At 40.2% G+C, this 68,883-nt stretch overlaps 1 pseudogene; it reads right to left on the minus strand.

The window, feature by feature from the left end:
• Positions 1-46,964: 46,964 nt before the first annotated feature.
• Positions 46,965-59,813, minus strand: LOC149247649 (pentatricopeptide repeat-containing protein OTP51, chloroplastic pseudogene; annotated as a pseudogene).
• Positions 59,814-68,883: the final 9,070 nt, after the last annotated feature.

Here is a 68,883-nt window from a genome sequence, read left to right on the forward strand (position 1 = left end):
AGGGTTTGAACATGGGGGATGGAAACCCTGTACTAGTCATTGTACCCTCACGTGATGGCCGCTAGTTTTTAAGAAAAAATGGTACACTAATTTGTGCACAAAAAAGGCACTCTAAGTCAATAAGAAATATGTACATAGGACATATTTTGAGCTAGAAACATTATGAAATTCAAAAAATAAAAAGGTTTCCCTAAATTTGACTTAAAAAATCGACCCTTGCAGGTGCTTCAAACAAATTTATTCATGACTTCATAGATTTTTCTTTGATAGCTATGAGTGTCGCTAGATGCCCAGTCACAACCTAAGGAGGTGAACTTGCTTGAAAAACACTCAATATATTGACATGATGGGTTGACCATTAAAGCCTTGATACCTAATAATCCTTAATAGCATAATGATGGTAACTCTCATCTCATTTATGTGGAAAATAACCTCATTGATGAGACAAAGGAGCGAAAGAGTGTCCACAATTTCTATAAATGCAAGAGCATGGATATCCAAAAAAAAGAAGAGGTTGTGCATTGTTATGCTTCTAAAATTGATGCAAAACCATCAAGCATACCAAGTCTAGGATAATTCCACCATTTGAGAGAGTTTTATCTTCTTCTTTGAGAGAGAAAGATCCTACAAAAGAGATTGAAAAGGGGAAATTTGTGTTGAGAGTTATTGAGCACCATTTCTTAATTAACTCTCTTTAAGTGTCTTTGATATTCATTGGTGACTCTTCCACTACTATCAAACAATAAAGAGGATCCTTATCCTACTACTTTATTGATTTGTTTTGCATCACAACCTTGTTATAGTCTAGTTTTAGTTTAGTTTTGTCAATGCATTGATTCCACTTATTTCAATGTTTTTTTAGTCCATCTTTAAACACTAACACCACTCATGTTATATATATTTCCTTGTAGGAATAAAATGACTACAAGGAAGGTCCCTTTGAGACATATGCTACCAAACACACCATCCAAAATGGTGACTCCACTCACTTATCTTTTTTTATATAATTATTTGTTTCACGGGCCTTTGCTCATTGTGTTTCCATTTGGTCTTAGTCACATTATTTTTCTAAACCTTTGCAAGTCTCCATTGGACCTATTCATGGCTTCAAAGCCTTCCATTTAATTTTTTTTAGCTAGTCTAGTGGCTCATTGCAACAACATTCACACGAGTCTCATGATTGGGAATAACATAACCCACGAGACACACAGGGAACCAAAATTCTCATTGTAATTTCCTCTTCCTGAGTATTTTTGAAATATTTAGTGACCTTCCTACACTCCTACAAAACAGTTCTAAAATACTCCCTAATATCTCCCTTTTAATTGGAACAATACACATAACTTAACTATGAAAAAATTAAGGGGCCCTAATCCAAAAATCTTTTTTTTTTTCACTTTTTTTTTTCAGAATCAATTTCATTTTTAGGACTAGGAGTTGGAGTGAATAAGAAAGAGAGTAAGCCATCTCTCCCTTAAAACATTGTGGCAAACCTATGGGGGGATCTGAAAACTTTCTTAAAGTACAAAATTTCCATCTCCTTATATGCTCACATAATATAATTAGGAAAAGTAAGTGGTCGATTATCAACACATATTTTATTTTTTGCACAGAACAACATAACATAGTGTAATTAGGAAGATTGTAAAGGATTACCACAAATCCACATAATTGCAATTCACAATTTCTATGTTCACCATTCACCTTGCACACAAAATCACATCACACACTAAATTCACTTAAACTTTATGGAGAGTGTATCCTCTTTCTGAAACTTTTCACTTAGTTTATTTTGAATTTAAATTTTTGGCACACCCTAAGCAAAGTAAAGACTCTTTTAAAAGAAACGTTAACTTGAACAAACTAAATTCCCCATAAGGATCACAAAAAAAATTATAGGTTAGGTTAGGACCACACAGGTAGGAATCCCATAACTCATCGTGGTTTTTTACATTTGAAACATAGAAGTATTTTAGGGTGCTTTCAAATCTTGAACCATCAAGTGACAAAACCAACAATGAGTAGAAACCCATGAAGGGGAAAGGCTTAAACAATTGATTATCATGGGCCGCATTGTTTTATGCTACACCTAGTAGCAGTTATGGGTCAAGATTTGACAACCAAAAGATGATATTCCCTCATTCCCACTGAATGTAGTTAGCTAATGGAAAAATTTTAGGCCATCTTTCCCTATAGGTAGCGAGTGCAGGAGCACTTGCACTTGGAGGTGATTTCAATCAGGCTACTGAAATCATTGCAAGAACTTTTGGGATGTATCCCCAACACACCTAGATATAACCATCTTTCATATCTTGGTTGGTTTTTTGCTACTAGAAGTGTTTTTAGTACTTTTTGGATGTGGCCCCAGTATCCTATTATAAAATCCTCACAAGGCCTAGTTACTGATTCAGTTGAAGGACACTAGGTATTTTAGTATTTTTTCTCATATGAAAAACCTCACAAACATTTTTGTTGATTGTTTCACACACGAAAGAAATTTAAAGGGAAATTAACCATTTACTTTTTCCTTTGTTTTTTATATTTGATTCATTTGGTTTAAAACAAATCTCCCTCACAATATCTTTCTAGACACTTCATAGGGAAATATAGGGGACCCAAGGGTTACCGATCACTCTAGATGCCTTTAAGGCCTCCCCCCATTACTAGGAGGAGTGTCTGGTCTCTTACTATTTCATCTTATGAGACAACATCCATCAACCTTATTTGGCACATCCATTCTTGGTGCAACTTTGTTAGGACCTAGTTCCTCTTAGGGTTCCCCTATCACCATCCCTTAGGGGAACACCAACACTACCCCATAGGTTACTCCTACCAACACTATCATGTATGGGAATCATTTTAAAATCTCTTTTCCAGGTCATCCCATAATGGAAAATACCAATAGAATACCATTTGTAGCTTCACTAAATCTCCCATATATTACGAACCTAACAAATTATCACATTGTGCATAATCAACAATTTCCCCCTATGCTAACCAAGTTACCATCAAGCATCCATATATTCGGAGGAAAATGGGGGGAAGATCCTAGTAACCATATCATGACCTTTCATCTTTGATATTCCTCCAAAAGCATTATTGACGACTCATTTTGACTGAGATTGTTTCAACACACCCTCACTAGTCCCACTCCGAAATGATATCTTAGCGAGTCCACAGGTTCCCATTAAACCTTTGAGTATTTAGCAAGATATTTCCACACCTTCTTTTAGCTCCTAGTTTGTCATGACATAAGGCTATAATTGCTAACCCACTTTCGGTAGACTACCTCCACCCACATTTCAGACCATGTTCATGAATGGCGGAAGCACTGTAGCCTTTGTAAAGTGGACATAGTTGAACCTCTCCATTTGGATTTCTTATTGAAATATTTTTTCCTATAATTTCAAAATATGTTGCCACATCCATGCCACAAATGGAAGAAGATACCATAAGAAAATCCCAATATTCCGAGATTATATACACACAATCAGGGTACCTATAATCTGTTATCCAATATACTCCTCGCTTGCCATCATTTAGTCAAGATAAATCTGGAGCATTAAATGTTGTTAATGGGTTAATCAAGATCCTCACTCAGAATCAACTGAGAAATTTTCCCTTATACCCTGGAAATATGTATGGTACACAACCACAGTTTGAACCATTCATTGAAATGTCCATAGCACTAGCAACCTCAAACAATGGATTTTATCTGAACCAACCTACACCTGCTCAAAACCATACCATGTGTTATCACTCAGGTTGTTCCCTGGCTCCTAAGGGAATACGGCTGAGGTAACCACTAACCAATCTTTTAGCTGCAAGTCCTAGCCTACTTGCAACAAGAGAGGGCTCTTTATTTATATTTTAGCTTTGTTGTGGAGTGAATTTATGCTAGTTATGATGTACAGGGCTTTGCTTTAAATTTGGTTGGATGATGAGTTCAGCCAGAACTGGGATGCAGTTTTAGAACAGTTTAGACCATTGGGCAATGGAGTCAATCATGGGATACTCTTGTAAGTGTTTCTTGTGGAAAGGGTAATGCTACAGAGCCAGACAGGCACCTATGGAACAATTCTTCAAATCTGGGAATCGATGGCATGAAATCAGGGAATGAAAGGCAGTCAAGGATCTTTCATTATGCTGATAGAGCGAGAATGTGAGAATATTATCTAGGAGCAGTTAAGAATTCCTAAACAACATCCATAATGAGAGAATCAGTTCAAACATGAGCAATTAAGAATTCATATTTATGACTAATTCTGAAGAAAACACAGTTAGAAACAGACATTGAGCAGAGGGTGTATTCAAACGAGTCCTGAGCTATTCTTTCTTCTCTGTACTAAGATCATGAAACATATGTGAAATTTGCAAATGTAGAAAGACAAAACACGGTTTAGAATAACTTATTGTTCCATTAAACGACACAGGAATTCTGTAGCAGAACCAAGTTCATTTCACATCCAGACAACACAAAGAGCATCAACTTCACCAGTAATTTGTATTAAAAGTCTGAAAATTTATAGCGTAGCTCTTAGAGAGAATCACCAACCAACCCCAAATACGTTCTATGGGGAGGTATATATACAAAAATAAGATACAAAATATCTAGATGTTGAGTCTTCATGTAATAAATTACATCACAAACTCCTCCAAGGGAGTAAATGAAGAATTAAACACTGAAGTTAATATTGGCTTGCTAGCTGTCTATTTTGTCAGAAAATTTTGACTTTCTGGGCTGAATGAGTCGGTTGTCTGCTACCCATTTATTCTGCGTGTGCTATTCTGATGCTGGTATGTTGTCTGTTGCTATCTTGGTCTTCTTCCTTGGTGCTGAGCTACTTTACATTTAATGAGTTGTAGTTAACATTCCCATTCTGTTTTACGCTGCTTTGATTCTTTGACAGGTGGACCGTGCCATCTATAAATGCAGAACTGTAGTTTACAAAAAGAATTAATAACCAAAATCACCTGAGCAACGTCTCCATCATTCCTCTCCACCAATCTTCTATAGCTAGCTGATGCCTTTGTATCTTTATTAGTGTTTCATCAGCTTCTATGTATCTGTAAAAGTTGGCTGGTCTTTAAAGAGATGGTTTATCTCATGTGCAATGTAGAATAGTTTTTCCAATTTATCAAAGACACTCTGTCCAGATGGAGGCCCTGTCTCTTCTTATGTGCTTGAGGAAGCTGTGATTTGACTAGCAGCATAATTGTTCGCCCTGTTGGCATAATTCTCATGTGACAGCATTCTTCCAACACTGGTTACTAGGCTAGGTATCCCTCTGCCCTGTAATGCTATGATCTTTATTCTGAACTCATCCACCTCTGCTTGCATCTCTTGGCATTTTCTTTCCAATGTCTGCACAGAATTCCTAAGGTTTAACACCCTTTTTATTAGAAATATAGTTTCAATCATATTCCTGATTCCTAATGCTGCCAACTGCCCTTTGGTGCAAGTATTCAAAAATTGGATCATTCTATTAGCTTGCTCGGGCATGTTTCCTAAATATGTTCTAGCCTTCTGGTTTTCAAACTAAGCCAAGCTTATCAAATCCATCTGTTCATGAATGGTTTCAATGGATTGCCAATCTTGGCCCACAAAATTTTCTTGATATCTCCTAGAGTCTTATCAAAAGTGAGCTCTTTCTCCAGCTCCTTTATTCTTCTTTCCAAGGCTTTGACCAAATGAAACTTAATTTGATATTAAGTTTCTCTCCCAATATCTGATCAGCATCCTTCCATGCTTCTTCTCTCTTATTAAAAATAAACGGGCCGAATTGATGTCTGATTTTTAGCTGTTCCTTTTTGCTTTTACTATGAAAATGAATCATATCTGCATTACCAAATTGCCGAAAGTATTCTAAGGAAAAGAGTCTCATAGCGACATATTTTGGCAGTTGGTAGGGGGCTAATTCACAGCCATAAACGCTGATTATTGTGTGGTTTTGGTAAAAGTACCTGTCACTAATGCTGTATCTTTTGGAAAGCTGCAGAATCTTCTGCATCTCATCAGTGAGTCTGGGGGGAGGATCTGTTGATAGTAAGCAGGTAGCTGGATAGACAAAAAGGTCAATGAACTCACAATATGTGTATGGGGAGCTACTAACATGATGGAATACTGATGACCAAAATATGACTAACCTCCTCTCCCCCCTAGCATCCAATTTTCTGAGGACAGATGGGAAACTTTCAGACTAATAATATAGCAACAAATGATAGATATATGACGTGTATTTGAATACCCTTTCCCTTTCTAGGTTCATGAATTGCTAATGAATCTTATTAGCTATGAAGGTAACATAATCATATTGGACAACAGGGTGCTCTCCCAGAGTGAAGATAGACATCAAGGCAAAGACAATGCTATCCACAATTTCACTTGTTCTAAATCCCAGGATGTAGGAGATCATATCTATGAGCATTTTTCCCTCCTCAGTAAATGCAGCATGGAGATACAGGATTGTGAATCTGGAGTAACAGTCTGGTGGCATAAACAACTTAGCAATTCGGTCAATCTCTGTAGAGGGCAATTTTGAGGCTTGATCTAGCAGATTCTTCATGGAAAGGGGGACCAAAGGCTGAGTTGGTTTGAATTGCAACATGTCATTGATAGACTGAGGAGTAATATAGAAGAGGAATTTCCCAGCAGGGCCCATCACTGCCGTTTGAGAAGGATCATAATTGGAACAGCACTGATGGATGAGGTCAGGAAAAACATTTACCGAGGGCAAGTAGTACATGGGCATGTTGGACTCCCATATTCTTAATGGATCAGTTTTGTTTCTGAATTTACTCCTTATCTCACAGAAAGCCTAAAGATGAGGCTTGTCTCCTTCCATATCAACAATTTGGTAGTCTTTATCTGCCAATGAAATCCATTCTAACTATCTATGGGGTGCATTTAGTGGTGCAATATTGAGGGCAATTGGGGCCTCCATGTTTTGACTGTGATTACAATTGAATTAGGCTTGTATTTCAGCAAGGGACAAAGTTCTGATGAAGGTTTTGTGGGCAAGGAACTCACAGTTTTAAGTTCTTTGCAGAGATATTCTTGAGGAGTAAACATTAAGGGGAATGGGGAGTATGGAGGGCTCTGCAATAAGTACAGTAGAAAGGGAGAAAAATAAAGGGCTTTAGCAAACTTCTTTAGTGGCTCCGCGGGAAAATTGGAGCTAGATTTCGAGCTAGCAATGGAAATTTTATCAGATGCGGCAGAGATGTCAGGTTTTGGCCACAAATGAAGTTATATAGTGGGGCAGAGAGGAAAATGTCGCACGTGCCAACGTGTTTCAAGTGAATTTTTTAGGTGTATTGGCGAATTTTGCAGAGAAGCTATAAAAATAGGGTTATGGGCGTTTCTTCGAGTAAATACTTGTTAAATTGAGAGATGCTGTGGTGGATAGCTGTTGGTGGAGGCCGGAGAGGTCGGGTTGCAGGTCAAGTAGGTCTTGGTGGTTGATGGGCATGTCGAGTGAGAACTGGACGTGAGTTGCATGCAAGTGCTTGCACCGTTTGTTTGCATAAAAAACAAACAAAAACGACGTTTTTCGCGAGTTTTAACGCAAATTTGGGATTTTGCGGCATTTTGGCGCTTTTTTGCTATGATGTCAGCGTGATGTCATCGGCGGGTCCCGGGTACAGCAAGGTGACGTGGCAATTGACTGGGCTGACGACGTGGCATAGGACATAGTGGTAGGGTAGGGACGCAGGAAGATGTGGTGGCGGTGACACGGAGCAGGAGTGGGTTGACGCAGAGGTGATGTCATCGGCGACGTGGCACTCGGACAGAAGGCGGTAAGTGGTTTTTATCAGACCGCCTTCTATACGAGGGCGGTAAGTGTCAGAGGAGGCCCGACGCAATGAGAACAGGGCACACGTCCCTGCGTACGGTAGGAAAACCACCCTCCGTTGGATGCTAACTCCCGTACGTCGGGGGCGCTCCGATATCAACCTGGAGCGTCGGATCTGGGAGAGCGGATCGGAGGGCCGATGGGGTGCGAAGGTGGCGGCAGGTTAACGTACGGCGGCCCGCTATATATTTAAATCTTTATATAGTGCTGCGGGGGTTTAGACTTTGGATTATATGGGTTTATGGGTATGCGCCGGGGGTAACGTTTAATGTTTAATTGAAACATTTAAACACTAAACCTTAGGGAATTGACTGCAGGGGATAGAATCATAAGGTTTTGATTGGTAGAGGAGTAGGTATAGGCTATTAATGTAACCAGAGGCTAGATTACTCCTAGGGTTAGGATGTGGAAGGGTTAATAATAGTCCCAAATGGACTATTATTTCCCAAACTATATTACAAAGCTATAGCGCTTTAGGGTGGGATATTTAATATATTTTGTGGGATTTTTACATAATTTTTGTAGAAAATAGGGGTGAGAACATAGGTTAGGGAGCTATATAATAGATTTAGAGGTTAATTGACCTTGTGAATTGAAAGTGTAGGGGCATGAAACTAAGTTTATGAAGGAAAACTTAGATATAGGAAGTGAATGGAATGTGGAAGAAAAGGTTTTTACACAAGAAACGTGGCTTCTTTTCCTTAATAAATCCCAAACCTTGACTTAGTATTTGACAAAAATGAAGTGAGAGCAGGACTTATTAGGTAGAGCCCAAGGTCCTTAAGGGGTGTTAGTAAGAAACTTTGAGGGGGAGGGTGAAAGGGAGTTAGACATGCTTCCATAGTTCTGCCATCAAACAACTGCTTTGACATTTCTTTCATTGATGAGATAAGCTCTGATTGATAATACATCAGGTGATCCAAACCTTACTTCTGGAACCTAAAACTACCTACCCAGCCTAATACACCTAACATTTTTTCTTCCTTTGAATGGGTGGACTTAGACTTGTAGACCCTAATTATCCTCTTTTCTTTTGACTGCCCTCCTATCTAAATCTACCCTTATTCCATCCAAAGGCCCAGATTAAGTAGTTGGGCTCCTTAATTTCTCTACCTAGCTAGTGATGTGCGAAGCTTGAATTGTTTGGATAGATATTCATTCTCTAGTCTAGAACCAGCAATTTAAAACATGGCATGGTCCAGATTGAACTGTTGGGCCATCCATCAAGCTAGTTGTGGCATTTTGGCTAGCCACTTTCCTGGTCTTTCTTTGGGGTTCATTTTTATCATTTTTTCTGACCAATTGATTTTTCTTGCCCTTTGATTTTTCTTTTAGGACATACCCTCTTTACATTTTTAATTCTCTCTAATTCTTTTACAAAATATGGAATCTTTGCAGCGTGAAAAGATGAACATATTTAGCACTTCCCAGGTCAATCATGAAAAATGAAACCTGTTGGTATAGGAACCTAATAGTGGCTCCACTTGCGGATGGCCTTTCCTTGTGAAAGGCCAAGAACAGTAGGTCAGTTTGCCTTGTTTTTCAACTATTGTTGTAGCCTGAAATTTCCTTCTCTTGAATATCAATGATCTAAATTTCTGTATCCTGTATACAGTCCTTATGAGCTGATCTGCTGTGAAATTACAGCTCTGTATTTGCTAGTTTCTCTAAGTATTTATCATCATCTTTATAGTTCCCAAGTGCTTTCTTGATTTCCAATGATAAACTCAAAATATATATCAAAAAATGGTGCATTCTCCTGATTCTTCTTCAAAATTTGCTGCATTTTGTTCCTTATTTAATTGCTATGAAAATAAAAAACTGCTGGAAATACAAATATTTATGTACAATACATAGTGGTGTTTTGCTGATTGCCTGGAATCAAAATAATGCTTGAGCATTCGCCCATTGACTGGGCCTTCCTCAGTATTTGTGCCATCCAAACTCCTTAAGAAATAAGTATTGTTACCTTGTACAACATGTATGACATAAGGTCCCTTCCATAGGAAATCAAATTTGCCATGTTTCCCTTTGTCCTCTCTCCTAGAATCCCATCTCAATACTTTGTTTCCTATGAAGAAATCTTCAGCCTTGGCTCTCTTGTCAAACATCTTTTTTAGCTTTTCTTGTAGGACCTGGGTTCTCTGATATATTTCTTCTCTTGTCTGCTGCAAGTGGATAGTTTGATTGATCCTTCTTTGAATATCATTGGGATCTGCCTGTATTTCTTGCAGCAACTTGATCACAGGGATTCCCAAAGATGAAGGGAACACAACTTCTAGACCATATACTAGTTCATATGGACTTGTGCCAATAGATCTTTTGGTGGTCAATCTGTCTGCCCAAAGTGCATTTACAAGTTTCTTGTGCCAATTCTTTTTGTTCTCCTCCAAGACCTTTTTGATGATGTTGATGAGGCTTTTGTTGGAGGACTCAGCTAGGCCATTGCCTTGAGGGTAATAGGTTGTGGAATGGCCTAAGGTAATGTGGTACTTATGGCAAAAGTTGATCATTCTTTTGGATTTGAAAGCAGCAGCATTGTCTGTAATGATCTTTTCTGGACAGCCAAACCTTGACAAGATGTTGGTTTCTAAAAATTGCATAATGATTGAGTCATTGGCTTGCCTACAAGGGATGGCTTCTATCCATTTGGTAAAGTAGTCTGTGGCAGTCAAAATCCACCTATGTTGGCCGGAGGATGAAGGGTGAATTTCACCAATGAAGTCTAAACCCCATTGCTGAAATGGTCTTTCAGTTGAAATAGGTTTGAGTGGTAAAGGTAACAACTTTCTCTTGCCTTCAAAGATTTGGCATTTGTGGCAACACATTACAAATTTTTTCACATCAGCAAATAAGGAGGGCCAATAAAATCCAGCCCTTAGGATTTTATCAGCTGTTGATTTCCAGTATAAGTGTCCTCCACAGTCACCTGTATGAAATTCTTTGAGGACATTGTAAGTTTCATCCAATGTTAGGCAATTAAGTAAAATTCCTTCATGATTTCTCCAAAACAAAACATTGTCTATGATACAAAACTTTGATGCTTTCATTTTCAAGAACCTTTTCTTAGTTCTGGACAACCCTGGAGGAGCTTGCAGGTTTAGCAATACAAAACATATATCAGCATACCAAGGGGATTGTAAAAAGGCTTGATTGATTTGTGGAGTCGTCATCTCCTGTTCGTTGTCCAGTTCATTGATATCAAGGGCTTGGAAATTGGTTTCAGTCATCAATTTAGCTAGCCCTTGTCCTTTTATCAGTTCTGTAGGCTTGATTTCAATGTCATATTCTAAGATATTGGCAATCCATTTGCCCCTTTTTCCTTCAATTCCTTCTTGAGTTAAAATGTCTTTAACCATAGCAATTGGGACATAGGCAATTACATGAGAGTATAAAATGTAAATTCTGAAATCCTTGATGGCCTTTACCAGGGCATAAGCTTGCTTTTCCATGATCTGATATTTTAAGGGAGCATCTCTAAGAGCTTTGCTGAAAAAGGCAATGGGCTTCCCACACCCTTGGTCATCTTTTTGCAATAGGACAACAGCAATTGTATGTTCAGAGGCAGAGGAAAAAATGATGAAGTCTCTATCAAACCTGGGACTTATGAGGACTGGTGTGTTTGTCAAAGCTCTTTTGATGTCCTCAAAGGCTTGTTTGGCTTCCATGGTCCACTTGACTTTAGAATCTTTCTTCAGCATATTGTTTAACAGTCTTATGAGCTCGGCCAAATTAGGAATGAATATTCTTAGGAAATTAATGTTTCCGAGAAAAGCTTGTAATTCTTTGATGTTTCTTGGATGAGGTACTTGAAGGATAGCTTGAATTCTGTCCGGGTCGATCCTAATGCCATCTTTTGAAATGATGTGACCTAGGAGCTTGCCCTCTTGTAGGCCAAACTGTGATTTCTTTGGGTTTAATGATATGCCATATTTTCTGCAAATTAGGAAAACTTGCCTCAAATGTTCTAAGTGTTCTTGGTCTGATTTTGAAAAGACAGTAAGATCATCAAGTTAGACTACTAGGAAATCATGGATTTCTTTGGCAAAGGCTATGTCCATTTCTCTTTGAAAAGTGGCCCCTGCATTTTTAAGCCCAAAAGGCATTTTCACATATTTGAAGGTTCCCCAAGGTGTTGTAAAGGTAGTTTTGTCTTGATCATCCAGGTGTACTAAAATCTGATTGAATCCTGAGAATCCATCTAACAATGAGATCCTAGAGCCTCCTAACACCCTTTGTAGGATATGGTCCATCTTTGGTAAGGGGTAATGGCGTTTGAGAGAGACTTTGTTTAAATTCCTTAAGTCAACACATAGTCTTATCTCTCCCGTTTTCTTTCTAGTAGGCACTAGATTTGAAATCCACTCTGAGAACCTAATTGGAGCAACGATTCCTACCTCATACATTCATTTAACTTCTTTTTCAATGAGGGGAAGGAGAACAGGGTTCACCCTTCTAAGCTTCTATTTAAAAGGCTTTTGACTCTCTTTCAAGGGTATAGTATGTTGGATGACTGAGGTATCATAAGATTTGAGGTCTTCATAACTCCAGGCAAACACATCTTGGAATTCCTTAAATAAGTCAGTGTATTTCAATTTCTAATCAGCAGGCAATGCTTTGGATAGTTTTATCATTTTGGGTTTTTTTGTGGTTCCAATGTTACAATCCTCAATTTCAGCATTTAGTGGCTGTATTTTTGGCTTCCTTGAAATGTCATTTGAATCGAATAAATCCTCCAAAGGGGTTAAACCTGTGGGCAGAAAGTTGTCTTTTAGATCAATTACTTCAGCTTCTGCCTCAGCTATTTCATCAAAATCTGTTTGCTCCAGCTGTTGTACATTCTTGTCATTAAAAGTAGTTGGATGCAAAATCAGACTTGCTGTTTCAGCTGATATATTTTGTTCAGTTCTGTCTGTCTGTTGTTGATCATCCATAGTACTAGTATCATTGTTCATGCTGGAGAATTCCTCCTTCAAAGTCAGGAAGTTATTTATCTGTGTGTCACTTTCAAAGACTTGCCAATTTTTGATATTATCGGGAACTGCAGGTCTATGTTTGATTTCAGCAGTGAAATTGTGGTTGGGTTCAAAAGGTAGCTTACATGTGTTGGCAAAAGTTGCCAAGCTATGTGCATGTAAATTATGCTTTCTTGAGATTTTGGTGAGCTGAAATTCTAAGAAAGTGTTAAGTATTTCAATGGCTGCACCTCTGTAAGCCCTCAACCTAGGATCATTTGTGACAAAACTTCCCTTCATCTGCTGTATGATTAGATCTAAATCCCCTAAAATTGAGACTTTGGTTGCACCTAGGTTTTTGACTAGCTTGAGTCCTAGCAAAAGGGCTTCATATTCGGCCATATTGTTTGTGCATTTGAAGTTTAATCTATATGCATGACATTCACCATGGTCATTTTGCATGTTGTGCATCCAAACCCCTGCCCCTACTCCTAATTTGTTTACTGAGCCATCAAACTCTAAGTACCATAAGATTTCATGGTCATGATTAGTATTGAGATTTTTAGAAAGTTGCACCATGGGCAGATTGGGTTCTTGTAAGTCATTTGATGTGTTATTTTTCTTTATTGCATTAGTCATATTGACAATTTTTTGATCTGGATCAGCAAATTGTTCATTCATACTTTCTGGTTGTGCTATTACCAGGAGTTTGGCATCAGTTTTGGGGCACATGTCAGCATTATACAAAATGAATGAATCAATGTCGGAATGTATTGAATAGATGGGGAAGTTTTGGGGCTTTTCTTAACTACTCACCACATATTTCATTAATGTTTCATGGTATAATCTCTTTGGCTGTCCAAAGACTGAAATAGTGGCATAGGACATGTCCAATTGCAAGGATCCGTGGAGTTTGGCACCCCATGATCTTGATAAAAGCATGCCATACTTGGGTGGAATATCAGCTACCACCACATCCATCAGAATTGTTTTGGTTGGGTATTGGACCAGGGAAACACACAAATCTTTAATTAGGCCTAGACCCCTGACTTGGCTTGAATCAAATGAGAACAAATCTTTGTATGGTCTTGTGATATCTAGGTCTAGTTTTTCCATCACAGATTTAGGCATTAGGTTATGTGAGGCCCCGGAATCAAACATTGCATTGTGTAACACTTTGTAATGAATGTTTAAACTGAAATAAAAAGGTGGAACTCCTCCATTCGTTGTCTTTCCATTAACTTCAGGACCAAACAGTAATTTAGGTTGATCATCTAGAACATTTACAACATCCCTATTGTCTGGTATTTGGAGTGACCTATTGATTTGTTGTCTATACAGTTCATGTTTGGCCAATTCAGACAAAGGAATAGCTATTTTCAGCTTACATATTTTTGTTTCCAAGTTAAAGGGTTTTTCTGTCTACAGCTTTGTGTTAGGGACAGCAAGCTTTTCTTTTTCAGCTAGATCTTCAATGATCTTCTCTTGATTTTGACTATTGTTTTGAAGTACCTCCTTTTTAGAAATATTTTCAGGAACACTGTTTGAATTTGCTTTTGAGGGGAGGGATGAGAACGGCTGATTTTTAGAGGAATGTACATCTGATATATCCTCCACAGTGACTTCTCTTGGGTTTGGGTCTGTTTTATCAGAGAATTCTGTGAGAGCAGCTTTATCTTTTACTTTCTTTGGGTGCTTAGCATCGTTTGGTTTGACAGTTTCAGGCACATCTATGGTTCTGCTCCTCAGTTTGTACTGTTTGTGGACTTCATAGACTACTGCATCATAGCATTCTCTAAAATCAAATGACTCTCTTGATTTGGTTTCAAATTGATTGCAATTATGGGCCTCTTGATCCTCTTGTGTTAAAAAGACTTGATGTTCACTGTCCAAACCCATCAAGTTGATGTGCGCGTCCTCAGTTGGTTCACTAGATGTTGAGGCCTCGGCATAATTTTCTTGAAAAGGAGGTCTCATGTTCTGATCGGGACCAGCGCTTCCAACGTTTGGATTTTGGTTCTTTCTAAAGTTTGGGTTTCTAGCATTACTTGGTTGACCTTCCCATGATGACTTTCTTTCGATGGTTTCCACCCTATGCCCAAGTCTATCCATGCCTTTGATGATTTCATCCAATTTTTGTTCAAACGCTGAAGGTTCTTCTTTAAAAGTAGTTCTTCTCTTAGCTCTTGCCCTATTTCTTTTAGCAATTAGGTTTGCCTCTACACTAACAGCTATATTTTGCATGTATGCTAAGGTTGGAGGGGCTCTTTCCCTTAGTTGATATGCCATGTCGGAATCAAATCCATCAGGGAATTTGACCAAAGCTAAATCAAGTGGAGGTCTAAGGTTTTGAGGAATAGCATTGTAAACATTGTTGAATCTTGCACAATAATCTAGGACAGTTTCTTGTGGGCCTCTTTTTATAGTGTCATACTCAGATAAAATATGTAGTGGATATTTTTTCTTTTCCCATTTGTTGAGAAATGTATGGTAAAGAGCATCCAGATTGGCTATGGAATTTACAGCAAGTGCTCTAAACCAAGTTCTTACTTCTCCTGTTAAACTTTGGACAAAACTTTTCATTCTCACATCATCATCGTCTATCTCATACTTCTCAAAATAATCTTGCATTTTCTTTGTATGCTGTAGAGCAGTGTATGTACCTGTACCATCAAAATAAGTGATCTTACTTTGATAATCCTGAGGCATAGCCCCTAGATTTGCAGGTAACAATAAAGGGGCATATCTATTTGCCATATTTACAGGAACGAATGGAACAACAGGAAGAAATGGGACAGCTGGAACAACAGTAACGGTGGTAGAAATATGGGTAGTATATGGTGGTGTAGAGGAGGTGCTTTGAGAGGTGGATGAGGAAGAAGGAGAAGGAGCAATGTGAGGACCGACTGAAGGTTTAGCACGGGTGGGAATATAACCTTGTCGAACTGCTTCAGGGTTGGAATCAGCAAGATCTTCTTGTTCTTCTTTTTTCCTAAGGATCTTTGGGATTAAGTTGGGATTGTCAAAAATAGCTGGAGGATCTGGGTCAGTATTTGACCTGGTATAACGAGTTTTCTTCTTTGGAGCTAGCTTCCAAATTTGTTTTTGGTATTTTTGTGGGAATGTTTCTAGTTTAGGAAGGAGTTGATCAAATTTTTGGAACAGCTGTTTAGAGCTTAAAACTAGAATGAAGATTGACTGAAGTAGCTTTTATTTAATCCTATAAATGCAAAGCAAGAACAGTTTCAAATGCTTCCTCGCTGACATTCAGGATTCATCTGTAGTTTTAAAGAATAGATAGCAATTGGAAAAATTCGTTCTGTCCCCAATGGAGTCGCCAATGATGTTATCAGTCAGGTTGTTCCTGGCTCCTAAGGGAATACGGCCAAGGTAACCACTAACCAATCTTTTAGCTGCAAGTCCTAGCCTACTTACAACCAGAGAGGGCTCTCTCTTTATATTTTAGCTTTGTTGTGGAGTGATTTTAGGCTAGTTATGATGTATAGGGCTTTTCTTTAAATTTGGTTGGATGATGAGTTCAGGCAGAACTGGGATGCAGTTTCAGAACAGTTTAGACCATTGGGCAATGGAGTCAATGATGGGATACTGATGTAAGTGTTTCTTGTGGAAAGGGTAATGCTACAGAGATAGACAGGAACCTATGGAACAATTCTTCAAATCTAGGAATCGATGGCATGAAATCAGGGAATGAAAGGCAGTCAAGGATCTTTCACTATGCTGATAGAGGGAGAATGTGAGAATATTATCTAGGAGCAGTTAAGAATTCCTAAACAGCGTCCATAATGAGAGAATCAGTTCAAACATGAGCAATTAAGAATTCATATTTATGACTAATTATGAAGAAAACACAGTTAGAAACAAAGATTGAGCAGAGGGTGTATTCAAACGAGTCCTGAGCTATTCTTTCTTCTCTGTACTAAGATCATGAAACATATGTGAAATTTGCAAACATAGAAAGACAAAACACGGTTTAGAATAACTTATTGTTCCATTAAACGACACAGGAATTCTGTAGTAGAACGCAGTTCATTTCACATCCAGATAGCACAGAGAACATCATTTTCACCAGCAATTTGTATTAAAAGTCTGAAAATTTACAGCGTAGCTCTTAGAGAGAATCACCAACCAACCCCAAATACGTTCTATGGGGAGGTATATATACAAAAATAAGATACAAAATATCTAGATGCTGAGTCTTCATGTAATAAATTACATGACCAACTCCTCCAAGGGAGTAAATGAAGAATTAAACACTGTAGTTAATATTGGCTTGCTAGCTGTCTGTTTTGTCAGAAAATTTTGACTTTCTGGGCTGAATGAGTCGGTTGTCTGCTGTGCATTTATTCTGCGTGTGCTATTCTGATGTTGGTATGCTGCCTGTTGCTGTCTTGGTCTTCTTCCTTTGTGCTAGGCTACTTTACATTTAATGAGCTATAGTTAACATTCCCAATCTGTTTTACGCTGCTTTGATTCTTTGGCAGGTTGACCGTGCCATCTGTAAATGCTAAACTGTAGTTTACAAAAAGAATTAATAACCAAAATCACCTGAGCAACGTCTCCATCATTCCTCTCCACCAATCGTCTGTAGGTAGCTGATGCCTTTGTATCTTTATTAGTGTTTCATCAGCTTCTATGTATCTGTAAAAGTTTGGCTGGTCTTCAAAGAGATGGTTTATCTCATGTGCAATGTAGAATAGATTTTCTAATCTATCAAATACACTTTGTCTAGATGGAGGCCCTGTCTCTTCTTACATGCTTGAGGAAGCTGTGATTTGATTGGCAGCATAATTGTTCACCCTGTTGGCATAATTCTCATGTGCCAGCAGTCTTTCAGCACTGGTTACTAGGCTAGGCAGCCCTCTGCTCTGTAATGTTGTGATCTTTATTTTGAACTCATCCACCTTTGCTTGCATCTCTTGCCATTTTCTTTCCAATGTCTGCACAAAATTCCTAAAGGTTAACACCCTTTTTATTAGCAAAATAGTTTCAGTCCTATTCCCGATTCCTAATGCTGCCAACTTCCCTTTGGTGCGAGTATTCAAAAAATGGATCATTCTATTAGCTTGCTCGGGCATGTTTCGTAAAGATGTTCTACCCTTCTGGTTTTCAAATTGAGCCAAGCTTATCAAATCCATCTGTTCATGAATGGTTTCAATGGATTTCCATTGGTCTGTAATGGATTGGCCAATCTTGGCCCACAAAATTTTCTTGATATCTGCTAGTCTTATCAAAAGTGAGCTCTTTCTCCAGCTCCTTTATTCTTCTTCCAAGGCTTTGACTTCCCTTGTCTTCTTAGCTACTTCTTGCTTTGATTTGTCATATTTTTCCTCAATTCTAGCCAGCTTTTCCTTGGTTTCTTTCAATTCTGCCATTTGCAATTCCAAGGCTTCTAATTCTTTCATGATATTATCCATTCTCAAGCTGATGTCTTGCTCTGTAGGTGCTGGAGTAGTTGTTGAAATTGGTGCTAAGCTTGAAGCGCCTTCTTCTGAAGTTGTAAAAGTGGGAGGGACTGTTGTGGTGGCCATAGGAGCAACTGTGAGAATCTGAGTTGTTTGAAGTGGCTGAGAGGCCAACTCTCCCTGCCTTCCCTATAATGATGCCTCCAAGGCACTCTATGTCTCTACCAACCTTTTATGTAAGGTTGTAAGCAAAGCTACGACATCCTACTCCTCTTTTTGTTGTGCCAGCTCTATAGTTTGAGGATGCAATGTGGGTGATAGCTTGATTTGTCTTCTAAGGGCAGCTATGTCTTCATCTTTCCTTTTTATCAAAGCTTGCACACCCTTGGGATCAGTGGGATCATGTCCCAGCTCTATGATGATTTCTTCCAAGGACTTGATTCTATTGTCCTTGGCCTGTGATGAAGCTTTCTCCAACTCTAGTTGGGCAGCAGTATTGTCCAAAGAGTTTTGCAATATGTGGGCTAACAATGTTTTATCTACAAAAGTAGAATATACCATCTCCCCAGTCTGCTTGTGCAATTCAATCGGGTCCATCGGATGGATATCCTTGGCAAACACTTCCAGATTGGTTCTAATGTAGTCAACAACTGATTAGGGTTGCTGAGTTGTAGGTCTGAAGTGACCGAGGGTCATTCTTCCTTCCTGGATGTCATAGGCTGCCATTAGCCTTTGCTGATTGGTAGGGGCCATCCATATTAGCTGGTTGTACAGCTGTAATCTCACTGGCTCATTCCTAGCTTTGATATCAGTGAATGCTTTTTTAATATCAGAGCCCTGTCGGTCCTGTTGCCTGGTGGATGTTACCTCCACCCCCTGTTGTCTCTCTTGCTCATGCTAAAAGGAGTTGGCTGATGTCTCCATGCTTGGGGGAATTTGCTATTCAGTGGGCCCCACTGGCATCTCTTCCTCCGAAAAAGGATTTAACCTTTGTCTCTTTTCCCCTTGCTACTCTGTGGATGTCCCTGGAGGGGTCTCTTCCTGTCTATCCCTCTTCTTTGCCCTTTCCTCATTAAGAGGTGTCTGTAACACTGGAATTTCAGTTATTTTTGCTTGAGTTGAAGGGTCTTGCCCTTGACTCTGTCCATCTGTGGAGATCGGCCGTGTTATCACTAGGAACTATAGTTCATGTATATAAGATTGTCCATAAGTTTTTATAAAGTCTTGAGGTCTTGTAAATAGGTTTATTAGTATATGTCAATTTCAAATTTGAAATTCAAGAGTTATTGATGTGAATTCGTGTAAAGGAAAAATCATTAGACACCCTCCATCATTGTTAGTTAAAGCATGTCATGTCATTGGTACTTTGCGCAGTTTCGCAGCGCGGGTATGATGTCTTTGGTACTTGCGCAGTTTCGCAGCGCGGGTGTGATTGGTCAGTTTAGCTGCGAAATAATGTTTTCGCGTTTTCGTAGCGCTCTGTTTGTCAGCGATTTCGTAGCGCATCCTGTTAAATTTGAACTGCCCGCGCTACGAAATCGGGGTTTCAGGGTTTTTTGCAGCGTTTTTCTCTGAATGTCTAATCCGAGAGTAATGAGTCACAAGTCCGTTCATGATTGTCATTTCACACCCTCTCCATGTCATGATAAGCCATTATTTTACCATAAGGTCCAAAGTCATGTAGTTGTGTGTCAGTTTAGAGGACGTTGTAGGAAGTGGTCATTTCATAATGAGTCCTTCATATCATATGAACGTGTTTGCTATATGAAAAGCTTAAGCTTTGATTTAAACGGACTACTGCAAGCGAGCCTGCTCTACAAAGCTGAAGATTGTTTTCGTGCTGCAAGTCACCATCAGTCCCTTGTGTAAAAATACTCAAAGAAGCATGGAAAGAAAGGAACACCGTTCTGGTAAATGTGTGAGAACAGAGCCGGAGGGGTTAGATATTACTCTCAGGGATGAGGAGGTAGCAAAGGCATTTCGAAGTGCTGGCTGCTGGCGATTTTGTGAAAAATTGAAGGGTGGACATGCAGAAGTGACCAAGGCTTTCGCATTAAACTTCACGGGACTGAATTCAAAGGTGGCCATGTTGGAGTTTCCGGTGTCCCCTGAAGTTATTTTCACTGTCACAGAAATCCCGAGGGGTGGCCAAGAATGGCTCAAGAACTTCAAGTTTGACATGGGTCCATGCAAGGAGTTTTTGAAGGCACCTTATGTAGATGAAGATCTCACTAAAGCTGTCCCAAGGAGCTATCTAAAAGAGAATTATGCTATGCTATTGACATGTATCCAGAAGTATCTGACATGTGAGGGTAGGTACAATAAAGTTTACTCCTACCACTTCAAGCTTCTGCTACACTTCACTGGTAAGAGTTCAATAGAAATACCTTTTTACTTGTTCAGGAGTATTAGCAAAATGTGTGATAAGATTCAGTTAAAGAAAGATGCTTATGAAACATCCCTTTTTCATCATGGTTTAGTAAAATTGTTGGTGTTGGATAGTTTACAAAAAATTGGTAAAGACTGGGATTCATTTGTGTTTATGGCCGGTTTCCCAAGTAAAACAGGCCTCACTCCATTACCTGTAAGAGAAAGAGAAGAAAGGAGTGAGGAAACTACTTTGGCTGAAATTAGGAGAGAAGTAACAGACCATAAGAAGCCCAAAGCTAAAACAAAGAAATCAGAGAGGTCTGTAGCAGTTAAAGAAACACCTGAAGCATCAATGAAGAAAACTCCTAAGCCAGCAGTTAAAGAGATACTTGAAGCATCAGTAGATAAAACTCCAAAATCATCTAGAGTATCTGAAAAGGAAACCCCTAAGTCATCTCCTAAGGAAACACCTCAGTCATCAAAACAGAAGACTCACAAAAGAAAAGATGAAGCTAAATCCAGTGAAGTTGAAAGGGTTTCAAGGGTGAGAACTAGAGGCCAACTAAGCAAAGAAAAAGGAAAGTCAGTCCCTGTGGAAGAAAGTCCTATTTCAAAGGGTAGTTTAAATGACTTACTTGAAGCCATTGAATTGGAACAAGATCATCCAATCCAAATTGAACCACTTGAACTTGAGCAAGATCAGTTGGTACCACCAATGCATATTGATCTAACACAATCCTCACCTGAAAGTTCTAAAAAGTCAAGGGCTTCTAAAAGGTTAAAGTTTGAAGAACCAAGTGAAGAATATGCCTTTAAACCACGCAGACCGGTGACTAGAAGGCAAATTAAAGAAGTGGAGAGAGCTCAGAAAGAGAAAGCACCTTCGGAAATGCCTAGGACAGAGGCACTTGAAATCTTCTCTGAAATAGTCCAAGCAGCTAAAAGCAAGAACAAGGATAATAAGGTTGTTATCAGTCAAAGTGGAAATGTGATTTCCGTTAAGAAACAAGCTGGAGCATCAAAGGAAGAAATACCTCAGGTTCAAAATGTTTTTAAAGAAAAGGCAGTAAGATATACAAGTTACAAGAAAGCTGTAATGAAGGGTAAAACAAGTTTGATCAGTCAGGCTAGCTCGGTATCTGATGCATATGTATGGACAGTGCCAGCTCTGAAGCAGGCAAAGATTATGAAACAAATGAATGCAAGTTTAAGAGCAGAGAACAAGATGTTAAAAGAAGAAGTCATAAGCCTAAAAGGGAAGCTAGACAAACTAGCTAAATGATCCAAGGAGGAATGTGCTTCCTAAATTTTGATATATTTTGGTTATCATCTTTTAAAGCTTTTTGACATTTTTTGATGTCCTTGCACCTGTATAGAATGACTGAAGAAATCACAGACTTGAGTTATTGTTGCTGTAAGGTTCATGTGTTTAATTTTGATGACCTACAGCAGTTTCGTAGCGCGCTACGAAACTGCTGTAGATGACTGTTTATATTGAAAACTTGAGTTTAAATGCTGAGGTCAGCAAATGTTTAAAGAGATGACTTAATGCCAGCATGGAGACTATAGAAAGTCAGTTAGATGTTTAAAAAAGGATGCCAGGTGTAAGTATTCGAAGAAAAGGTGAAGTTTTATCTTTTGTTGAAAGTTTCACTTTATGTCCGAATTTTTAGGGTTATGATAGAGCTGCCGAGGTGTTAAATGGTACACCTGTCCAGTTATGGGATGACCAGATCATTAGTTTTCTTCAGTCACACGGGACTATCAAGGGATTAAATGGCTTGAAATTGGATCATTAATGCATGAACATCAATGGGAGGCAAAAACCGTGAATATAGGGTTCATATTCTTATTGGTTGATGAATCATCTGTGCATCAGGCATCTGAGGCTGTTCATCCATTGAATATGCTTTCAGTTTGGATTGGTTATTATTGTAATGCTACAGGTGGCAAGCTCCAAGAACGCAGCAAAGTATACGAGGAGATAGACTTAAAGTGCCAATGTGATGGAGTCCTCTGTTTTCGTAGCATCATATCTCTTGTAATTAATTAGCTTGTTTATGTTATAGTTAAGGTCATTAATGACAGAATTCCGAGCTCCCTTCATGCTTGTTGAGGAGTCTCAGGCAGTAGTTTTTGATGGGCTATATATAGAAATAACTCATATGTAAAAAAGGTTGGATATTTTATAGAAAAACAGAGTTGTTTTGGGCCATTGTAAGACTTTTTTGACAGTAATAGTAAAACAGTGTTGTTCTCTACTCAAGATTCTCGATGGATTGCTATGTTCAAATATAATGATGGTGTTTTATATTCTATGTTATTTTATAGCCTTGTTGTAACACAATCACTCAGAATTCATAATCTTATGCTCTGACTTCCTGTGTGTTTTAGCAAGCTATGTTTTGATGGAGTATGTTTGACATGTGATGCAAAGAGCCTTGACTTCCATGAGATGACTATGTTTTCCTTGTTTACTTAATATTATAGACTCCATAGCCCAATGAGAACCAGTTTGATGTGTTTCCAACCAGCTTTGCTTTCATGAATAAATAAAGAGTTAGCCATCTATTGTTTGAAGGATTTTATCAAGAGTTTGTGAGAGAGCCCTCTCTGATCAAAGAGGCTAATCTTTGGTCTAAAGATAGGTTGAAATAGTTACATGAAATCTTGCTTGGTTGCAGCCCTCAGTAGTGATTTTGTGATAACAGGCCGATCTGCCATTGTTTCTTGCTGTCCCAAATTGTTCACTTGTTCTTTTCAATGTTGCACTGCTTTTCCTTTATCTGTTGCTGCAAGTGGGGCACTTACTTGGGTAGGTTGCCGGTAGGCCATGGAAGAAGAGGTGCCTTCTCCAAGGTGCCGAGGAGCTGTAAAAAACACCTGTCCAAAAGATTCCAAGTGAACAGATTTTTCCAGATTCTTGAATGCTTTTTCTATTATTTCTTCTTCAGTGAGCTCTTCCATTAGGGTGCCTTCTACCCATTCTTGTTGATTGGCATATTGTTCAAGTTGAGGGATATTGTAATATACATATCCTGCAAGCCTATATTTGATTCTTCTAAGGCTTATAAAGTGATTGGGATCATATGGTGACCAAATGAAACTTAATTTGAGCTTAAGTTTCTCTCCCAAAATCTGATTAGCATCCTTCCATGCTTCTTCTCTCTTATTAAAAATAAAGGGGCCCAATTGATGTCTGATTTTCAGCTGTGCCTTTTTTCTTTTACCATGAAAATGAATCATATATGCATTACCAAATTGCCGAAATTATTCTAAGGCAAAGAGTCTCATAGGGACATACTTTGGCAGTTGGTAGGGGGCTAATTCACAACAATAAACCCTGATTATTGTGTGGTTTTGGTAAAAGTACTAGTCACCAATGTTGTAGCTTTTGGAACACTGCAGAATCTTCTGCATCTCTTCAGTGATTCTGGGGGGAGGATCTGTTGATAGTAAGTAGGTAGTTGGATAGACAAAAAGGTCAATGAACTCACAATGTGTATGGGGAGCTACTAACATGATGGAATACTGATGACCAAAATATGACTGACCTCCTCTCGCCCCTAGCATCCAATTTTCTGAGGACAACTGGGAAACTTCCAGACTGATAATATAGTAGCAAATGATAGATATATGAGGTGTATTTGAATACCCTTTCCCTTTCTAGGTTCATGAATTGCTCATGAATCTTATCAGCTATGAAGGTAGCATAATCATATTGGACAGCAGGGGGCTGTCTTGGAGTGAAGATAGACATCAAGGCAAATACAGTGTTGTCCACAATTTCACTTGTTCTGAATCCCAGGATGTAGGAGATCATATCTATGAGCATTTTTCCCTCCTCAGTAAATGCAACATGGAGATACAAGATTGTGAATCTGGAGTAACAGTCTGGTGGCATAAACAACTTAGCAATTCGGTCAATCTCTGCAGAAGGTAATTTTGAGGCTTGATCCAGCAGATTCTTCATGGAAAGGGGGACCAAAGGTTGAGTTGCTTTGAATTGCATCATCTCATTGATAGACTGAGGAGTAATATAGAAGAGGACTTTACCAGCAGGGCCCATCACTGCCCTTTGAGAAGGATCATAATTGGAACAGCACTGATGGATGAGGTCAGGAAAAACATTTACTGAAGGCAAGTAGTACATGGGCATGATGGACTCCCATATTCTTAATGGATCAGTTTTGTTTCTAAATTTACTCCTTATCTCACAAAAAGCCTGAAGATGAGGGTTGTTTCCTTCCATATCAGCAATTTGGTAGTCTCTATCTACCAGTGGAATCCATTCTAACTGTCTATGGGGTGCATTTAGTGGTGCAATATTGAGGGCAACTGGGGCCTCCATGTTTTGACTATGATTACACTTGAATTAGGCATGTATTTCAGCAAGGGAGAGAGTTCTTATGAAGGTTTTGTGGGCAAGGAACTCATAATTTTAATTTCTGTGCAGAGATGTTCTTGAGGAGTAAAATTTAAGGGGAATGAAGAGTATGGAGGGCTCTACAATAAGTACACTAGAAAGGGAGAAAAATATAGGGCTTTAGCAAACTGTCTTTAGTGGTTCCGTGGGAAAATTGGAGCTGGATTTCGAGCTAGCAATGGCAATTTTATCAGAGGGGGCAGAGATGCCAGGTTTTGGCCACAAATGAAGTTATATAGTGGGGCAGAGAGGAAAAGGTCGCAGGTGCCAACGTGTTTCAAGTGAATTTTTTAGGTGTATTGGCGAATTTTGCAGAGAAGCTATAAAAACACGGTTGTGGGCGTTTCTTCGGGTAAATACCTATTAAATTGAGAGATGTTGTGGTCGATAGCTGTTGGCAGAGGCCAAAGAGGTCGGGTTGCAGGTGGAGTAGGCCTTGGTGGCTGACGAGCACGTTGAATGCGAACTGGACGTGAGTTACATGCAAGCGCTTGCGCCGTTTTTTTGCATAAAAAACAAACAAAAATGACATTTTTCGCGAGTTTTAACGGAAAATTTGGCTTTTGCGGCATTTTTGCGCTTTTTTGCTATGACGTCAGTGTGACGTCATCGGTGGGTCCCAGGTACGGCACGGTGACGTGGCAGTTGACTGGGCCGATGACGTGGCATAGGACACGGTGGTAGGGTAGGGATGCAGGCAGATGTGGTGGTGGTGACACAGAGCAAGAGTGGGTTGACGCGGAGGTGATGTCATCAGCGACGTGGCACCCGGACAAAAGGCGATAGGTGGTTTTTATCGGACCGCCTTCTGTACGAGGGTGGTAAGTGTCAGAGGAGGCCCGACGCAATGAGAACAGGGCATGCATCCCTGCGTATGGCAGGAAAACCACCCTCCGTCGGACGCTAACTCCCGTACGACGGGGGCACTCCAATATCAACCTGGAGCATCGGATCTGGGAGAGCGGATCAGAGGGCCGACGGGGCGCGAAGGTGGCGGCAAGTTAACGTACGAGGCCCCACTATATATTTAAATCTCTATATAGTGCTGCGAGGGTTTAGACTTTGGGTTATATGGGTTTATGGGTATGCGCCGGGGGTAACGTTTAACGTTTAATTGAAACATTTAAACACTAAACCTTAGGGAATTGACTGCGGGGGGACAAAATCATAAGGTTTTGATGGGTAGAGGAGTAGGTATAGGCTATTAACGTAACCAGAGGCTAGATTAATCCCAGGGTTAGGACGCAAAAGGGTTAATAATAGTCCCAAATGGACTATTATTTCCCAAAATATATTACAAAGCTATAGTGCTTTAGGGTGGGATATTTAATATATTTTGTGGATTTTTACATAGTTTTCGTAGAAAATAGGGGTGAGAACATAGGTTAGGGAGCTATATAATAGAGTTAGAAGTTAATATGACCTTGTGAAGTGAAAGTGTAGGGCCATGAAACTAAGTTTATGAAGGAAAACTTAGATATAGGAAGTGAATGGAATGTGGAAGAAAAGGTTTTTACACAAGAAATGTGGCTTCTTTTCCTTAAGAAAACCCAAATCTTGACTTAGTATTTGAGAAAATGAAGTGAGAGCAGGACTTATTGGGCAGATCCCAAGGTCCTTAAGGGGTGTTAGTAAGAAAATTTGAGGGGGAGGGTGAAAGGGAGTTAGACATACTTCCATAGTTCTGCCATCAAACAACTGCTTTGACATTTCTTTCATTGATGAGATAAGCTATGATTGATAATACATCAGGTGATCCAAACCTTGCTTCTGCAACCTCAAACTACCTACCCAGCCTAATACAGCTAACATTTTTTCTTCCTTTGAATGGGTGCACTTAGACTTGCAGACCCTGATTATCCTCTTTTCTTTTGATTGCCCTCCTATCTAAATCTACACTTATTCCATCCAAAGGCCCAGATTAAGCAGTTGGGCTCCTTAATTTCTCTACCTAGCTAGTGATCTGCGTAGCTAGAATTGTTTGGATAGATATTCATTCTCTAGTCTAGAACCAGCAATTTAAAACATGGCATGGTCCAGATTGAACTGTTGGGCCATCCATCAAGCTAGCAGTGGCATTTTGGCTAGCCACTTTCCTCGTCTTTCTTTGGGGTTCATTTTTATCATTTTTTCTGACCAATTGATTTTTCTTGCCCTTTGATTTTTCTTTTAGGGCATACCCTCTTTACATTTTTTAATTCTCTCTAATTCTTTTACAAAATATGGAATCTTTTCAGCATGAAAATATGAACATATTTAGCACTTCCCAGGTCAATCATGAAAAATGAAACCTATTGGTATAGGAACCTAGCACCATGTAAGGGAATCAATACCGAACACATGCTTCAAAAGGAGTACCTACCTCCCAACCTATGTATATAAACCTTAGTCAAGTGAATTACTATTTTCCTTTCCCAACATCACAACAAGATAACCCCCCACCTCAAAAAAATGTGGGGGTTAATTTTGTTCAACCTTCATTCGCTCAACATCAACAATAATTTGAACAACTTAACATTTAAAACCCATACAATTCCACTAAAAATAAAGGGAAGAATAAGGAAAAGGAGACCAAGGACAGGGGGTAACTAAGAACAACAATGAAAATCAAGGGCACTGAATGGGGGTAATCCCACTAAATGAAACCCAAACCAAAATTAGGGTATTAATAACATTAAAAGGAAAAACAAGAATGGTGATCTTTAGGCTAAACATTCTTGCAACATTTATGGATACTATGGCCACTATGCCCATCATTCCACTCAACTCCCATATTTGAAACATATGAGACAAGCTAGGTGGTAGTACGGAGCAAACGAGTAGCCTACAATAATGTAAAATCCATTTCCCCATCAATGAGTGGAAGCTACTCAACGTGAGGCTAGTCCTCCCCAATATCAAAACCAAACAGGGGGTAGTCCTAATGACACCACTAGTCACGACATATATATGCAAGGAACATATTTCCTACTCGAAACCCATATTCGTGATTATGGAACCCTTCCGGAACCTAATATTTCATCAATATCCATCACCATTACAACTATGCCAACTTTGGATATACATAAACCTCCCATTGAATCCATTCCCAAGATGGTTAAGTGATCGTTACCTCACACATCCCATAATTCAAAGGCAGATTATAACTATAGTATTGTTGATGAACTTGTGTAATCTCCATCATCCATGTTAGCATTGGAGGTCCTCCAAACATGTATAACTCAATGGAAAGCACTTATTTCCACAATAGGTGCAATTGATCCTTCAAATTTATGATTGATCACCTTTGACTTAGACAATTTAGAACCACAACTACCATCCATAGTCACCTTTCATATTTTGGGCACCATTCCAAATTCTATTCATCAATGAATTGTTGATGATGGGGCATCCACATGTATTATTTCAAATTCATTGTAGAATAAACTGGGATCCCTAGAACTCACTACTTACTCCATCACTTTGAGGACATATGATGGACAACCATTGTCACAAGTTGGACTCTTTTAGAATGTCCTACTTGAACTTGCTAGAAAGATAATTCTCATAGATATTGAAGTCCTAGATGTCCCTATAGATTACAATATCTTGTTGGATAAAGCTCAAGTATGCCATGAAGGTTGTGGTATCATCAATTCTTCACAGCATGATGTTACCCAATATTGGGACAATCATTAGCATCAATCAATTGACACACTATGTGACAAGGACGTCTTCATCCCTAGATGGTTTGTTACCCTTTATTGGGTCCCAAAACAAATTGGTCCCTTCCTTCACTAAAGTCATCCTGGGAATCTTCAACGCTTCCTCTCTCCTTGATGCATACCGAGGAGACCCACTAGTCACCACACTAGTTTCTACAACCCTTGTATGTATGGCGACCACATATGATATGTTAATGCTCCATAGTTTCCCAAGGTTGAGAAAAGAAATCAAAGAGGAAACCACATACAAAACTTTTGACTTGGCAGCTAACCCTACCAAGTCAAAGACAACTCTCTCTAAAATCAACCAAAATATGGTTGGAATTGTTAGGGTTTTAGGCTAGATATTTGCACTGTAGGTTTTTGATTTAGGTTTTGTTGGATATGAAGCACTAGGTTTAAGAACTAGAGCCAAATAGGTCAAAGGATCAGTCACAGTCATTTAATGAGGTAAGATAGATGTAATCAGAGACACAAATGGATCTCTCGTAGTAGTATGGTGATGAGGAAATCAGATAGAAGGAAATAAGTGATCATACATGCATGAATTCACTTGTTTGGAAGATAAAAACACTTTAATTAATCATAATCTCAAACAAAACAGAGCATTTATGGCAATGAATTCTGTTTAAAACTTAACAGATTAACATGAGAAAAAATGTCGATCATTGCTAGAAACATCTAATAATCAAATGCATAAGAATAACTAAAAAAAACAATGTCACTGACCAAAACACAAGAATCCTAGAAAAATAGTTGCAACTGTATATTAATTCTATCAAAAATCAAGTACACCAGTTCCAAAATGTATCTACCTCTAGTATCCAACCCTTTCTTATACTTGTTTCTGAGTACATATAGAAGACATACAAGATTTCCTTTCCAAGGGGTCAAATTCTGATCCATATCAACTAATTCATGAACCTATCTTATCATTGCCAAATCCTAGGGGAGTTAGAAACAACTTTCCCCTTTCAGGTAACTAATTGATCCTTTCTCTAAAATAGTATCCAATGTCCATTTTAAACATAAACATAGTAAACTTTGAAATGGGAACTATAAACTCAAAACGGGAACTCTGGCCAAAAAATCCCCAAAAAACATCAAAAACAATGATAAAAACGAAAAGTGTGTATACTGGAACGATGTTTTTATTTTTTAGGCATCAATTTTGAACATGTTTTAAAAATGGCAGTGACTACGAAATTTACTATGAGATTTTCATGCAAAATATAGTTTCAAAATGAAAGTGATGATACTGGAACAATGATTTTTTTTTAGGGTCAATTTTCAAAATTTTAAAAAAATGCTAGTAAAACCAAATTTTTATGTGTCAAACAAAGTTGTTTATGAGGAAAAACACACATTAATGTTTTTGGTAGAATATCATTTTTATTTCCTAAGTATAAATTTAACACGTTTTCAACCATAACATGCTAGATACAAAAGAAATTGAAATTTTTTCAACTATAAAATTAAAGAACCATGACATTATGAACAAATTACATCACTAAATGAATTTAAAAGTCATTATTTATATATTGAATAAAACATGCATTATATCTCTAATTTAATATTGCATTGTAGATATTTTAATAAATAAAATTTATCATAATTAAGACATATAATCCCACAACATAAAAATGCCTCATAACTTCTCATTTAACACCATATGGAAAACATTAATTTTATTTGAAAATACGATGCATACATCAGTTATATAAACTGTCTTAAACAATTATTCAAAATCACTCATATTTTCTTGCACACCATCAGAATTCACATCTTCAGATGAGTGACTGGATGCTGATGAAGATGTTCCATATTCTTCTCTTTCATCAACTAGTGCCCCATCTGAGTCCACATGCATGCCCAACATTTCAGGTTTCAAAATTCTTCTAGATTTACGACTGGTTTCAACAGAATCCCATGTCAACATTGTTCCTTCTAGTAACAACCTTTTCAGAATCTCTATTGTCTTGAAGTGAAGAGTTCCTCTCTTTGTTAAGTTGAAGTCATAAACAAGTATGTCAACATCCTCAAATTTTAATATGTATATGCAGCAACGATTTATATTTGTACCCTTTCTTTTTCTTTTTCCGCCATTTTTTTTGTCAACTACCATCTCTAGCTTATACAAACCATTGAATGGGTGTGTATTTGTGGCATACCAATGTACTTCAACACTTGTAACATCCTCATTTTCTGTAAAGACCTTTATAAGTTTAGCAACCCAAAATGGATAGCCATTGGGATCTCCCCCTGCTAGCACTGCAATCATGCAACCCTCCTTAATATCCTGTACTAAACCCCTATAAAGGTCTTCCATGGCTTCACGTTGTGCACGAGATCTTCTGGAACCAATATACATCTCTCTTTCCACTGCCTGTGAAGAATTAATAATACCTTTAGATTGTTGTTGTTCAACAATGTTTACTTCCTCATGTTCATTCGACACATTTTGTGGCCAAATAAATGGATTTTTCAAAGGTATGTCTTCATTTGTTGTTGTTGAAATGATATCACTTTGATTATTGAAAAATGACTCCCACCAAACTGAATCAGCAATGTCAAAGTACTCATATGTATATCCAATACATTTTTTAATTTCTTCTAGGCAATCAGAATAATTTATATCTCTATTCTGTCTGTTGAAATTTGGTACCGGAGGACAGGTGGTTCCCTTAGGCTTTGATCTTTGGCCTAGGGAAAAGTGTCCAAAAGAATTTAATTTTTCTCCTAAAGTGACTTTATAATTTTATAAAGTTAAATCTAATTTAAAAGTGACTTTAAGTGATAAAGTTACTAAGTCTAATTTTAAAGTGACTTTTATAAAGTCAATGAAAAATTAGAAAGGAAAAGTGACTTTGGAAATAAATGACTAAGTGGGTCTTTATTAAAGTGGGATGAATTAAAAAATAAAAAGTGAGATTTAAATGAGCATTTAATCTCAGCCATTGATCTAAATCTATTTGAGCCATTGGATTTAGAGATCACCCAAAAGTCACTTAGGTCACCCAAAAGTCATTTGGAGTTATATTAAGGGAGGAAAAGGAGGAAAATATCACATTCGATTCAATTCTTTCATGAGCAGATTAGGAGAAGGAGAGCAAGAGAGCAAGAAAGATTTCTGAGAGGGAGGAGAAGGAGACATCAGCTTGGCACACATTCCAAGGCAACCGTTGAGCAGATTTGTACAACTGATTCAGCACACAGAGAAAGGCAGATTTTGGCACGATTTTCGAGGAGAGGTTTGCACAAAAATCGAGGAGCAGTTTGCTGGTTTTTCTGCACGCAAAACGAGGGCCATACAGCAGCATTTAATGCTGAAAGTGGGCACGAAAATCGAGGAGACCGTACAACGTTTATTGCTGTCCTGTTTGCTGTAATTTCCAGTTTGCTGTGAAGCATGGGAAAAGAGATAAGTTGTAGATTTGCTTGCTGATTTTTTGCTGAAAATTTCTCACTGTAAAAGGCAATTTTCAGAAATAGAGAAGAGCTCTCAAACTATTTTTCCCCAAGAGTTGTAAGGGGTTTTTCCAGGGTCACATTGACCAAAAATCTCAGTGTTTAAATGTGTTTTAATGGCTGTTTATTACTGCTGATTTTTATTTCTGCAATTTCCAGCATTCTGTAAAATTTCCAGAATTTGTGTTTTCAGCAAATTTATTTTTTTTCAGCTTGTTAAATGTATGGTTACGGGAAATGGCATTTAACTATATGGGAGAAATAAGGAGAAACTGAAAACCGGGGTGGGAAAACAGAAATTTCTACATGGTATCAGAGCTTGAGTGCTGAAGTGTAGTTTGGGACAGCAAAAGGAAAAATTACAGTTGCTGATTTTTCACTCAGAAAATTCCAGCAAGCTCATTTTTTCATAAACAACAGTTTTATCTTTACTACAGCAGTGTTATTTTTCAGTTTTAGGACAACAGGATGTCATTGGGATTGAGGGTGGAGGATAGGTTGGATGGGAATATAAATTACAACATTTGGAAGGAGAGAATGCAGAGTATCTTTGAGGAGGCAGAAGTCTGGGATATCATGGTGCATACCACACAGAACCCTGTTGTTGTATCTACTGAGGCTACTCAGTTGACAACTTATAATAAAAAGAACAACAAGGGTAAGAGGCTGGTTCTAGACGGAATCAAAAACCATTTCATTCCTCATGTGAGAGGAAAGAGCAATGCTCATGAGATGTGGACAGCATTGTCCAATATCTACTAGAGTACCAATGAGAACTGGAAGATGGTCCTGAAGGAGAAGTTGAAGAACATTAAGATGGGTAATGATAGTGCAGCTGGATATCTCACAAAGATTACTAATGTGAGAGATGAGTTGGAAGCGATTGGAGAGGCCGTTCCACCCACTGAGTTGGTGCGGATTACAGTGAATGGCCTCCCCCGTTCATGGTTGAACTTTGCTAATGGGGTTTGTGCACGTGAGACCCTTCCCACACGGGAGAGGTTTTGGGATGATTGCATTCAGACAGAGATCAGGAAAGGTCAGCTTGGAGCAGCCAAGCCAGTTGAGCAGGATGAGGATGTAGCACTGGTGGCAGGAGGCAAGAAAGGCAAAGGGAAGAAGCAGGCTTCCACAAGCAGTGGTGGGGGCAAAGTCAAAGGTAAAGGTAAACAGGGGAACACACAGAAGGACTATTCCAAGGTGAAGTGTAGGAATTGTCAAAAGATGAGACACTATGCAGTTGTGTGTCCGGAGAAGAAGAAGAAGAAGGGGAAGAACCAGGACGTGGCAGCTTCAGCAGAGATTGAGGACTTTGCTGGTCGTTTTGACCGAGAGTTTGTGTTCACTACGTGTGAGTCCTCTAGTGCAGGATCACCTGCCACACAGGTTCAGAGGGAGCCTGCTTTTCCCTTGATTAGCGGAGCATCTTCAGGTATCTGGTATGTGGACAGTGGGGCTTCACGTCATATGACAGGAGTCCGTGAGTACTTCTCAGAGCTTTCAGAGAGTGGCACTGATATTGAGGTAGTACTCGGTGATGACAGAGTTGTTAGAGCAATCGGGGTGGGGACAGTGACATTTCAGAGGGAGTCCAAACCTCCCTTGAAGGTGTCAGAGGTTCTTTATGTGCCAGGGATGAGGAAGAACCTCATATCCGTCTCAGCTTTGGAGGACAGAGGATATGAGGTACTGTTCAGGGGAGGACAGGTGTTGATGTATCCCAGGGGCACTCTAGCTGATTCAGCTAGAGTGATAGGTGTACGCCATGCAAAGGTGTACAAGTTTGCATTCCAGCCCCTTTTGGCATTGAGCAGTAGTACCGACAGTAGAGCTAGCAGTTCTGAGCTGTGTGAGATTTGGCACCGCAGGATGGGACATATGTATCATGGAGCCTTGAGGACATTGCGGGAGATCACTATAAGTGTGCCAGATTTCAGTATTGATCACTTTGATACTTGTAGAGGTTGTGCGATGGACAAATTTTCCAAATCCCCTTTTCCCAGCAGTGACAGCAGAGCGACGGGGATACTTGATTTGATTCATTCTGATGTGAGCAGTTGGATGTCTCATGTTTCCTTCAGTGGATATGAGTACTATGTTTTATTCATTGATGATCACTCCAGGAGGACCTGGATTTATTTTTTGAAGACCAAGAGTGAGGTCTTCAAGCGGTTTCAGGAGTTCAGAGCTCTTGTGGAGACTCAGACAGGTCGAAAGATCAATTCCTTGAGGTCAGACAATGGAGGAGAGTACACCCTTGGAGAGTTTGTTGACTATTGTGCGTAGGTAGGCATTAGGAGGGAGTTCACTGTTCCTTACAACCCTCAGCAGAACGGGGTTGCGGAGAGGAAGAATAGATCCATCATAGGGGCTGCCAAAGCCATGTTACATGATCAGGGGTTGCCATTGTTCTTGTGGGTAGAGGCCTGCAACACAACTGTTTACTTGCAGAACAAGAGTCCGCATCGTGCCTTGGGGCACATGACTCCGGAGGAGGCTTTCTCTGGGAAGAAGCCTGATATTGGTCATCTTCATATCTTTGGATGCATTACATACTCCTATATACCCAAGGAGAAGAGGACCAAACTAGAGCCCACCGCAGAGAAGGGTATCTTTGTGGGCTACGGTGAGACCTCAAAGGCCTTTCGGATTTACATTCCTGCACAGAGGAGAGTTGTTGTCAGACGAGATGTGAAGTTCGAGGAGGACAGGGCCTTTAGGAGGTCACGGGAGTTAGAGTATCTGGATTAGCCAGACCCTCAGCAGCAGTTGAGTCAGTTGCAGGGATCCAGTGGGCAGGGATCAGGAGGATCCGGAGGTACATCTATGAGGATGTTAGGTCTGTCAGTGAGCAGTGGTTCGCCGAGCCAGAGGGGTGGTGCTCCGGGCAGCATGCAGAGCAGTTCATAGAGCAGTTCACTAGGGAGTCCATTGATGGATAGTTCACACAGTGCCTCAGCTTCTACAGGTTCAGGTGCAGGCAGGAGGACAACAGACAGACAGTCAGGAGTTCAGGCTACTGATGGTGATGAGGAGGAGGAGTTTCATTCTCCTATGGGAGAAGCATGCTCAGGGAAGAGAAAGCCCAAGTGGCTTCAGGACACCTTGAGAGATGCCAGATCTGTTGCTGAGCCGAAGAGGCCGGTCAGAGAGAGTAGACCCCCTGAGAGGTTTTTTAGCTATATGGCGATGGTTACCGGCATCCTTGACTCTGAGCCTTCTAGCTATGAGGAGGCAGCTAGCCAACAAGTCTGGAGAGAGGCCATGCAAGAAGAGTATTCTTCTATCATGAAGAATGATGTTTGGGAGGTGGTGCTGAGGCCTGAGGGCAAATCCGTGGTTACTTCCAGATGGCTTTACAAGGTAAAGCATGCTGCAGATGGCAACATTGAGAATTTCAAAGCGAGGTTTGTGGCTAGAGGGTTCTCCCGGGTAGAGGGAGTTGATTATGAGGAGACCTTCGCTCCCGTGGCTTGATATACTTTGATCCGCTCCATTATATCGATAGCAGCAGAGATGGGTTGGAAGATCCACCAGATGGATGTGAAGACCGCATTTCTCAATGGCTTCATACAGGAGGAGGTGTACATTGAGCCGCCATAGGGCTTTGAGGTGCATGGGAAGGAGTCCCATGTGTGCAGACAGAAGAAGGCCCTTTATGGCCTGAAGCAAGCTCCCAGAGCTTGGTACTCCAGGATAGATACATATTTGCAGGGGATGGGTTTCACAAAGAGTGAGGCAGATCCGAACCTTTACTTTATTGTGATTGGTGAGGAGCCTCTCATTCTGGTGTTGTATGTGGATGACTTGAGCATTACAGGTGCAGAGAGACTCATAGAGCACTGCAAGAGAGATCTTGCGACGGAGTTTGAGATGAAGGACATCGGCTTGATGCATTACTTTTTGGGTTTGGAGGTGTGGCAGGAGGAGGGGCATTTCTTCCTGGGGCAGGGGAAGTATATTGTGGACATCCTTAGCAGATTCCACATGGAGGATTGTAGACCCATGTCGACACCAACGATCACCAACTGGAAGAAGCTTCATGCTTCAGATTCCGAGTTGGTGGATCCCACATTGTACAGGCAGCTGATTGGTTCCTTGATGTATTTGGTCAACACTAGACTAGATATCTGTTTTGCAGTCAACATGATGAGTCAGTTTATTTGTGAGCCTAGGAAGGCTCACTGGGTGGTTGCAAAACACATTTTGCGATACTTGCAGGGGACAGTGGATTATGGTCTGGACTACAGGCAGGGAGATGGAGTGAGATTGGCAGGATACACTGATTCTGATTGGGCAGGTTGTGCTTCTGATAAGAAGAGCACTTCAAGGTGCTGTTTTGGGTTGGGTTCAGCAGTAGTGTCATGGTTCAGCCGGAAGCAGCAGTCAGTAGCACTGAGTTCAGCGGAAGCAGAGTATATGGAAGCCAGTCTAGCTAGTTGTGAGGCTATCTGGCTTCGCAAGATGTTGTTTGGCTTATCTGGTCAGCCGTTGAGACCTTCAGTGATTTACTGTGATAATCAGAGTTGCATTAAACTCACGGAGAATCCAGTATTTCATGACAGGTCAAAGCATATCGGGATCAGATATCATTTAATCAGAGACTATGTTCAGAAGGGAGTTGTGAAGCTTGAGTATATTTCCACTGATGAGCAGGTTGCAGATATCCTTACCAAAGCCTTACCACGGGGCAAGCATGTCTACTTCAGAGACAAGATGGGTGTGGTGAGGAACACCTTCCTCAGTAAGAGGGAGTGTTGAAATTTGGTACTGGAGGACAGGTGGTTCCCTTAGGCTTTGATATTTGGCCTAGGGAAAAGTGTCCAAAAGAATTTAATTTTTCTCCTAAAGTGACTTTATAATTTTATAAAGTTAAATCTAATTTAAAAGTGACTTTAAGTGATAAAGTTACTAAGTCTAATTTTAAAGTGACTTTTATAAAGTCAATGAAAAACTAGAAAGGAAAAGTGACTTTGGAAATAAATGACTAAGTGGGTCTTTATTAAAGTGGGGTGAATTAAAAAATAAAAAGTTAGATTTAAATGAGCATTTAATCTCAGCCATTGATCTAAATCTATTTGAGCCATTGGATTTAGAGATCACCCAAAAGTCATTTGGAGTTATATTAAGGGAGGAAAAGGAGGAAAATATCACATTCGATTCAATTCTTTCATGAGCATATTGGGAGAAGGAGAGCAAGAGAGCAAGAGAGATTTCTGAGCAGGGAGGAGAAGGAGACAACAGCTTGGAACACATTCCAAGGCAGTCGTTGAGCAGATTTGTACAGCTGATTCAGCACACAATGAAAGGCAGATTTTGGCATGATTTTCGAGGAGAGGTTTGCACAAAAATCGAGGAGCAGTTTGCTAGTTTTTCTGCACGCAAAACGAGGGGCATACAGTAGCATTTAATGTTGAAAGTGGGCACGAAAATCGAAGAGACGGTATAACATTTATTGCTGTCCTGTTTTCTATAATTTCTAGTTTGCTGTGAAGCATGGGAAAAGAGATAAGTTGTAAATTTGCTTGCTGATTTTTTGCTGAAAATTTCTCACTGTAAAAGGCAATTTTCAGAAATAGAGAAGAGCTCTCAAACTATTTTTCCCCAAGAGTTGTAAGGGGTTTTTCCAGGGTCACATTGACCAAAAATCTCAGTGTTTAAATGTGTTTTAATGGCTGTTTATTACTGCTGATTTTTATTTCTGCAATTTCCAGCATTCTGTAAAATTTCCAGAATTTGTGTTTTCAGCAAATTTATTTTTTTTCAGCTTGTTAAATGTATGGTTACGGGAAATGGCATTTAACTATATGGGAGAAATAAGGAGAAACTGAAAACCGGGGTGGGAAAACAGAAATTTCTACATGGTATCAGAGCTTGAGTGCTGAAGTGTAGTTTGGGACAGCAAAAGGAAAAATTACAGTTGCTGATTTTTCACTCAGAAAATTCCAGCAAGCTCATTTTTTCATAAACAACAGTTTTATCTTTACTACAGCAGTGTTATTTTTCAGTTTTAGGACAACAGGATGTCATTGGGATTGAGGGTGGAGGATAGGTTGGATGGGAATATAAATTACAACATTTGGAAGGAGAGAATGCAGAGTATCTTTGAGGAGGCATAAGTCTGGGATATCATGGTGCATACCACACAGAACCCTGTTGTTGTATCTACTGAGGCTACTCAGTTGACAACTTATAATAAAAAGAACAACAAGGGTAAGAGGCTGGTTCTAGACGGAATCAAAAACCATTTCATTCCTCATGTGAGAGGAAAGAGCAATGCTCATGAGATGTGGACAGCATTGTCCAATATCTACTAGAGTACCAATGAGAACTGGAAGATGGTCCTGAAGGAGAAGTTGAAGAACATTAAGATGGGTAATGATAGTGCAGCTGGATATCTCACAAAGATTACTAATGTGAGAGATGAGTTGGAAGCGATTGGAGAGGCCGTTCCACCCACTGAGTTGGTGCGGATTACAGTGAATGGCCTCCCCCGTTCATGGTTGAACTTTGCTAATGGGGTTTGTGCACGTGAGACCCTTCCCACACGGGAGAGGTTTTGGGATGATTGCATTCAGACAGAGATCAGGAAAGGTCAGCTTGGAGCAGCCAAGCCAGTTGAGCAGGATGAGGATGTAGCACTGGTGGCAGGAGGCAAGAAAGGCAAAGGGAAGAAGCAGGCTTCCACAAGCAGTGGTGGGGGCAAAGTCAAAGGTAAAGGTAAACAGGGGAACACACAGAAGGACTATTCCAAGGTGAAGTGTAGGAATTGTCAAAAGATGAGACACTATGCAGTTGTGTGTCCGGAGAAGAAGAAGAAGAAGGGGAAGAACCAGGACGTGGCAGCTTCAGCAATGATTGAGGACTTTGCTGGTCGTTTTGACCGAGAGTTTGTGTTCACTACGTGTGAGTCCTCTAGTGCAGGATCACCTGCCACACAGGTTCAGAGGGAGCCTGCTTTTCCCTCGATTAGCGGAGCATCTTCAGGTATCTGGTATGTGGACAGTGGGGCTTCACGTCATATGACAGGAGTCCGTGAGTACTTCTCAGAGCTTTCAGAGAGTGGCACTGATATTGAGGTAGTACTCGGTGATGACAGAGTTGTTAGAGCAATCGGGGTGGGGACAGTGACATTTCAGAGGGAGTCCAAACCTCCCTTGAAGGTGTCAGAGGTTCTTTATGTGCCAGGGATGAGGAAGAACCTCATATCCGTCTCAGCTTTGGAGGACAGAGGATATGAGGTACTGTTCAGGGGAGGACAGGTGTTGATGTATCCCAGGGGCACTCTAGCTGATTCAGCTAGAGTGATAGGTGTACGCCATGCAAAGGTGTACAAGTTTGCATTCCAGCCCCTTTTGGCATTGAGCAGTAGTACCGACAGTAGAGCTAGCAGTTCTGAGCTGTGTGAGATTTGGCACCGCAGGATGGGACATATGTATCATGGAGCCTTGAGGACATTGCGGGAGATCACTATAAGTGTGCCAGATTTCAGTATTGATCACTTTGATACTTGCAGAGGTTGTGCGATGGACAAATTTTCCAAATCCCCTTTTCCCAGCAGTGACAGCAGAGCGACGGGGATACTTGATTTGATTCATTCTGATGTGAGCAGTTGGATGTCTCATGTTTCCTTCAGTGGATATGAGTACTATGTTTTATTCATTGATGATCACTCCAGGAGGACCTGGATTTATTTTTTGAAGACCAAGAGTGAGGTCTTCAAGCGGTTTCAGGAGTTCAGAGCTCTTGTGGAGACTCAGACAGGTCGAAAGATCAATTCCTTGAGGTCAGACAATGGAGGAGAGTACACCCTTGGAGAGTTTGTTGACTATTGTGCGGAGGTAGGCATTAGGAGGGAGTTCACTGTTCCTTACAACCCTCAGCAGAACGGGGTTGCGGAGAGGAAGAATAGATCCATCATAGGGGCTGCCAAAGCCATGTTACATGATCAGGGGTTGCCATTGTTCTTGTGGGTAGAGGCCTGCAACACAACTGTTTACTTGCAGAACAAGAGTCCGCATCGTGCCTTGGGGCACATGACTCCGGAGGAGGCTTTCTCTGGGAAGAAGCCTGATATTGGTCATCTTCATATCTTTGGATGCATTACATACTCCTATATACCCAAGGAGAAGAGGACCAAACTAGAGCCCACCGCAGAGAAGGGTATCTTTGTGGGCTACGGTGAGACCTCAAAGGCCTTTCGGATTTACATTCCTGCACAGAGGAGAGTTGTTGTCAGACGAGATGTGAAGTTCGAGGAGGACAGGGCCTTTAGGAGGTCACGGGAGTTAGAGTATCTGGATTAGCCAGACCCTCAGCAGCAGTTGAGTCAGTTGCAGGGATCCAGTGGGCAGGGATCAGGAGGATCCGGAGGTACATCTATGAGGATGTTAGGTCTGTCAGTGAGCAGTGGTTCGCCGAGCCAGAGGGGTGGTGCTCCGGGCAGCATGCAGAGCAGTTCATAGAGCAGTTCACTAGGGAGTCCATTGATGGATAGTTCACACAGTGCCTCAGCTTCTACAGGTTCAGGTGCAGGCAGGAGGACAACAGACAGACAGTCAGGAGTTCAGGCTACTGATGGTGATGAGGAGGAGGAGTTTCATTCTCCTATGGGAGAAGCATGCTCAGGGAAGAGAAAGCCCAAGTGGCTTCAGGACACCTTGAGAGATGCCAGATCTGTTGCTGAGCCGAAGAGGCCGGTCAGAGAGAGTAGACCCCCTGAGAGGTTTTTTAGCTATATGGCGATGGTTACCGGCATCCTTGACTCTGAGCCTTCTAGCTATGAGGAGGCAGCTAGCCAACAAGTCTGGAGAGAGGCCATGCAAGAGGAGTATTCTTCTATCATGAAGAATGATGTTTGGGAGGTGGTGCTGAGGCCTGAGGGCAAATCCGTGGTTACTTCCAGATGGCTTTACAAGGTAAAGCATGCTGCAGATGGCAACATTGAGAATTTCAAAGCGAGGTTTGTGGCTAGAGGGTTCTCCCGGTAGAGGGAGTTGATTATGAGGAGACCTTCGCTCCCGTGGCTTGATATACTTTGATCCGCTCCATTATATCGATAGCAGCAGAGATGGGTTGGAAGATCCACCAGATGGATGTGAAGACCGCATTTCTCAATGGCTTCATACAGGAGGAGGTGTACATTGAGCCGCCATAGGGCTTTGAGGTGCATGGGAAGGAGTCCCATGTGTGCAGACAGAAGAAGGCCCTTTATGGCCTGAAGCAAGCTCCCAGAGCTTGGTACTCCAGGATAGATACATATTTGCAGGGGATGGGTTTCACAAAGAGTGAGGCAGATCCGAACCTTTACTTTATTGTGATTGGTGAGGAGCCTCTCATTCTGGTGTTGTATGTGGATGACTTGATCATTACAGGTGCAGAGAGACTCATAGAGCACTGCAAGAGAGATCTTGCGACGGAGTTTGAGATGAAGGACATCGGCTTGATGCATTACTTTTTGGGTTTGGAGGTGTGGCAGGAGGAGGGGCATTTCTTCCTGGGGCAGGGGAAGTATATTGTGGACATCCTTAGCAGATTCCACATGGAGGATTGTAGACCCATGTCGACACCAACGATCACCAACTGGAAGAAGCTTCATGCTTCAGATTCCGAGTTGGTGGATCCCACATTGTACAGGCAGCTGATTGGTTCCTTGATGTATTTGGTCAACACTAGACTAGATATCTGTTTTGCAGTCAACATGATGAGTCAGTTTATGTGTGAGCCTAGGAAGGCTCACTGGGTGGTTGCAAAACACATTTTGCGATACTTGCAGGGGACAGTGGATTATGGTCTGGACTACAGGCAGGGAGATGGAGTGAGATTGGCAGGATACACTGATTCTGATTGGGCAGGTTGTGCTTCTGATAAGAAGAGCACTTCAAGGTGCTGTTTTGGGTTGGGTTCAGCAGTAGTGTCATGGTTCAGCCGGAAGCAGCAGTCAGTAGCACTGAGTTCAGCAGAAGCAGAGTATATGGAAGCCAGTCTAGCTAGTTGTGAGGCTATCTGGCTTCGCAAGATGTTGTTTGGCTTATCTGGTCAGCCGTTGAGACCTTCAGTGATTTACTGTGATAATCAGAGTTGCATTAAACTCACGGAGAATCCAGTATTTCATGACAGGTCAAAGCATATCGGGATCAGATATCATTTAATCAGAGACTATGTTCAGAAGGGAGTTGTGAAGCTTGAGTATATTTCCACTGATGAGCAGGTTGCAGATATCCTTACCAAAGCCTTACCACGGGGCAAGCATGTCTACTTCAGAGACAAGATGGGTGTGGTGAGGAACACCTTCCTCAGTAAGAGGGAGTGTTGAAATTTGGTACTGGAGGACAGGTGGTTCCCTTAGGCTTTGATATTTGGCCTAGGGAAAAGTGTCCAAAAGAATTTAATTTTTCTCCTAAAGTGACTTTATAATTTTATAAAGTTAAATCTAATTTAAAAGTGACTTTAAGTGATAAAGTTACTAAGTCTAATTTTAAAGTGACTTTTATAAAGTCAATGAAAAACTAGAAAGGAAAAGTGACTTTGGAAATAAATGACTAAGTGGGTCTTTATTAAAGTGGGGTGAATTAAAAAATAAAAAGTTAGATTTAAATGAGCATTTAATCTCAGCCATTGATCTAAATCTATTTGAGCCATTGGATTTAGAGATCACCCAAAAGTCATTTGGAGTTATATTAAGGGAGGAAAAGGAGGAAAATATCACATTCGATTCAATTCTTTCATGAGCATATTGGGAGAAGGAGAGCAAGAGAGCAAGAGAGATTTCTGAGCAGGGAGGAGAAGGAGACAACAGCTTGGAACACATTCCAAGGCAGTCGTTGAGCAGATTTGTACAGCTGATTCAGCACACAATGAAAGGCAGATTTTGGCATGATTTTCGAGGAGAGGTTTGCACAAAAATCGAGGAGCAGTTTGCTAGTTTTTCTGCACGTAAAACGAGGGGCATACAGTAGCATTTAATGTTGAAAGTGGGCACGAAAATCGAAGAGACGGTATAACATTTATTGCTGTCCTGTTTTCTATAATTTCTAGTTTGCTGTGAAGCATGGGAAAAGAGATAAGTTGTAAATTTGCTTGCTGATTTTTTGCTGAAAATTTCTCACTGTAAAAGGCAATTTTCAGAAATAAAGAAGAGCTCTCAAACTCGTTTTCCCCAAGAGTTGTAAGGGGTTTTTCCAGGGTCACATTGACCAAAAATCTCAGTGTTTAAATGTGTTTTAATGGCTGTTTATTACTGCTGATTTTTATTTCTGCAATTTCCAGCATTTTGTAAAATTTCCAGAATTTGTGTTTTCAACAAATTTATTTTTTTTCAGCTTGTTAAATGTATGGTCATGGGAGAGGGCATTTAACTATATGGGAGAAATAAGGAGAAACTGAAAACCGGGGTGGGAAAACAAAAATTTCTAACCTGTCTTCGTACATTCTAAAGTTCACCAACTGATTGTAATAACAATATTTTTGATGCAAATATTGGATGATCTGGAATGAACTTCAAAAATTGCAAACCTGAAGACAGTGCCCATTCTGTAGTAGTTGAATACTTCTTGCCCCATATTAGTGTTTTCCCATCAATTTTTTTGATACGAAACTGATGTTGGAAGCTAATGTCATTAAGTTGTTCAATGCATTTCCCCTCACCATGTGATCCCAGAATAAACCTTCGCATGTCAACAGTTTCTTCCAACACATCAAAAGTAGGCTTTGGCATGTATGATTTCTTAATACATTCAATTAGTGATGGCAAGCTCCCAACTTCCTTCCTCCTCAATGTGACTGAAAAACGACTAAACATCTTATCAATATGGTCATGAGTGTGCCCAACAAGAAGGAAACCAACCTTTACCTTTTGAAAATTTTTCAATTCAACAAGCATATTTAGATATCCAAAAACAACCTGATTTTTGTTTTCACGGCAAGTGTTGTCCAATTGTAGATACAAAACTTCAGGAAGAATACCAGACCAATGAGAAATCACATCATGAATTATGGTTATGGTCATATTTGCATCATTATGAATATTTGGAGCTGTGAAGTACACCCTTGGCAACATTTTCCCATTGAAGACCATACAACCGACCAAGTGAGACTGAATAAAATTTTCCTCCTGTAAATGTTTGGGTGTGCAAACAAAATGTGGTAAAAGTGTTTTCTTTTGGTCCATACCATCAATTATCAAACCCAAATATTTATTTGGATTATCATAACACTTCTTTCAATGCTTGTACAACTTCTTCCTTTCGTTTGTTTGTTGTTCGCAATGCTCCTGAAGTTCTTTGACAATTAAATCTACACAACATAAAAGAAATTCATTAAGAAATATGTTTTTGTAGCAGATGACTATACAATTTTAGAAGTTAAATTTATGAATGCTTACCTCTTTCTAAGCCTTCACATTTTTCCCTTTTTGATTTAAGAGAAGAACATGTACTGCAAATCCCCATCCTTGTCTTCTTAGTGTAATGCCCCACTTAAACCTTATCCTAAAATTTTTGTTAATGTTTACATTATCTAAAAATATTGACAAATATTGGTCTAATATAAAATTCATGATTTCCATTATTCAAATTCCCCACTTACCTTCTCAAATTGAATATTAGGTAGGATATGGTCTCCTTCCATTATTTCAAAATATATGTATTCATTTCACATTACCCAATGTACCCTCACATTTACTAAGGAGAAGACATGGTCCTCTCCATGTAATTACATCTCACATTCCCCAATGTACCCTCACATTTACTAAGGAGAAGACATGGTCCTCTCCATGTAATTACATCTCACATCCCCCAATGTACCCTCACATTTACTTGGGAGAAGACATAGTCCTCTCCATCTTATTATCAATATATATATTCATTTCACATTCCCCAATGTACCTTCACATTTACTAAGGAGAAGACATGGTCCTCTCCATGTAATTACATCTCACATTCCCCAATGTACCCTCACATTTACTTGGGAGAAGACATGATCCTTCCCCATTAAATTCTCAATTTTATATTCATGTCACATTTCCAAATGTACCCCTAGCTTACTTGGGAGAAGAGAAGTCAATTGTAAGGATGGAAGAGAAGTTAATGACATTAATGAGAGGTGGTTGAGATGGAGAAGGGAAGGAGGGTATAAAAAGGGAAGGGGGAAGGAAGAAAAGGGGGGTTGGAGTCTTGCTTAGGATTGTGGGGGTTGGTTGTGATTGTTTGGACTTGTTATGATTTTGGGAGACCTTGGAAACCTATGGAGGTTTCTTGGGTTTGAGAGGAGGGAAGTATTGTTATTTGGTTTTGCACATTCTTCTTGAGGACTCACTATATCTGGTTGGACTTGGGCACGGAGGGCTAGGGAACCTGTCGAGGTCTCCTGGGCTAGGAATTTATTTCCTAGTTGGCTGGGAGGTAAATCCGGTTGGGTCAGTGAGAAGGAGCGTTCAACTGGAGCTATAAGACAAAGGTATCATCATCAACCACCGGAGCAGGTATTTTTCCATGGACTACTCTTGTTAAGTTGATATTAATGGAGTGCTCACCTTAATTTATGTTGCTTATGATAAAATAATAAGATGTTAAATGTTTAAAGCTATGTAAGAAGGTCAATAAGCTCCTTTTATTACTTTTAAATCAGCAGGAAAATAGATTTGTTAGTGTATAATAGATTGAGGCTCTAATAATAGGAATCAGGCCCTTACACATGGTATCAGAGCCTTGGTTCAAAATCTGGACCCAAAGCCCACTAAAACCCAAATGCCGCTAGAAGGAGTACTTGAACCTCCGACCTTATAGCTGTTAAGCCGTTGTGGTTAACAATCCTTTACTCATGAGAGCATCTAAATTTTGGTGCGCTGCAACCTAATTTCCAAGATGTCGATTTAATCAAATGAAGGGATATATAGGGTTTCCGAACTTGTTTATGTAATGAAAATAATGGATATATAATGCTGTCTGAGTTCGTTTCATGCAAGGAAGAAAATCTAGCTGGTTTTAAGTTATCAATAAGATCTAAGCTATCCTCTGTGTTACTATTGATTTGTGATGCTGCCAAATAGTTGTGCTCTCTGAGAAGGCAAATTATTGTAACTATGTAGTACCTGGTTATAAATGTGACAGTATGTGAGAAACATTATTAGGCAGCGAGTTTTAATGGGATTCTACATTTTGAATCATACAATATATATTTCATTGATTCTCCCATTTCATCTGCTGATACGTTGCCATATGCTCCTCAGTTGAGTGGATCCCTTCCATTATGGTCGTTGTTACAGTCTATAGAAAGTAAATTTGAATGGTATCATAGCTCGCAATTGGGTTCTCGGTCTGCCGGCAGCTTAAAAGACTTGTGTCATTGCAATTACATGAGGCTACGACTTCAAACAAAATACAAAACTTAAAAAAAAAAAAAAAACAGAACATAACGCTGATGACGTCCCAATCCCAATTGCAATATCTACCCAGCACCAATGGGAGCGCGATGCCTGTTTGTGTTGTCGTTTTTAAGACCATACAACAGAATCAAATTAGGCTTACAAATAAATTAAGTGCCCTTCAATCTTCTATATCCAGCACACTCAGATCATCTACTCGTGTCACACATCCATCATTGAATCCCATCATTCTTAATTGATCATGAACTGGAAGAAATGACATGCTCTTTCATGTCAGAATGTTCGATTCTCATCACTGTAGAGAGTATTCTCATGTCCTTGCAGCAAATGCAATCTGCATGCTAAGTTGTGTAGCCAAAAAGGTTCATTCTCTCTGTGCTTACTGTGTTAAAATTTCCGACTCTGTTTCAGTCTCTTTAATCCCTTCCTGAGAGTCAGAATCACTCATGGACTCAGAACTCCCCCCATTAAACTCGTCCTCTGAATAAAAATCAGTGTCTTCATTTCCTGCTCCATTTTCAATAACTCTAGCTTTAGGTTTCAAAAACTCTTTCAATGGATCCAATATGTAAGGCTCCATCAACTCCCAAACCCAGATTGCATCCTTACCTTGACATCGTATCTGAAACTGCTTTCCCTTCCTTTTTATGACACAATTTATTGACTTCATTCTCAAGGCTTTCCCAACACATTCAACATTTTCAACTTTATAGTTTTGTGCATAAAATATAACATCTCCAGAAGTGCTCTTACGTCCACCATACATATACCAGTATGCTAGAACACTGGGGAGATAGCCACCGATGTATAAGCCGTGGCATTACCATCTGTCCCCCTGGTCTAAATTGATTTGCATAAAATCGAAAACTACCATGACTCACAGTAGAAAAATGAGGCGGTATGTCTTCAGCTTGAATTTTCAATCGATCAACTGGTTTCAGCCATTCATAAAATGTGTCGTATATGTGTGCTTTCAATACATCCTGTACCTCAAATTTTTCATTGAACTCAAAATGAACTTCAAAAGTCTTGTTCTCATCGTACGATTCTACCTTAGCACTAGAAAAAAATATAGCAATTAAAATCTCACGCTGCTCTGCAACAAGTTTCAAGCTGAGATGCTTATTAACATTTTTTTTCACCCAAATTGAGCAACGGTTTTATTTGTAGCATCAATGTAGGCTCAACGTCATATTTCTTATGACACATTTCATCATACAATTGTTTGATCCTTTCTTCTTGGCTAACATTGAGATATCCCTCTAGCATTATGTTTCACATCTTGATTTAATACCAATTGCACCATCCCTTTGCAACTCTGCAAAAACCCCCTCAGCCCTCTCCAGCATGCCACATTTAATCAAGGATTCAAGGTATATTTCATAAGCTTCCTGATTAGGTCGACACTTTGCCATACATCGAGAGAATGTGGATTCTACTTCGCCATACATAGACAGGCACATATACATTTGCATCAAGTCCACATAGGATGGCTGCAGTGGCTTTAGACCACTATCCTCAAATTGCTTCATAAAATTTTCCGCATGTTCTTTTTCTTGGGCTTTTGACATTATCTCAATAATTTTCAGATAAGAAATCACACTCATGGAGACTCCTTCCTCCTGCATTTTTGTGAATATCTCCAAAGACTTCATAGGTTGTCCAACCTTGGCATAAACTTCCATTTGATACACATAAGCCTGAGAAGTGAGACCTACAGCAGTGTCAACTAACTTTGCCCAAGTTCTTTTAGCCTCTTTTACATCTGCATGTCTTGAACAGACCCTGAGTATTGAGACAAGTAAGTCTCTACTTTCCTTAAATCCTGCTTGCTTCATCTCATTTCTTAGACAGACTATTCTTTCATGATCTATACAATCTTGGTAGCTGTGAAGCCATATTAAACCTTCATAAATATACTCCTTTATCCTATGCCCTGCTGTTTTCAAATTCTGAAACACAGCTTCTGCTAGTCTTAAATGATGTTTTTCAATCCCTCCCGTGCCACATAATAGGGCCTTAAAAAGAGATTTTTATAAGTTGAGACTTGGCTGATACCCTCCAAGTTGAATCATGCAATTGTATATGTCACAGGGTTCATCAACAAAACCTTTAACCGGTGCTTCAATGTAAGCCATAATGAGAAGAATGAATGTTAGTGAGCACACCTACAATCTTCGGTGAGAAATTATTTAATGATGATGGCAAGAACAAAGTTGATCCTATAGTGTAGAACAGATCAAAGAATGAAGTTGATCCTATAGTGTAGAAGAGGTCAAGAACAAAATTGATGCTACAGTGTAGAAGAGATTAGTGGGCAGTAATACATACCTCACCACCACTGCCTTGATGCAATGTATGCTATGAGTTTAGTTCAAGGTTTAAGCAGGATCCAAGTATATATATATATATATATATATATATATATATATATATATATATATTATAACAAAGAGTACACTGTGGTAAACCAATGGTACATGCAATTTTAGTATTTGTACATTCGTGAGCACTCTGGCTTTGTTGGATACATGGATAATGATTGAGCAAGCTCCATTGCATAATATAATAGGAGCCAATATATCAATGTGAAAATCACACAATGCACAACTCCCAGAACCTTGTAAACACTCTTTCAATACCTCCTATCTCCTCTGCACACTACCCACACATGGAATAATCATTTCCTGAAACCCCCACGTGCATCCCCCTTCCTTGGCCCAAGAAGACTCACAATTTTTCTTGCTTGTGGCAGATGGATTCGTGGGTCAACTTGGGGAATCGAGGTGGGTACTTGCCATACCTTTTGTTGATAGTTCCTTCTATCCAGCTTCTTCTCATCCCTTCATAACTCTTAGTGGTTGGCTGCCCCACTACCCAGCTCTCCCTCAATAACTGATTTCTGGGAAGTAATTTCAAATTTAAATTTCTGGCAATTTGGCAATATGGGACTTTCGGCAAAGGTCAATTACTTGGTAGGAAAGGTAACCTCCTAGTGCCCTCACCGGATTCCACTCGTAGTATCATGGCTAGTACTAGTGCTTCATTCTTTAATCAGTGGTTTGGTAAATATTCATTAACTAACAAAACATAAGTATATCATTTATAAGTTGTCTGTTCCAGTTTAAAAAAAATAAAAAAAAATTGAGGAACATCCATGTTGTGATTCGCGGTGACATTGAGACATATTTACAAACTGGGGGGAAACAGGGTATGACAGAATCTAGAAGAAACTTCATACTGTAAAATGGCATGGATCCTGGACAATTGACGATCTGGAGGTTGTCTGCCGTGAAATTGGGGCAAATAAACAAGCAAAATGAGTGCTTTATTTTGTTTTGTTTTTGTTTTTTTACGTGTCTTTTATAGACAGATGGCTGAGTTTGAATTGTGAGAAGTGAGAGTCTGACTCACGTTTGACCTACAAGTATGAGTCATACTTGTAATTCGATTCACAAATATGACTTTGGGCCACAGGACAGACTTGGAGAAATTGAATTTGGCTTGGTTTTCTCAAAGAGCAGAGTCAAATTCAGCAGTCCAATTGGACTGGAAGAATCTGGAAATGCTAGTGAAATGGAAAAATTGTCCAAGTAGGTTGCCGCAGGTCTCAGTTGAAACCAGGATAGATGCTGATTTCTCCAAGTCTGTGCATTCTGCTTGGTTTACCGTATATGATATCGAATATACCCAATAAAATAACTATAAACTTGGAAAAAAAGAAAAAGAAGAAAAACTTGGTTTACCGTATATTCTTGCTTAGTGAAAGATTTTCTTAATTATCGAGAGGCCCTGTACAGGGTCGTACACTCCTCTGTGGGGGGGTATCTCTCGCTTGGGAGTGTGGTCACTGGATGGTTAAATGAATTAATCATTCTTGCTCAGCATTTTCTTTAAATCGTTGGTTTATTTTCCTTTCCTCTCATTGATTTTGGTGTCCTTTTAAGATTTCGGCTTCATCTCAAGTATTCTTGGTGAATGGTGTTTGAACCAGTGCGTGTGGCATTGTGTAGTTCTTCGTATTCTTGCCCCGGATGAAACTGACCCTTGCATGTGTGAACCTTTGTCCATCTATTGTATGCTAATGAGTGGCATTGGAATGGATTAGAATTCGGTTGTGAACAGAGTGAACTTGGGATTGTAATTATCATCAAGCAAATAAGTGGTCATTGAGCTGATTTACTCTTGCATTCTATCCTCGCATTATAGATCTATCCAACAACAGGCAACTAGAGGTAGTTTATTACTGTATCCTTATATTAGTCTTGCAATTACTTATAGGAATTGTGGTAGATTGTAAATTTTTTGGAAACTCGTGTTGGTGAAATGGGTAGGCTATAAGCAATCTGTTAAGGCTGCAGCTATGTCAGAGATGTTTAATAAACCTCTCTTAAATATTTACTACCAAAATAACTTCTAAAACCACCTCACCAAAGGAAGTCACTAATGAAGGCAAGTCATGAAAGCCAAACAAGAGGAGGAAATGAATATTTGAACCAGTTACTTTGTTCAAATCATTTCTGTTCTGAGAACAACTTCTTCTAACTAAGGTTGCCTGGCCTTTTCATTATCTAGGTGGTCTGCCATAGTTGTTCATTACAAGATTCTTGCCAAAACAAGAATGCAAGCTATGCCCAGTATGTGTGACATTAAAATGTATCAGTCGGTAGATTTGCTTTCCAGTAAATGCTTGCAGTCTTATTGAGTTGCCAAAATAAAAACAACGGTACAATTTGTATTTATTTATTTATTTTTAATTTTTATTATCACAACAGAAAAACATATTGTTATAAGCTTTGGAATGTTCAAAAAGGATAACTAGAAGTATAGACCACTGATGATCATCATTTATCATCAGAGTAAACTAGATAATGTCAAATTCTGGATCTAAGTAATAGGAAAAAAATGTGGATTGTTGTCTTTTGTTTCCATGTTTATTTTGATTTGACCAACCTTTGGCTGACCTTGCAACCATTGCAAGTGTTCAAAGGGATTTATTGAACCTTTCCTAGAACTTTTATAAATTATACTCATTTCAAAATGACCAATGCAATGAATATTTTCAACGAAAACCCTCTTTTGCAAACTATTTTGGAATTGTACTTTCTTTCCAGAATGTGCCAGTGTAATATGCAATATCCTTTAGAGAGCTTAAACATTTTTTTTGCTTTTGGATGGATATGTAGAGATTCATTGCCAAGCATTTTACTCCAGGCAACATTATTAGCTGATATAGTGTTTGGCCTCCCTAGTTAACGGATGGGACTTCATTCTGTTTCTGCTGTCAGGTCTATGTTGCTAGTAATAGTCCATGACAGAAAATAAATTGTTTCTTTGGGGCCCAATCGTGCTTTCCAGACTCTAGAGTCTCTCGGTTCTTCTTTCTCTAAGGGAATTGGAGCTAAAAGTAGTTCAATTTCTACTGAACTCTGTTAAGTGTTACTATCTATAAGAGCTTGCTCGCATTCTTGCAATTTTGAATATTATTGATTTTTATTGATTGTTTTTGACAAATTCTAGTTCAAACCTCCATCACCATGGGAGCAGTTGTCTTCCAGTTAATTAATCTCATCATTGGACAGTTCTTGCATGGTGACAATATCCTTACAAGATTATATTTATCTTCAAGTTGTTCTCCAAACAACCATCTTCAAGTGATTAACTGTCTTCATGTCATGAAAATAATTTGCTCTTTTGTTGGCTAGACTGAAACGACTACAGTTAGGGGATATCACCTAGGCTTGGACACATCTTCGGATCCGAGGAGTCTCCTGTAAATGGTATGTTATATTGACCCAATCGTCTAAGGCCGATCTTCAAAGAAGTTAGGGAGTCTTTTATAGTTTTTCCAGCTTCTTTACATTTAAAGGCTCCCATATATAGCATGAGTTGTTGACCCAACGCGCTTAGGCTCATCTTCAAAGAAGCTAGGAGTCCTTTGTGATTATCCCAGCATCATTACATTTGAAGATTGTTTCCCTCGTACCTTCATGGCTTCAAAAGTGAGAAAGAGGCTTTATATTAAAACAGATCTTCAACATACTTCTACTACAAGTTGGTTCTATGTTGATGTTATGCCTGCATCAAATACTTTTTACAAACAGAGCTAGATTCTCCCTTTAAATAATAATAATAATAATAATAAATAATAATAATAATAATAATAATAAAGGTCATGGCCAAGCCAAACACGAAATTGGTTTATGAGACCCCTTGTTTCTGGAACAAGGGATCCACCTCCTTGCAGTGATTTGACTACTAAAGTCTGTGGAGGTTTACCTTCTCTACTCCCCTCTAGATTTGAATCTATGACCTCTTACAAGGAAATACATGTTCTTAACCATTAAGCCCACCAAAGCCATTATAAGCTTTATCTTTGTACAAATTTTAATCTTAACATTGCATGCTTTCTGTAGATGAATGATTATAGAAATAAGCAGATGAGGTTGTTAAGCTTCTTGGAACCTATAAATGGAGACACCAGATCTGCAATATAGTGAGGATGTCACAACAAAGACCTAAATTTAGTTTATGGTTGTAATGCTCATGACTTCCGTTAACTAGCACGTGTCATTTAAATACCCTCTACTTTAAACATAGGGATATAGTATAGAGTGGTTTGAGTTACTACGAAGCCCAAAACATGCCAAGAGTTTTCCCTAAGTGATCTAGTACTATCCTTACCATTTGATAGTTTTTTTTAAGGCATGGTTAATTGGTTAAAGTGTTCTTAATTGAATTGAACTTCTCCAAAAATCGATTTTCGCTAGAATGCATCAATCTAGCATGGTGAGATTCAATGTAATGGTTTCTTCTAATCCATACATATTAAGCCTAGTCTTGTAACTAAGTATGCTTTGTCATGTTGTTTGTTTATTAAGACAAAGAAATCTAGAAAGTAATCAAGAAATTAGTTAATAATGAATAGGCACAGGTAACAAGGAAAAACAATAAAACTAGCAGGCAAACAATCCAAAGAAAAAAAAACGCTGACATGATGTAACCTAAGGTTGAGGAAAAGAGGATGCCAACAATTATTGCATGGTGCATAACAGATGGAGGCTTGACAAAGACGGTCTAGTGGGGTAGAATTTTCTAGTGAAAACATAGATTGAATATTATGGACTTGTGTAAGGCTTACTGTGATAGTTATTTTTAATGATCTTAAATTAAATGAGAATATCAATTCGTAGAGAATTTGGGATTTTACAATGGAAGCTTATTTAGTCAATAAAAGACCAGTGAAAATATTATGATACACTTTTATCCTTATCCTAGTGTTGAATAAAAATGTCTTGAAAAATATTGTGTCTCTAGTTTTGGATAAAAGGACCCTCAACTTTCTTCGCAACTTTTGTGGTCACTGGCCACTTATGATAGGAGTAGGCATCTTTAGAAATGTGGTGTCATTTAGAGGGGAAATACCAATAGCAGCAGGGCAAAGGCAATTATCCCATTCGTTTAATTATTTCTCATTTGTCTAGTCATATTGTGAGCTGCAGTATATATCATGAAATTGTTTTGGTACTAGTAAACAATGATTAAATATATAATAAATTTGAACCTTTTGACATTTAGAGGACATTCTCTCAATAAAAAAAAAAAATAAAGTATGAAAATCATGTTGGAAATAATTTTTAAAGTTTGGAGTCTTTCATTTTCAAGATTAACTAAATGGGTTTGGAAGATGAAAAACCATCAAATTGGAAGAGTGGGACTTTCATATTCACTAAGGTTTTAAAGAAATTATATGCATAAAACTTATACTAACACCTTCTAGTGGAATTGATAGTGCACTAATCCGTTGCTTGCCATTATTTTGGTTTGGTACCACCTTATAGGATATCTGGGTTCAAATGCTATTTTCCATGATGGATAGTTGAATCTATTTCAACTCTAATAGTTACTGAAGGGTTCCACAAGGATGTCACATGAGCATTTATGATGCCCCCTTTTAACGTAGATAGCCACCTATGTTAAGGTTCTATTTTTCAGTTCCATGATGTTATTTATGAACATTATACACATTTGGTTGGACATGTGAAAATAAATTGATGGATTTGGTATTGATGATGGAAATGTTGGATGTATGACCAAATCTGTGACTTACTTGGTTACAATTTATCTAGTGCATGACTTGTCAGAGTTATTGTTGCATCGTATAAGCTTATATAGATATGATTTATCTAATCAATGACTTAGTGAAATTATGATTTATCTAATGTAAGATTTATTTCCAGTATGAACAACAAAAATTGACACGTGGACACTGGGCTTAATAAACGTGATGTTTAAGATCATGTATCTATATCTATTTTGTGGTTGCATATATGGATGGATGAGAACTAAACTATAGGTTGGAAAGAACCGTATGATAACCAATATCTACTATTCCATTGGGGAAGGTTGAGACGACCAATGAGGAAAGGTACAATGTACATTATTCTATTACATTTGGTATCTACTTGATATGCACTCTTATGACATGAGTAAAATGCAAATGACAGGTGGCAAGATGACCTAATTGGATTATTCGATGACAAGTCCAACCAGCTCTGTAGTGTGGTCCGTGCTTTGAAGGAGGGGTGGAGGTGTTTCCCACTGTGTATCCTCCGAAACCTGGAATCGTGGGGAGGACAGCTGAACGCTCCCCCTAGACGTGTGATGATGATTGCCAGTTGCCTGCTGGGGAAGTTAGGTTGATGTATTCGACGCTTCCACCATGTCGGTTTTATTAGTGGTTAGTATGGCCGTTGCCACTAATAAAGCAGCAAAGGATGGATAGGGTGGAATGGAAGTAGGCCAGGGTGGATAGGAGGATATAGATCAGTTGGAGACTCTTGATGGGAAGAAATGCCATTGTCGGATTTATCCGATTTTATTGCTATAACTCTCTTTGGTTGCTATGCTTTCAAACTCCTTGCATCATTCATTCTAACTTCGAGACAAAGTTCTCTGAAGGAGGGGTGTATGTAATGCCCCACTTAAACCTTATCCTACAAATTTTGTTAATGTTTACATTATCTAAAAATATTGAGAAATATTGGTCTAATATAAAATTCATGATTTCCATTATTCAAATTCCCCACTTACCTTCTCAAATTGAATATTAGGTAGGATATGGTATCCTTCCATTATTTCAAAATATATGTATTCATTTCAAATTACCCAATGTACCCTCACATTTACTAAGGAGAAGACATGGTCCTCTCCATGTAATTACATCTCACATTCCCCAATGTACCCTCACATTTACTAAGGAGAAGACATGGTCCTCTCCATGTAATTACATCTCACATCCCCCAACATACCCTCACATTTACTTGGGAGAAGACATAGTCCTCTCCATATTCTTTTTTTTTTATCTATTAGACTAACCTAAGTACCCACGAGGGCTTTGAACCGGTGACCTATCGCAAGGAGTGTCTTGACAGCCCACCCATTCACTGTCAATCCAAAGCCCCGTGGGCATAGTCCTCTCCATATTATTATCAATATATATATTCATTTCACATTCCCCAATGTACCTTCACATTTACTAAGGATAAGACATGGTCCTCTCCATGTAATTACATCTCACATTCCCCAATGTACCCTCACATTTACTTGGGAGAAGACATGATCCTTCCCCATTAAATTCTCAATTTTATATTCATGTCACATTTCCAAATGTACCCCTAGCTTACTTGGGAGAAGAGAAGACAATTGTAAGGATGGAAGAGAAGTTAATGACATTAATGAGAGGTGGTTGAGATGGAGAAGGGAAGGAGAGTATAAAAAGGGAAGGGGGAAGGAAGAAAAACGGGGGGGGGGGTTGGAGTCTTGCTTAGGATTGTGGGGGTTGGTTGTGATTGTTTGGACTTGTTATGATTTTGGGAGACCTTGGAAACCTATGGAGGTTTCTTGGGTTTGAGAGGAGGGAAGTATTGTTATCTGGTTTTGCACATTCTTCTTGAGGACTCACTATATCTAGTTGGACTTGGGCACGGAGGGCTAGGGAACCTGTGGAGGTTTCCTGGGCTAGGAATTTATTTCCTAGTTGGCTGGGAGGTAAATCCGGTTGGGTCAGTGAGAAGGAGCGTTCAGCTGGAGCTATAAGACAAAGGTATCATCATCAACCACCGGAACAGGTATTTTTCCATGGACTACTCTTGTTAAGTTGATATCAATGGAGTGCTCACCTTAATTTATGTTGCTTATGATAAAATAATAAGATGTTAAATGTCTAAAGCTATGTAAGAAGGTCAGTAAGCTCCTTTTATTACTTTTAAATCAGCAGGAAAATAGATCTGTTAGTGTATAATAGATTGAGGCTCTAATAATAGGAATCAGGCCCTTACACTTAGGAATATGGAAATTGTTGAATTCTTTCTTCCATATCTTCACAAAATATTGATATGTAATAAATTGTCCATGTCCCTCAGCACCTTCTACATATTCTTTGTATAAGTTGTGGATTTATCATCTTGAAAAATTATCTGGAATATGTATTGCCTCTCTATTTGGCATACACTCTCAATGCAGTGAAAAGAAATATTTCATCCATGACATTGCAGTATTTGATAATGGCCCAAACTGTCTTTTATGATGTACTTCTGAATAAAATGTGGGATCCTTTTCCAAATTTCCTTGAATTCTCGAGAGACGAAAACTCCCAATCGAATGAAACATTTTGAAAGCTTTTCTACACATAAATAAATTCCTAATATGATAATCATAACCTGACAATGTAGATTTCATGCACCCAACTAAATATGAATTTTGCATGCTTTTATTCATTGAAAAATATCTCTTCCTACTTTCTAATGCAAATGTGAAATCCATATGTTTCAAGCAATACTTTTGGCAACATTCACTTGAAATGAGAGCGCTTCTTCTCGTCAAATATTCTGCTCTACCCCTTGTATAACTAGAACAGCTTGCATTGATATGAAAAGGTCTGCTCCTACTCCTCAATACAATATTTCTTGGCAACATCTCCATCATTGGATCATCATTTGTATAAGGATTTTCATCCTCATTAAGAGGAATGTTATCCACACTATGATCAGCTCTGCTTTTCAAATATTGACTTGGAGGATATTCTTCATCTTCCCCTTCTTCAGTGCTACTGTCATAGTCCTTAGAATTTAGACTGAATGGAAAATTTGACTTGATGTTTAATGGATATTCTTCCTCATGTGCATTGTCAGTGCTACTCTCATAGTCCATAGAAGTAGGACTAGGTCGAAAATGTGATTGTTTACTTATTGAAGATGCTACATCCTGTCCTTTGTCACTGCTACCTTTATACTCATTAGAATTAGGACTAAGTGAATCATCCTGTCCTTCATCACTGCCGCTTTCATAGTCCTTAGAATTAGGACTAAGAGGACACTGTGACACTCCATTCTTTTGAAATTCATCATGACGCTCTTCATAACTGTTTCTCTCATAGTCCTTAGAATTAGGACTAAGTGGACACTGTGACACTCCATTCTTTTGAAATTCATCATCCTGCTCTTCATCACTGCTGCTCTCATAGTCCTTAGAATTAGGACTAATTGGACACCATGACACTCCATACTTTTGAAATTCATCATCATGCTCTTCATCACTGCTGCTCTCATAGTCCTTAGAATTAGGACTAAGTGGACACTTTGACACTCCATTCTTTTGAAATTCGTTATCACGCTCTTCATCACTGCTGCTCTCATAGTCCTTAGAATTAGGACTAAGTGGACACCGTGACACTCAATTCTCTTGAAATTCGCCATCGTGCTCTTCAAAACTACTGCTCTCATATTCCTCTGAATTAGGACTAAGTGGACATAGTGACACTCCATTCTTTTGAACTTCACCATCATGCTCTTCAAAACTGCTACTCTCATAGTCCTCAGAATTAGGACTAAGTGGACATTGTGACACTCCATTCTTTTGAACTTCACTATCATGCTCTTTGTCGCCGCTACTTTCATAGTCCTTAGAATTAGGACTAAGTGGAATCTGTGACTCTTTATTTATTTGAAATTCTCCATCCCCTCTTTCATCAGTGCTACTCTCATAATCTTTTGAATCAGGACTAAGTGGAAGAATTTACTTTCTATTCATAGTGGAAGAATTCCCATTATATTCATCAATATGAATAGAGTTGTTACGCGATGAAGATGTTGATGGTGTATAAATCGAAACTTCACTATCAGAACAATCCATCCCTAAGGATATTATATAGCTTAAAGAATGAAATTTTCCCTCCAAAATTATTCCCTCCAAAAAATTTCGCTAAAATATTTCCCTCCAAAAAGTTTGTTAGATTTATTTACCTTCATTATTTTATTCTACAATTTATTGAAAAATGTAAAATAATTTTTTTTATGAAATAAATCAGTAAAATTAAAATTGTAAACTACAACTTCTACATTAATTATTCTAATAGTTAAAGTATATAATATTTACTAAACAAGTGAATTTTTTTTTTTTTAATTTTTATAATATATTCTAAAAAAAATTAATCCCACATTCAACCCATTGTAAAACAATTCTACAATATTCACTTTATAATATTTTAGTAAAACAATTCTACAATATTTGCTTTATAATATTTTAAAACAAATTATCCCACATTAACTATACGGAAAAACATCTCCGTAATTTCACTTATATATTAAATTTCATTATCACTATTACTCACGTCACATCCAGGTTTTCTGAAGTTCGTTGAAAGATTCGTGAATTTGTGGAGCAGCTATATTGCTATCAACAACATATTCAACGAAGAATTCTCGCAATTGAAAGGTAAGTTAAATTTTTTTCCTTTAAAATTTTCATATTAAATTAATTTAATGAAGAAGATTTTTTTTTTTAAATTAATAATTTTTCTGAGCCAAAATAACAATTATGTCCATCGTGAGCATGGTGGCCCCAATCAAACTCAATCACCCAATAGCCGTGGGTGGGCCACCGTGGTGTCGCATAGTGGGCGGGGAGGTCGGGCAAGGTGTGAGGGCTGTGGCGCCCACCCTGGCGGCTAGCAGACCTGCCATGCGGGTTGGGCAATTCTTAGCCCCTGCGGCAGGCGGGCGAGTTCCCGGGGTGGACGCTGCAACCCGACTCGCCCCCTATCACCAACCCCCCACTCGACACTCTGACCTACTTCAACCACACCCCGTGCCCTTGCCTCCTTTCCCCCCTCCACATCCCCACATGACTCGTCAACACTCCCATCCCTACCCGCACGCCCACCCGTCATCCACCACCTCACCTCACACGCCCTCCTGTTGTTGGGAAAATTATCCAATACGGAATGACCCTATCCCACTCTAAGGGTGATAGTACCTCAGCAACAATCAAAGCAAAGCTATTCGAGATTACTTCTTTATGAAATGTAAGAGAGGGGAGAAAGAGATCCACTAACCGTTGTCTTCCACTAATGATTGATCCAATCTTCTCTCTTCGCTGCTTGCCCCCAGCTCCTTGCTCTTTCACTAGCCCAGCTACACCAAGATCCTGCAAAATGGCAAGAGAGGGAAACTACAAGAAGCATACATTCATAATTGATTCAAGGATTAGAATAAATCAAATACACAAGTATAGCAATACACCATTGAGATACATGCATATAGAAGAACCTCAAATGCTTTATTAATGGAAGAAGTAAAGTTCTGAGAGTGTTACAACCATAAGAGGCCCAATCCAGCAACACCTCCCAGCAGAAAGAAATCTCCTCTTCACCTCCTTCAAGCAAATCACCCAATAGTTCTACACTCAAACCAACAACACTTCCTTACATTCACCAGATTCCAGCCTCTTTAGACCTCATGAGAGAGTTCTATATATAGGAGTTTTGGAGAAAGGATGAGTCAGCTTGAGGCTGGCATGAAGCTGACTAGTGTCCTCTCCCACTTCAGTTATTCTTCAGTTCTTGAGTCCACTTGGAGTTTCTTGCTTCCACTTGGAGATCTAGATCCTCTTACTCATCACAAGGCGAATTCCCTGATCCAAGTGTCATTTTGGAAGCTTCCTGGGCATTTGACACCTTGAGGAATGACTGTGCCACTTGGCCAATCTCGCCCAGCGCAGGTAGCCTTCATTAAAGTTCACATTCAGCGCAGGTACAGAGTGGAGCAGTTGACATTCAGCGCAGATGCTCAGTGGAGCAGTTGACATGATCCAGAATTAGCTTGTTTTTGAGTGTTTTCAGGTGGAGAACTGATATTTAGTGCTGTGGTTTGCTGACCTTGTTCCTCTAGGGGTAGGAACAACATGTTTAGGGACTTTGGATCCCTTAGATTATTGACATTTCATGCTTCATGCTGTAAGGCACAAAAATGTCTATAACAGTTGCCCCCTAAAGTATGAGGTCGTTTATCGGGTGAAATGCTTTATCAGGAGGATCCGAAGTTCATTCAATCGCTGAGAGGTGACTTGTAATAAATACAATACAATACATTATTTTTCATTCTGCTTTCATGACCTAGCTGAGGCGGGCATTCCCATGCTCAGATTTATAAATTCATTTTGTTACATATAACAGACGATCGTCTGATGGTAGACTGATAATTCTCTGCTGAAATTATCATCCTTTGAGTAGGATGATCATCTGCTGCAATGGTGTACATATCAAATGTCTTTATATTTCCTGAATATATATCGCAGCCCGGATGGATGGAACTAGATCCGGGGTCTTCAAACTCGTTCGATCTTCACTCTAAGTACAAGTCGATCCATGTGAGAATTGCGTTGAAGTCGAACATGGAAAGACATCGCTTGATTACCGGTCAATGATGTAAACCGTTAACAAGCGCGAGAGGAATCACCAATAATGACAATGACCATCAAGGTACTGCAGTACAATTCACGTGGCGTGAATAAAGGACTTGGCGTCGAACACCACGCAAAATCTTTCGGTCGAAGGTCATTGATGTATACCTGTCGCCGGAAGTGAGAAACTTGCCATTGAGGCATGCAAGCTTCAAAGTACTGGGGGGGTGTTCCTAGATCAACTTCTTGGATAATGAGCTGAAGTCGACAAGAAGCGATCCGTCAAAGGAGGGCCTTAATGAATCCCACATCAGTGACACGGAACGGAGCTAATGATTTTAGTGGAGGTGAAAACAATCTGTGAAATATGATTCAGGGTGGCGATCATGGGTGGATGAAGGATAATGTATGGCAGTGGATGGGACACGGTTGACTCTTTCTGAACAACATCTCTTGAACATATAACGACACTGATGTGATGGATCGGTAGCATTACCCCGAATGTGGATGGTTTGGCGAGGACCATGGTGATGAGACCGGTGAATGAAACAACCCACCCGATGTGATACGGAGGACAAAGTGTCATGTTCAAGAGCGACTTGCTACCATTAAAGCTTTGAGGTTCTCCCAATTTTTCCCCAGTCATTTCTGACCAGTACCTCTTTATTTTTGTCAAGCTTGAGAGGATAACATATGCTTGTTCTATAACACGCCCTTCGGGCAAGCCCATCGCTATGTTTTAACGAGCCTAGCGATAGGGAAACTCGTTCTCGTCTAAAGACAAGTTTGTCGCTATTTAATCATTTTAACGAGTCTAACGACAAGGAAAACTCGGTCCTTTTCATTTTTAGAGAGTCTGAAAAGGTACAGAAAGTTAACTCCAAAATTCCTTTTTCGTCATCTAATCCCTCAAGTCCGAAAAAGTATAAAACAATACAGAAGGGATGAGTCTTCGATAACTTTAACGAGCCGAATAAAACAAGCGCTCGACCTTTTTGTGTAATAATCCCTCAGGTCCAAAAAGATTAAAATCTAGAGGAGGGATAGCTCTTCCGGTCACTTTAACGAGCTGGAAGGCCAAAACTCGGCAAACTTTTCATATTTTACGAGTCAGATGAAAAGAGCTCAAAGAAGACTCGTCTTTCGAGGAACGAGTGATAAACGGGGATAGCAGCAGATTCCAGGTACAGGTTGGAATTTTTCCAATCACGGCAGTGTCACAAGGATGGCTAAATGAAATCACTCTTCGCAGCTGTTCCTCAAAATAGGTAAACAATCATATGGAGGTGAATGATTGGCCAAATGGAATGGAGGTGGCGGGTGCAAACATGACCAAGGCTTTTTATGGCTCATAAATTTACGATCACAATGGTTATTTACCGGAATAGGTTCATTTTTTAACGAGCTTAAACTCTGAAGGAAACTCTTGCTCACGCTTTTTTATTTTTTAACGAGCATAAATTCCGCGGTAAAACTGCTCGATATACCAGTCATAAGATAAGAATGTCTCCTGTGAGATAGCTATTTTTTATGGAGCTTTATCTCACGAAGCTATGCTCCTAATCATCCTTTCTTTATGAAAGTTCGGAAATGGCTAATCCTACGAGTTTAAAGGGTTAGACCTACAGGTTTAAAGGGAGGACCTAAAAATTTAAAAAAAATAAACAGTCGTCCCTTGCTTGCACTCCAAAAGGTTTGCATGCCCCAGGTATAAAGTAAAACTTCAAGGCTGCCCCTACTTATCCGTTAAAACATTTGTTTTAAAGGGTGAGGCTTGCCTCTTTCTGGTTACCCAAAGATTGTTTTGTTAACACCATCAAACGAAAACATCTCCTCGGCACTGTCTACCGAAGTGAGACAATGGTGAATGACCTTTGTCAAACAAGTAACCTTAACAAAAGAATCCTGTTCCAGAACAACCCCTCTTCCATCATCTCCTTCTTCTCCATGGGAGCTTGGCTTTCGCCGGCTCTACCTTACGAGGAGGAAGGAGGGGACGGGGTACGGACTAGTCATATTCTCCTGCGGAAATTCTACCTTATACCCAGGGTTTCCTCTGCCCGAAGCAGACCAGGATGCATGCCCCCTGGGTTCCAGTCCCATCTTTCCGAATCACTCGCACTCATCGGGAAGGAGGACTGGGGGTGGAGACATTTCTTGAGTGAATAGACCATTCAGGGTTGGTATTTGACTATTTGCGATGCGTGATCCGGAAATGAAAGTTGGTCTACGAGCTTGACCATTCTTCCTTCGTGTGGAAAACACATTACTCTAAAGAGTGAGGAGACTATCGCTCCCATGCAATATATATAGTCTCGTCCAAGGAGTAGGTTATAATCCAAGGGTCCTTGAACGACCATCACGTTCATTTGAACGGTCTTCCCTTTCAATGTAACAGGCACATTGGGGAGGATCCCTAATGGTCGACTGGTTCCTTTATCAAAACCCGAGAGATTTCTTATCTCAAGGCAAAAGCTTCGGGGAACCCAGTGCTTTCCAAGCAATAGAGGAAAGGATACTCACAGATGCCCCTTCATCAATGATAGTTCCGGCCATTACCATTCTATAAATTTGGACGATGATTCTGAATGGTATACTGGCTGGTAACCGGGGGTCTGCCTAGTTGGTTCCAATCAAAGGACACAACCAGGTTGCTTGGTGGTGGGACCGAATACACGGCCGGATGTGACCCTGACGATGTTCCTTCCTGCGATAAAGGAATGGGCGCATTGCCCTGATGCTCATCAGAGTCGGTGTTGATGAAAAGAATCTGGATGGTGTCATCCTTATTCTCTTCAGTGAGGGTGTCATTTGAAGATGAATCTTCAGTGACGGTGTCATTTGAAGATGAAACCTCTGAAGGCGGAACTGGGTCAACTGCCTATCGACCTTTAGACTTTCGTCTGGTCTGGATTCAGTAGGTTCATTTTCAATGACTGACGCTTCAGCTGACCACTTGAGTGGGCCAGCTGTGTTTTCAACCAACGAAGGACTTGGCACGAGTTTTTTGTATCCAGGAGGAAGTCTCAACGGTGAAACCGGGTGATCTTACAAAAACTCTCTTCGCTTCGTCTAAGAAGGGACAACGGTGGATGGCGTGATCGCCTTTACACAGTTTGCAGGGGGATTTTACTCCCCTCTTTGTCTTGAACCTTCACTTTCGCTGGTTGACGGTAAGCAATCAACATGACTATCAGAGGTTGATGCTCCCGAATTGTGCAAGCGAGGGGACCAGTCCCTTAGTATCCGGGGAATACAGGGACAATCTCTATGGAAGTGGTCTCCTCTACATATGACACATGGCGATTTAGGCCGGTCTGTGCTGTGTGTGGATTTTTGTCAGATGTCTTTTGCTTGCCCCCAGGCGCCTTAGGCTCCTTCTTCTTCTTCTCCTTCTTCTCCATGGGAGCTTGGCTTTTGCCGGCTCTACCTTGCGAAGATGAAGGATTGGAGGAAGAGTTATAGGAAGTAGAAGGCTGGCGGGCAGCTCTAGACTGATCTAACTGTTGACTCGACTGTTCAGGAACCATGGTGTTCTGAACTACATTGGTTGAGAATAGCCAAATTGGCAGGCCAATTGTCAGTCCTGGAAGCGACAATGTGGCCATGTGGGGCGCACCAACTTCTCCCCAAGAGGAGAAAGGACTAGGATTTCCATCATGTGGAATTCCTTGGTTGGGGCGTTCCATGTTCTCAACCTAAAGATCAACGCAGGAATAGGAGGTGATTATGTTCCGTTTAAAATAAATTTTATAACGACGCTTTAGACACAACTTGCTTTTTCACTTTTTAAGAGTCGAGAAAAAGCTAAAGATGACTCTAGTCTCCTTCGATGTTTTAACGAGCCCGAAGTGACAAATGCTCGGATGGACTTTTTCAGTTATAGAGTTTGAAAAAGGCCAAAAGAAACTGCTCTGGAGTTCTAGGCAGAGGGTGTGCCAAACTTTTCGCAAAACCACAGAATACGTTTTACGGTACGAGTGGTCGATCTTCGTGAATGCTGTGTTCACTGCATTGTGATCAGTAGGGCGGCCGACACGGTTTCCTATGGATAAAGGCTTTGTTCCTATAGGGGTCTCCCAATATATACGCGACGGTACGTGGGAGCACAAGTCCGTATTGATACTTATCGCTTCACCGTGGAGGAATCACCCAACCACTCAACGCTAAGATATCACGTTTAACGACGCCGGAACACGTCTCTAGCTTAGACCTCTATGTGTTTGCGTTATGTTTCAATGTGTTGTTATGTAAATTCAATTTATTTTAAGGTTGATCTTGTTTAGCAGTTTGCCTTTATGGATCACCACGAGATGTATGATAACACTCCTAAATGCAGTCTAAGATGATAAGCAAGCTTTTCAATCTTTCAACTTTGAAAATCTTAACTACTGAGGGAAAAGAAAGACAACATCTTTTCACACAGATCATAGGGCACACACTAATGCACTTTTTCCTAAATCGACATGCAAACTGTCATAATGCACATGCACAATGCAGGTATTTCTTTTCTCTTTCTTAATGTTGGTGCGATACAAAAAGAAAGCTGTTGTATAACTTTGAATTCAATTTCAAGTGAAAGCAAACAAGCTTGTCCAAAATCAAAAGACACCTTAAGATTTACTTGTTTCGACACTAGAAATATATAAATTCAAACCATATGACGAAAGCAAAAGCTCAATCAGCTATGAACAGCAAACAAACTAGCTCTTAAGATCAAAACGACACTTTATCACAGGTCTAGATCTAAGAGGCCACAGCAAGACTGGTTCACTTTCGTTATGGGAAACTGTAAATGATGTAAGAAATACACAAAGAACAAATACAGTTTCTTTATACAACCGAGGTGGAATAGTGGTAAGGAAAGTTGGTTTCAGATAGGTACATTGACTGGTAACAGGCTGCAAAAACAAGGGTGAAAACAGGGCAAGAAACAGCAGGAAACCCCAGTAGCACAAGGGAAGACTGGTTCAGCGCAGGTAGTACACTGTCAGTTTGACATTCAGCGCAGGTAGCCCCTTCGGGAACTGCGCTGAAATGCAGACAGCCTTCACACAGCCTGCACTGAAGAACGAAACTTTCGTTTCTCTTGGTTTCCGGGTCACAGATTGCTCAAAAATTCACAGTTTTTGGCCAAATCAGAAGCTATCAGTCAAGTACACACTAAGGGATGAAAAGGAGGATGAAAAGCTATCACTAAGAGCTTATCAGAGTCCTTGTGGATCAGCTCTTCAAATCATAAACTTGCCCAGAAACTGAGCTAGAGTAGCTGCCCTCTACTTTGCATTTGAAAGATTCAAATGCAGTTCGATTCGGTACTCCCTTGTGTTTATGAAATGAATAGCAAAAACACAAACAACCAACAAGATACGATCCCCAGCGGAGTCGCCAATTTGTTGTTGGGAAAAGTATCCAATACGGAATGACCCTATCCCACTCTAAGGGTGATAGTACCTCAGCAACAATCAAAGCAAAGCTATTCGAGATTACTTCTTTATGAAATGTAAGAGAGGGGAGAAAGAGATCCACTAACCGTTGTCTTCCGCTAATGATTGATCCAATCTTCTCTCTTCGCTGCTTGCCCCCAGCTCCTTGCTCTTTCACTAGCCCAGCTACACCAAGATCCTGCAAAAGCAAGAGAGGGAAACTACAAGAAGCATACATTCATAATTGATTCAAGGATTAGAATAAATCAAATACACAAGTATAGCAATACACCATTGAGACACATGCATATAGAAGAACCTCAAATTCTTTATTAATGGAAGAAGTAAAGTTCTGAGAGTGTTACAACCATAAGAGGCCCCCAATCCAGCAACACCTCCCAGCAGAAAGAAATCTCCTCTTCACCTCCTTCAAGCAAATCACCCAATAGTTCTACACTCAAACCAACAGCACTTCCTTACATTCACCAGATTCCAGCCTCTTTGACCTCATGAGAGAGCTCTATATATAGGAGTTTTGGAGAAAGGATGAGTCAGCTTGAGGCTGGCATGAAGCTGACTAGTGTCCTCTCCCACTTCAGTTATTCTTCAGTTCTTGAGTCCACTTGGAGTTTCTTGCTTCCACTTGGAGATCTAGATCCTCTTACTCATCACAAGGCGAATCCCTGATCCAAGTGTCATTTTGGAAGCTTCCTGGGCATTTGACACCTTGAGGAATGACTGTGCCACTTGGCCAATCTCGCCCAGCGCAGGTAGCCTTCATTAAAGTTCACATTCAGCGCAGGTACAGAGTGGAGCAGTTGACATTCAGCGCAGATGCTCAGTGGAGCAGTTGACATGATCCAGAATTAGCTTGTTTTTGAGTGTTTTCAGGTGGAGAACTGATATTTAGTGCTGTGGTTTGCTGACCTTGTTCCTCTAGGGGTAGGAACAACATGTTTAGGGACTTTGGATCCCTTAGATTATTGACATTTCATGCTTCATGCTGTAAGGCACAAAAATGTCTATAACACCTCCCACGCGGCAACTGTCCCCTCCTGCTCCACTAACCTCCCTCTATCCTACACCTCCACTCCAACCTCAAGACCTCCCTCGACCCCCTCGCCGCCACCCCACCGCCCCCCACCCCTCCTTCTCCCCCCCCCCCCCCCCCCCCCCCAAATCTCTCTCCCACCCCACTGCCCTACTCACCCCTCCCCAACCACCCCTCTCCAACCCTCTCGAACCCCCCACACCCCCCTCACCTCTCACACCACCCCATGCCCGATCCCCCTACCCCACACAACCCCCCCACTCACCTCTTGGCCCACACCCCATGCCCCATGCCCACCTCACCTCTCCCTCCACCTGGCCCCGCACTCCCCCTTCCCCCCCCTCACCTCTCACCCCTTACCCCCATGGCAACCCCGTCCTCACCTCTCACCCGCACCCCCATGTCGCGACCACACCCCCCTCACCTCTTGCCCCACCCCATGCCTACCCCCCCCCCCACCAACTCTCTCCCCACTACCCCCATGCCCACCCCCCACTCACCTCTCTCCCCACACACTGCCCCTCACCTCTCGGCACCCCCAACACCTGCCCACCCACTCACCTCTCGACCACCCCCATGCCCCACCCCCCACCACCCACCTCGCAGCTCCCCCCCCCCTCTCCTCCCTCCGCTCCCTCACCTCTCGGCCCAGCCCCATGCCTACCCTCTGCTCACCTCTTTCCCCACCCCCCGCCAAACACCCCCCCGCCCCTCACCTCTTGACCCCCCCAACAACCCCGCCCACCCCCTCACCTCTCGACCCCCCCATGCCCCGCCCCCTCTCCTCCCTCCGCTACCACACCCCCTCTCCTCCCTCCGCTCCCCCCCTCCCACGGCCTCCCCTGCTGCCCTCTCGCCCTCCCGTCCCTCCTCGCTACCCCTCCTCCACTCCCACGGCCTCCACCACCCTCCCTGGTTGCCCGCGCCCATGCCTGGCAGGCGACAGGGCGATTTTGGAATCGCCCTGCCGCCTGGCGGGCGGGGGGGCGCGGTCTGCTAGGGTGGCACTTGCCTAGGACGCGCCATCCCGGTGGCCAACGCCCTTGCCTGGCAGGTGGGGTAGGGCGATTCCCAGAATTGCC

Source organism: Pinus tabuliformis, chromosome 7 (genome assembly GCF_031772625.1).
Source record: "Pinus tabuliformis cultivar Carrire ecotype Pingquan chromosome 7, CPIR1, whole genome shotgun sequence".
Taxonomy (NCBI): Eukaryota; Viridiplantae; Streptophyta; class Pinopsida; order Pinales; family Pinaceae; genus Pinus; species Pinus tabuliformis.